This window comes from Populus nigra, chromosome 3, assembly GCF_951802175.1.
Source record: "Populus nigra chromosome 3, ddPopNigr1.1, whole genome shotgun sequence".
In the NCBI taxonomy this organism is placed as follows: domain Eukaryota; kingdom Viridiplantae; phylum Streptophyta; class Magnoliopsida; order Malpighiales; family Salicaceae; genus Populus; species Populus nigra.
In genome coordinates this window covers 24412805-24473613 of record NC_084854.1, presented here as the reverse complement: position 1 = coordinate 24473613, position 60809 = coordinate 24412805, and the positions used below count along the sequence as shown (strand labels likewise).

The window sequence follows — 60809 nt, the reverse complement described above, 5'->3', positions numbered from 1 at the left end:
TCTAAATAATTTATTGAAAATTAAAAATATTATAAAAATCTTAAACTATACACACTCCATGCATGTATCAAGAAATTAGTATCTTAATAAAAAAGAAATTTCAGAAAAAAGTCAATAAATTAATAATTATATCAGGCCCGAATCATCCCATATTTTTAATCAGTTAATCAAGGTTTTTATTTTTATTTTTCTTTAACTTAAAGCCCGGGTCCACTTGCCATGCATATCCAGGTTTTAACAATAGTCTTTAACAGCTTTCTAATTAATTAATAATCAGCATCTCTCCACTCATTTAAACCCCCCGCCTAAACCCCCCCTCCCTCCTTAATCTCCTCTCTCTCTCTCTCTGTCTCTCTCTCACTTCACCAGTCACTAAAACACCATCTTTACATGAGCTGAGCCACACCGGATCTTTTCTTTTCTACAATGGGAAGTAACCACCACCACCATCACATTATCAGCAACGGAGAAGCCGAGCCACTGGCCAAGCCGACACTAACAACGTCGGCTTCGTTCAAGATACGGAAGCCGGTGAAGGCAAATGCGAACAACAACTCGAACAGTACTGCAGCTCTCTCTCGAGCCGGCTCTGATGTCGATGAAATCATCTCTCTTTTACACGGCTCCGATCCCGTTCGCGTTGAACTTAACCGCCTCGAAAACGAGCTTCGAGGTACTAAAATTAGCAACGATCATTTATTTATTATCACGGAAAAGTTTTGTTTTCTCGGGAAAATGCTTTGTTTTGTTTTTTCTCTAGAAAATTAAGCGTACTTGCGGGGTTTTTTATTTTATTTTTTTGAAATTGGTGATATTAGAGAAATTGAAACCAGAATAATGATGAATTTGGAGTTGCATTTTGTGTTAAATTACTTCGAGGTAATAACAACCTATAAATTTTCTCGGAAAATGCTTTGTATTCTCGAGACAATTAAAGGAAACTGTGTTTTTACGTTGTTCATTTTTCTAGATTTTCTTTTCGATTTGGTGATACTAGAGAATTTGAAAGAAGAATAATAAAGATTTTGGAGTTGAATTCTGTGTTAACTTAGAATCTTAAATTGTTTTTAATTAAAAAAATTCACCGTTTTTGGTGTCAGCGATGATTTTGAAAAGAGAATGGAGAGATGATGGGATATTGTGTGTTGTATTTACAGATAAAGATAGGGAATTGGGAGAGGCACTAGCGGAAATCAAATCCTTGAAGAATTCGGAACGATCGAAAGAGAAGGCTGTCGAAGAGGTGATATATACATTGATATCCCGCCCTCTAGGGTTTTTTGCTTATCGGATCAGCATTGAAGTTTTATATTGCCCATTGTATTGCCAACTGCTTTGATTTTGGAGGTCACAGTCATTTTGGGTTCCTTCACTGTTAGTAGTTAGCTAAAATTTTATGTTCTGAAAACATTGAAAATGTTATTGTTTCATCAATTAGTATATTGCCATACCAATGTTCTTCTCATTTCCTTTAATGCTTATATATAATATATATGCTGTTGGGAATTGGAGTTTTATGATCGCAGATGATGGAAATGTCAACTGGTTGGAGGTTGACGTGTAAAAAAGATATTAGTTGCATTAGCTTTGCGAGGAAAGAAAATGCTTATTCCTTTCTTTGGTTTTGTGATGTCAGCTTACCGACGAGCTAGATAAAGTGGATGAAAAGCTTAAAGCTACTGAAGCTCTTTTGGAAAGCAAGGTATTCTGAAGTTATTGGTTTTGTGTGATGAAAAGCTTATGAAGTCTTTTTCATCTTAAAATAACGAGTGCATTATCATCTGCAGAACCTTGAGATTAAGAAAATAAATGATGAGAAAAAAGCAGCTTTGGCTGCACAATTTGCTGCAGAAGCCACGCTTCGGAGAGTCCATGCTGCTCAAAAGGACGATGAAATGCCTCCTATTGAGGCCATCATCACTCCGCTGGAGGCAGAGCTTAAGCTGGCCAGGCTGGAGGTATATGACAAAAAATAATAATTAATATTAGATATGGACGTGGGTGTTAGATCATTGAATGTTGTAATTAATTTCTTTTCTTGTGTTCAAGATGAATCAATGAGGGTTCCTGTTCATGCATGATGTCTGGAATTTTAGGTAGCAAAGTTGCAAGATGATAATAGAGCACTTGATCGGCTCACAAAATCTAAGGAGGCTGCTCTCCTTGAGGCTGAGAGAACTGTTCAGATTGCTCTGGCGAAAGCATCCCTGGTTGATGATCTGCAAAACAAAAATCAAGAGCTCATGAAGCAGATTGAAATATGCCAGGTTTGTCTTTTAAAGTTTTTCCCTTGCAGGCTGTTCATGAAAATGAGGATAGTTGCCATGAACTGCTGATGGTGGGATAGGCATTCAGTTTAACATATTTTGCACACTTCACAGGAGGAAAACAAAATCCTTGACAAAATGCACAGGCAAAAGGTTGCAGAAGTTGAAAAGCTGATGCAAACTGTCCATGAGCTCGAGGAGGCTGTCTTAGCTGGAGGCGCTGCTGCTAATGCTGTTCGTGATTACCAGCGAAAAGTACAAGAGATGAATGTAATGACTGCTATGTTTTAGTTTTGGGACTTCATTTCTTCCACAATATCTATGGTTACTCTAAGTTTATCACAAATTCTCTGAAGTGCTTCTGACTTTTAAGCTGACACAGGAGGAGAAAAAAACACTGGAACGGGAAGTAGCTCGTGCAAAGGTCTCAGCAAACAGGGTAGCTACTGTAGTTGCAAATGAGTGGAAAGACGGCAATGACAAGGTTATGCCTGTGAAGCAATGGCTTGAGGAAAGAAGATTTTTTCAGGTTGCTTACTATATCAATCTTCTTTTTTGATTCTTTGTTATGGATCTCTGTGCTAATTTAGTATCATAACTACGAGTATGTGAATTTGTATTGATAAATAAATCTGTTTTATTTTCATAGAATTATAAACTAATGAGACGGTTTGCGACCAATAAAGTTTTGCCAAATTTCTTTCATGACACAGGGCAGAATTAAGACTGATCCCTTTCTATCCTTGCCCCTCTTTTGGTTAGAAAGGCAAAGCCTGTTCCTAATAAAAAAAATTTCACGAGTTGCAATTTCTAGGGATAAAAAAAACAGTTCATTTAGGGAGAATGTTCTCTTTCTAGTTTCCTAGTTCTCAAATTTGCTTAATATATTTGAACGTCTTTTCTTCCAAGTTTTATACGTGCTTGAGGAAGTATTATTCTTAGTACATCATATTTACCGTTCCAGGAAAAATAAAAAAGACAAGGGGTCTTGGGAGATAATGCAAGACTGGATTCTATTTGTTCACACAATCTTCTGTATTCTTTCAGGGGGAAATGCAACAGCTTCGAGATAAATTGGCAGTTGCAGAACGTGCTGCCAAGGCAGAAGCACAGTTAAAAGTAAGTCAAACCATTATATTAAACTATCTACTTTTGTGCTCCATCAACTAATACTAACTTATTGATGGCTTGCTTAGGATAAATACCAATTAAGGTTCAAGGTTTTGGAGGAAAGGCTTAAAGCATCAAATGGTAATTCCCGTGCTACACCTGAAGGAAAAAACACAAGAAATGGGCCTTCAAGACGTCAGTCTCTTGGTGGAGCGGAGAATTTTTCCAGATCATCCTTCAATGGTTATTTATCTAGGAAAGCCTCAAATTCACAAGGTGGTTCTCTCCGATCCAACGGTGCTGCCACATTATTGAGACATGCCAAGATGTCATCAAGATCGTTTGATGGAGGTAGTAGATCACTAGATGATAAGTTGCTTGTAGGTGGAACTGGTAAAGACAATGCACCTGCTGCTGCCTCTGATCAGACCCAAAATACTGAGAGAATCGAGACCGAAGAGATTGAGAATGGGACATCAACTGGAAATTCGAAATCAGAGCAAGAAGATCAAGTTTCAGGATTTTTGTATGATATGTTACAGAAAGACGTTATTACTCTGAGGAAAGCCTGCCACGAAAAAGATCAAAGCCTTAAGGACAAGGATGATGCAATCGAGGTAAGTAGATATAAATTATTGCCGACTTTTCACATCTCCTAACTCCCAAGGACATCCCCTCTGTCTTCTGCTGGTAATTTGTTTTGCTGTTTTGAAAATGGATAAATTAGATGCTGGCAAAGAAAGTCGATACATTGAACAAAGCAATGGAAGTTGAGGCGAAAAAGATGCGGAGGGAAGTCGCTGCAAGGGAAAAGGAAGTCGCTGCTATGCGAGTTATCAAGGAGCATGATCATAGGACGCAGCGCAGCAGTGCTCCCAGGGCTTCTCTGTTACTCCCTTCGAGGTAATGTTCTTTCTTGCAATGGAATATTGATCTGGATTGCATTTCGCTAGTCTACTTTACACAGAGAGGTGCTACCACATGATTACTGCTTCTTTTCTTCATTGCCCATTTAAGTGCAAAATTAAATTAATGAATTTTTTTCATCCTACAAATCTTCTGCTTCAAGTTCTATGCTTGATGCACTTTTACACGGAGAATTCACAAGTAGCTCATTAAAGCAAAGCATTTTCCAGTAAAGAATTTTCCTGGCACTATTTTGAAATTAGGTGTTTCATAAACTTGATACTTGGATTATTCCAGGAGCACAAGAAATTCTTACGCACTTGATGCCACCGAGAGACAATGACCAGACAAGGGCCTGTTTGATTATTCGGCTTTGTAGTCAAAATAGTTTTGTATGTTTTCTTTGGCTCTTTTCTGTCTACATTTGTAAAGAACTGACTTGTATATTTTCTATATTAACAATATTAACATTAAAGAGCTTTAAGGTCAAGGGTGTCAAACGTGCATAGAGTTTCTCAATCCTTAGAGTTTAGGGTTCTAAATTGTAGAGAGAAAAACTAGAGTTCTTGGTCCTAAAGTTACAATGTAGAGAAAACTTTGATGTATTCAGAGTTTTTTTTTTTTACTAAATTCACTTGTGAAAAGTAGCCTATAAAGTTGTTTAAACACAAGAAAACATACTCATTAGTAAAATTCCAATTCAATTGAAATCCTAATTTGATCAGGGAAAAGAATTCAAAAATTAAAAAATATTATTGGTATATATTTTAGCACAAAAAATTATTTAAAAAACACCCGTAACTACACTGCCAAACAAGCTTTTTAATCTGAAACTGATCATCAACATCGAATGATCCCTCAAATTTCACCTCTACTTCATGTCCCTTTGGCATTTCAACGTGTTTAGTAACTTCATGTTATTCTTTTAAGGATAGCGATAATTATGGCTTTTCTGGTTCTTTGGAAGTAAACTTTATAGCTAGAGCATCTGATTCACCATCAAAAACATTAACAGTTAGGGTCAAAACACTAGAGTGTGTGAGTCGAGAATGGAAACTTTTTTTTTTTCTTCCATTGCTTAAGATCTTGAGAATTAATACAGGATGCTAATCTAAGAGCTTTCTTGATTTCTCTTTCATCGCTGGTAGATAAAAAGTAAATAATAATAATTTAATTACTTATTTGACCAGTGTAAAACATTAACAGTTAGGGTCAAAACACTAGAGTGTGTGAGTCGAGAATGGAAACCTTTTTTTTTTTCTTCCATTGCTTAAGATCTTGAGAATTAATACAGGATGCTAATCTAAGAGCTTTCTTGATTTCTCTTTCATCGCTGGTAGATAAAAAGTAAATAATAATAATTTAATTACTTATTTGACCAGTGTAAAATCTATTTGTAATTGCCTTGACCATCATAAAATAGGCTGTTTGATTGTGCGTTCACAAAGCGTTTCTAAAAAAATCTGAATTTTTTTTTTTACTTTAAATTAATATGTTTTTAATGTTTTTAAATTATTTTGATGCACTAATCTAAAAAATAATTTTAAAAAAATAAAAAAATATTATTAACATATTTTTTTCTGAATGAAAAACATTTTAAATAACAACTATAACCACGATCCAAAACATTAAGTTTGCGAATGACAAATTCTATTTTTTAATAACTAGAAATCTTGTTCAAATAAAAGTAAGTTTGTCTATGTCCTAATTAGTAAAATCCTAATAAAATTGAAATTACTATCCAAATAGAAACAAAACAAAAAACAAAAAATAAAATAATGGAAATTTCAAAACAGTAGCTTCCGGGCATATTTTGGTATCTAGCTAGTTAATTAGTTGTCCTGATATAATTAAACATTTAAAATAATATAATAAAATTTCAGCTTGATTGAATAATTAAGTAAAAAATTATACTTATTTTTATTAAATTCCGTGTTAAAGTTTTCTGAAATTTTTCAAAACCTAGAAAATCTTAACAATTAAAATAAATAATATAATAAAAATAATTATACCAAAAATAACAAAGAAAGTGCCCCCATCATCGATACCATCATATTAATACATAAGGCTTGTCATAATTTTATTTTTGTATAACGGCAACTTAGAGCGATAACATGTGCATGATTGGGTGGTAGATGTTAATATATAAACATTTTTTATTTGAAAAAAAGAGTGAACTTCGTATTTTTCATAGTTGTTCAAACCAAGCTTGGCTTGAAATATTGAACTCAAAATCTAGGGATTCAAGCCTGATCTAGATAAAGATTTGAATTTAACTGGATTAGATATTGATATAATACAAAAACCGACTGATCTAATATCTAGCTAAATTACACTGACAATACTTTTATAAAAAAAAAACAAAATAATTTTATTTTAATGAGAATAGTTGATGTAAATTGATAACTTGAAGTAGTTTACCAGGTCAATTCTTATGCCACCTGTGATGTTTTCTACGCTAGCTCCGTGGAAGTACGGACCAACAGTATTTTAAAATATCTGATCCATCTACCCGGGCCATGGCTGGATCTGGCCATGGAGGTGACCAGATGTCTGGACCCAGTCAATTCAAGATAAAGCAGAGAAGACATAAAATATTTCGTGGATACGATTCACTGACTGAAAGGAGTGTGATTTTTCAAAGCTGTGATCTATCTCCTACGCCCACGGCCCACGTAACCAGGTACTGTTCGAGTCGATGGATTATTTCAAAGAAGCCTAATTCATGCTACATTGCTGGTTAATTAAATTCTCATCATTAAAGTGCCACCTGGAAATATGATTAAACACCACCACCCCCTTATGGTAACCCCCCGTGAGGTGATTGGAAAGTGATTAATGATATTTTATTAGATATATTTTTTAAAAATAAATAGATAATGAGAAATGCTAAATAAAAATATTTTTATAATTCTTTATGGGTTATGATTTTTTTTCAATTTTATATATTTGTTTTTGAAAATAAACTCCTAAATATTATTTTTCTCCTTGATGCTTTAGCATTGGATGATGCACCATCATTAGCATTGCAATTTAACTTGATCCCATAAATATTTATCCAGACAAGCTCATAGAATATGTGAGTGTTTTTTTATATAACTATTTTAAGTAATGGTGATCGATAGAATATTAACCCACTTGTTTTGCAAGTTATCGCGGGTTATATTTTTTTTCACAAAAATAACAGGTATGCAAGTTATTTTAATGTGTTTTTTAGAGATGAAAAATTTTAAATATAAATTGAAAATTTTATATAATCATCAAACTAAATAAATCAATAATTATTTATGTAAATAAAAAAAGTCGTCTGATAATAACCAAGAAAAAAAATGTAAAAATAAAACATTCACCTAACTATATTTACTAAATTTATTTATTTAAATAAATAAAAGATAAATCTTCTTAAAAATAAATAATATAATTTAATAAAAATGATACACTTGGTATCTGCTGTAACTTAATTTAGGCAAAACAAAGGGCATTGGATGTGGTTGCCATCCCTGATTTTGCATCTTGATGGAAGCATGGTATGGTGATGTTTTTTAATTTGAAATAAAAAAAATTAAAAAAAATTAAATATTTTTAAAAATATTTTTAAATTATAAAAACAAACATGTCACCGAGCTGAACGGTTATTATTACATGGAGGACCTGTGAGAAACGTCACAGGCTCACAGCTTTCACACCACACACAAAAAAAGAAACAAACAAAAAACATGCTACTTTCAGGCAATGAATCGCATCCACGCATTATTTTCTGTCCTTTCTCCTTCAATTTGAAGGATCGTTGAGTCCAGACCTGGTCACCTCCATGGCCAGATGCAGCCATGACTCGGGTGGGCTTGTTAGACTTGCTTTAAGAATTGATACAGGAGAAGATTTGGATCAATTGACAGTCAATTGATCAACCTGTAAGTTGCAAGTTACCTCCTCAACTTGCAATATTCATCCACCATAATCAGGCTTTGTAATTTATCCCCATCTAATAATATTAGATTTCGACCGGATTCAATCCAATCCAAACAAGTGACTTTTGTTTTTTTATGTAATTATTTTATCCCATAATAAATATAAATATTATTCTTTTATTTTATACTGGATCATAGATAGCATTCGAGTAATGGATATTTCAATGAATATTTGATAAATAAAGTATGAATAACTAAATATTTTTATGTAATGAATAATGAATAAGATATAAATATAAATGAAATTCAAATGTGTTTTTTTATTGTCATTTTTATCCGCAATGATGTATCTTGAGCTCTTATTATATATATAAAAAAAACTCTAAAGAAGATGGAATTTTCACTTCTATTGTTTCAATATTTTGATCAGGTTAAGTAAATTGATGATTGATTTATTGGATCAATTAAATTTGACTGAGTCAAATTTTATTTAGTTCAATATAAAACCTGGTTTATACCGTATCATAAATTGACAAGTCAATAGGTTAACATGCAAAGCAATACCAGGTTTAACAACAAATTAGTTACTCTTGCATATGTTTGCTGATGCTGGAAGTTGTCTGTTTAGGAGTGTGGTTGCGGTTACTTTTCACTTAAAAATATATCAAAATAATATATATTTTTTATTTTTTTAAAATTATCTTTGAAATCAGTGCATCAAAATGATTTAAAATTACCAAAAAAATATTAATTTAAAGCAAAGAAACAAATAAAATTTTTTAAATTTTTTTCAAAATATTTTTAAAACACAAAAACAAAAAAGACCGTAATACCTAACAAAAAAGGGTAGTTGTAGCATGGTTTTGTTAGGTATCCTTTATTTTTTGTCATGGACAAATTTTAAATTTACCATTCAACTATATTAGATAATTAATGCCAATTATATACTCAGAATATTTTTTATATAAATTATTTATTTTTTATTTAGATAATTTTATTGAATATAATTAATGAATTGGTTAATTATTTACGTGATAACCGTCAAAGAATGAAATGGAAAGGATTTTTATTTTACAGTGAGAGTACAGGTGAATGATATATATATCTACTTTCCATTCCAGGCTTGAGAACTCAATATTTTCGTTAAATCATCCCAACTACTTCTATTTATAGTGATATATATCTACTTTTCAACCTTTCAAAATCATTATCTTCCCAGGTTGTCTTCCATTTATGCTGTCACCTTAAAATGGAATTAAACTTTAGCAGTACAAGAACATATAAACCTTATATATCAAGGACATCGCAAGATATGCAAGTGAACCTGGAACTAGAAACAGAAGCCTGGAACATGAAGAACAAGCAAGTCGGAAAGAGAAAAGGTCATTTGTTGCTTGTCCCTTGCCCCTTGCAAGGTCACATGAACCCAATGCTTCACTTGGCCACAATTCTTCATTCTCATGGTTTCCTAATCACCATTACTGAAACACAGCCCAGCTCTCCAGTAGTATTCCCTCCTCACCGCCCTGATTTCTTGTTTGAATCCATTGATGGATTGGATAACAGCCCTAGTGAAATATTCAAAGGGGATGTTGTCACGTTCTTATACACACTCAACACAAAGTGTAAAGCACCATTCCATGATTGCTTGTCAAGGATTCAAACGAACAGCACACAGGGTCCTGTAACATGCATCATCCATGACGCAGTCATGTTCTTTTCCGTAGATGTTGCAGATGATATGAAGATTCCAAGGATTGTCTTGAGGACAAGCAGTGCCACCAATTTCTATGGGCTTTCACTTCTCAAGCAAAAGGGTGATCTACTTGCAATCCAAGGTACGGTTAAACATACATAGAAAATGATGCTGTTCATATAACATACTGTCTGCATAATATCCACACAACTTGAACCATAACTCACCAAGTTTTTAGAAGTTATGATACGGGTACTGTCGTTTTGAGTTATACATATAGTTGATAAATCTAGCTAAACTGGGCCTGAGTTTTTAATTAATTGGAATAAAAATTAACCAGTTTGACCCGATGGACTTCAAGTAAGGCCATTTAACATCAAGGAAAATAAAAAATAAAATTAAATGATGTTGTTTTAATAAAAATACCATCAAGATATTTAAGTTTATGATGGCTGCTTTTAATTTCTTTTAATTTTTTTATTTATTTTATGTGAGATATATTTATTAGTATATAACTAAGCAAAAAGTGGTAGATTTAGATCCACTTTATTTATTAATTATGTACATTTCTCTTGGCTTGGAAGGTTTTGATAATTAAGTCAAATTATAGACCAGCCAAAGGTCAACCAATTCCCACAATTAATCTGCTGACGAAAATTGGTATCCTTACCTTCATGTGGTTTTTATGTGATGCAATGGGGGAAAAAAGTATCCTCTGACTTGTAAAGAATTTTTATTGGACTTAGTTACCTTAATTTCCAGGTTATAAACCTTGATCTAAGAATTTCTCATTTGAAGCCATTTTTTTAATTTTCACGGCCACATATGTTGTATTTTCTTTTTTTTTTAATTTTCACGTCCACATATGTTGTGTTTTCTTTCTTTTCCTTTCCTGATAGAATTATATAAATTTGGGTTCTGATAAAGGAATAAAGAATAAATTCTTGAGTTTTTTTGAAGAAATGTATTTTTTATATGCGTTTTCGTATTGTTTATTCAAACAATAAATCAGATCACAAATCCTAATTTAAAATTATAATTCTTAATTTATTAATTCTTTTACTGCTTGGTTTGGTGCCTCTTCTTCATTTTTGTTTTGGTTTCCTAGTGTAGTGAGTTTTGGGTTTGGCAAAATGATGACGACAAAGATTAAATTGCTTTTGAAGGTTGTTTTATAATTGGCTTTTGTAGGATCTAAGTCTTTCAAGAACTGGGGCTTTTTAATTTGAATTGTGTGGTGGGTAATTGGAGATTTAGTGGGCTTGGAGAAAACCATAGTGATGGTTGCTTGATTTTTTCGGGTTTGCAGTGATTTACAAAGAACGAAAAAAGGTGTGTGATGTAGAGAGAAAGAGGTTTGAAAACACTAAAAATTTAAGAAAATCAGGGAAGAAGATCGTAGGCACTTGCAATTGCAAAGAGAGAAGAATGAAGATAGAGCTCTTGCTAGGTGTTTTCAAGAGTTTGAGGATGAAAGGGGCTGGTTTTGGGTTATTAATTCTTTACTGTTGATGGTTTTTTTTTTAATTGAAAGAAACATTTTGTTTTAGAGTATCCTGATGTGATCAACTTGATTGGTTTTAAAGATAATTAGATGACAGATAAAAGTATGGTTTGACTTAAAAATAAATTAAGATGACATTTTTTAAAAAAAATTATTAAGACGATAATATATTGAATCAATTCAGGTCAACTCGAGTTAACCTTTTAAATCCGCGACTCGGGTCATGAAACCATAATAACCCTAAATAAAGGAAATCATAACAAATTATAATGCTTAATTTCCAATAAACTCATTGTTGAATAATGAAATTAGAAAAAAAAAATTTAAAAATAAAGGGACACGATAAAATGACTTTAAGTTTACCCAGATTAACTCGCAAAACCTATGACCTGAATCATGAGACTGTGATAACTTCATAAAAAACAAACCAAAACAAATAACAAAACTTAATTCGTGACCAACCAAATATCGAAGATGTTAAATGATGAAATTAGAAAAAAAATATCAAATATCAAATAGAAAAAAAAACTAAGTTAATTGGGTTAATTCGTTAAATCCATAACATAAATAATGAGACAGAGATAATCACAAAGATAGTAAAGCACAACAAACTATAAAGTTTAATTTCCAATAAACTAAATGTTGTTTTATAAAATTAAAAAGAAAAAACATATATTAAAAAAATAAAAAAAAAATAGTATTCACATAACGAAATGGAATGAAACTAGAATAACTTGACCAAAATTTTTCTAAGAAATCCAGAATAAACCGAGATCATTTCAAGATTTAGAATGAAATAAAATTTATTTTGAATTGTGTTTTTTTAAAATAATACAAGATATACCAATTATTTGAAGCATAGAAAAATGCAATCAACAACCATGTTAAAAGATCCACCAAGTGAAAAGAGAAGATTTAGCTCAAGTGTTAAGGTCAAATCAAGGCCCCTTTCACAGTATCTGATTACAATTTATCTTACATTTTTCACAGGCTTGGTGTTTTATTCTTCTAAATCCACGACGGCTTTCTTTGTTTGATTAGAGACACTACAAAAGAAAGGCAATTCGATAAACCCCACAATTCTTAGATTTATGAAAAAGCTTTACGAAGAAAAACACGAGATAGGAGTCGTTGATTCAAATAAATTTAATCATTCCTATTAATTTAATAATATAATTAAAAAAATTAATGATTAATAGAAAAAAATGAACGTCATCTAATACTATGAAAAAATACCCTCTAAATATTCTTAAAAAATTTCAATAATCTTATTTGATAAAAAAAAAATCAATGATTAATAGAAAAAAATGAACGTCATCTAATACTATGAAAAAATACCCTCTAAATATTCTTAAAAGATTTCAATAAGATGGGAATGAGATAATCTCATAAAGAGAAAAATAAAATAAATCTAAAGCTTAATTACAAGAAAAGCAAACGTTGAAGAATGATAACGAAGAAAATGTTGAGGGACTAAATTGAAAAAAAATAAAATAAAATGTTGAGGAATTAAATTAAAAAAAATATTGAGGGACTAAATCAAAAAAATTATGACCAAATTAGATACAAAAATTAAATGAAATAAAATGATGAGGGATAAAATTAAAAAATAATCAAATTAAAAAAGTATTAAAAAAAATAACAATAAAAATAATAATAACCAAAACTGACACAAATAAAAACTAACATGACAAATTTAATCTTTGGAAGGGCTGGTGCAAAATCCAAGGTGATGAGAGAAAAAGATGGGAGAAAAAGAAAAAATATCCACAAGAGCCCAATCGCTGCTCTATCGTGCACACACGCTTGACTATTGGGAAGAGGACGATACGCACTTCTAACATCGTTGTGAAAGGCTGTGTTTGACCGTCAAGAAATGTCACATGTGTCGTTTAAAGAATACATGTGTCTCCTATTTGTTGTCGTTTGCGTAGCATGAGCAAGCATCTATTATTTTTTTTAATTATATTTATATTTTTTAAGAGATATAATTCCCCTTATTCAAATTGATTATGATTAAAAAATTATAATGAAAATACAAAAAGCTCCCGGTGCTATTTTTTTTTTCTTTGAAGGTAATGCAACCATTTTAGTGTGCAATAAAAGTATTAAAAGATCAAAAATCCCTTAAATCACAATTGATTTTAAAGGCTATTTAAATCATTGCACTATGCATCTAAAATATTATAGGGCTAATTTGTCCCTGATATAATAATAATAAATGAATTTTATGAAAAAGATTGTTTTGCCTATAATAGTTAATTAAATGATTTTGATTGAGAATGATAAAATGATTAGTTCACTATTTTAATTTATAATAAATTGTGTCTTGGTACAAAGTGAAAAGTTGATTTTTTTAAGCTTTTTTTAAATAATGGAATTTTTTAGTATTAAATCAATCATAATGATAAACTTGTAATATTTTTTAAAAAATTAATTAGCTGATTTCGCAAGTTTATGGCTTAATATGTCAAAGTGTATTTTAGTAGGATAAAATTTATTTATTTTTTTACGGCCCTCAAATTTCATGAGGGTTAAGGCAATTTCCCCTGTTTCTTTCAATTTTAACAGTTGGTATCCTTAAACAAGTTTTTGCACACACTTGATCTCTCCAGTTGCTTTAAGGCTTCTAGTTTTTCTAATGGGATTCACACTTGTTTTTTAATTTGTTCCTAGCAGAACAACAATTGGAGGAACCACTTGATGAAATCCCTTTTTTAAGAGTCAAGGACATGCCATTGTTCAACAAATCCAGCCAAGAAGTTGTAGACAGGGTTTTTGATCCCATTGATGATGGAACCAGGACAGCTTCAGCTATAATTTGGAACTCTCTTAGCTGCCTAGAACAGGCAATCTGTGACAAATTCAAATCAAAAATTGTAGCCCCAATGTTCTATATTGGACCTCTTCATAAGCACTCAAACGCTGCTCTAAGCAGTTTTTTGACCGAAGAGCAAAGCTGCATCTCTTGGCTTGACACACAAAGGTCAAATTCTGTCATTTATGTAAGCATTGGTAGCTTGGTTATGATAACGGAAACTGAACTGGCTGAGATGGCCTGGGGGCTTGCCAATAGTGGTCAGCCATTTTTGTGGGTGATTCGACCTGGTTTGGTCCACGGCTCAAATGGGTTCGATCTCTTGCCTACAGAATTTGAAAATATTACGAAGAAAAGAGGTCGAATAGTTAGCTGGGCACCACAAAAGGAGGTGCTGGCGCATCAAACTATAGGAGCATTTTGGACTCACAATGGTTGGAACTCAACCATCGAGAGTATTAGCGAAGGGGTCCCTATGCTTTGTTGGCCCCATGTGGGAGACCAGAAGGTGAATGCAAGGCTGGTTAGTCATTTATGGAGAGTTGGGATCCAGTTGGAGAGATTGGAGAGAGGAAATATAGAGGACTATATCAGAAGGTTAATGGCGGGTGAGGAAGGAAAGCAAACCAAAATGAGGGCCATGCAGCTGAAGGAGAAGCTCGACGTTTCAATAAGAGAAGGAGGTTCCTCTCATGAATCTGTTGGCAACTTGATCACTTTTATCAACTTGTTACTGAGTTGTTAAGGGGCCTCGAGAGGTTTGATGCATGTTTCTCAAGTGGCTTCGAAGGTTGCCTCCCTTCACCCTCCATGTATAAATATTTCTATGCGTGTTTGTTAACATTATGTTATAAAATTCATTTATTTGCTATTCTTTTTATTATTGTTAGATAATAGGGTGTATTGTATTTAAAAAAAAATCAATTATCTAGTCGCTTAATTCATCATGTTATTTTTAATTTTTGATGAATTAATATCAGAAATCTTTCTATGATGTCTTCATGGTAGAATGGATGTTTATATAATTTAGGGGGTGGAAATTGTATGCATTTTATTTTTAATTTGTTCAATGAGATTATGTAGTATAGTTTTCTGTCTTCACAATGGAATCAACTTTTTTTTTTAATGATTATCTTATTTCTTCAACTTTTAGTATGATCTATTTATTACTCTACCAACCCTAGAATTTATTAGTGCACAGGAAAGGATGCAACCTTGTATCAATTTGCCAAGTAATTGAATTTCAGAAATTCACTTTAATTGTTTATCATGATGCCATTCTCCATGCAGTAAATACTATAAATAAACTTTCACCAAAAAAATATAAATAGTTCAAATTACTTGAATATGAATTGCATGTGTAAATTTATCAAATAAGTGATACCCATTCATGTAAAACCCGTTAATTTAGCATTTTTCTTAATATCAATGTTATGTAACTTGATTAAGATTAAAACATATATTTTAGGTTTAATATTTTTTTAGGCTCGCTTATTCCTTAATTAATGTTGTGTTTGGTTTGTGTTTTAAGATAAAAAAATAAATACAAAAAAGACAAATATAAATTGGTTAGTGTTTAAATTTAAATTAATATTTTTTTTTCAATTTTATCCTTCAACCTATTAAATTTAGATCTACAATTTCATGATTGTGAATTTAAAAGATTAATCCAGGCTTAGAAAATCTATCCAGGTTAATAATTACTATGGATTGAAGCAATTAATTTACCATTTTATCCTTTTAAAAATTTCACACTCACCTTTTAATATATATATTAATTAAAATTTCTTTTTAAAAAGTGTGGAAAACTTAAGAGGTAGACTGAAAAGAAATAAACATGTTTGTCCCGCCGCGGCTGCATTTTAATTAAAGCACATATTGAAGCCGTTTGGTAAAGATGAAAATGAGATTTACTGTGCATGGATCCTGCATTATTTTTGCGTTCGAAACGCAGGGAAAGAAAAGTAAGGAATTCCTACTTTTCGTGCACTGTTATGCTAATTGCATTGTTCACTGAACAGTGCAACTAGCATGAACAGTGTACATTGATACACTGTTCATGCTAATTGCATTGTTACACTATTCTGGTCGGACCAGTTCCGGCCGGATCAGATTCGGTTCAAAGCTCAACATGCATTGAATCGGGTCCGACTCAATAAAATAAAAAATAAAAAATATTTTTAATTTTTTAATTGTGTTTTATTAAAAAAAACTAGTGTTTAACATTATTCAATAACACTATATAAATTAGACGGAAATCATTTGATGACATAGCATTTGCAGAATTTGATTGCAATTCATGATATAATAATAATAGTTAAATCTACAATATTTAAATTAAAAAGCATAAATATTAATATATATTTTTTAAAATTATTTTATAACCTCAATTTTAAAAGTATTATTAACCAAATACATTAAACTACTTTTTGTTCAACCTCAATTTCAACCACAGTTTTAACCAAACATACATAAATACAAAATTAACCTCAACTAAAAGCACTTTTTATAAAATAATTTTTTTCAAATCCTAACCACAACCGCTACCACAATACCAATTATACATTTGGATCAAAGTAAAATTTTAAAAAGTCTTATACTCTTAACTATGACCATAACCTATTTTTCACAAGTTTTATAAGATGAAGCTAGTCTCTTTGTACTCAAACTGACTAGAGAATACTCCATGAAAAAGACATACTATAAGCTATTTCCAAACCTAGTACATTGTCGTTCTCTTACTCACATAAAAATGAGATTTATAGGTAATCATGGCGGTGGGCTTTGCTTATAGGCTAAGCCCAAACACAACATTTTAGGTTTATATTTTCAAAGCCCATATTTGACTTCGTGGACACGGTACCAATGGGCCATAAAAATAGAATCTCTTCATGGGTTGCTAGAAATTGAAGCCCTAAACATTTGACCCACAAGGAAGAGGAGGAGGGAAATCGACCAGCTTTTTTTTTTAAAAAAAAAAAAAATCAACAAAGACTCTAATTGCTTTGGGCTAAAAAAAAACATACGAGCAAAAAACAATGGCGCGTCTTCTTCTAAAACCTCACAACAGCAGTAGACACTGCATCTCTTTACTTAGAGCTACCATGACCTCCTCCTCCTCTTCTTCTGTTACTTGGTCTCACTCATTCTCTTCTCTCTCCCGCCCCTTAGTCTCCTTCAAGCCAAGGTATTTTCTTTGCTCTTTTACTCTCTTTTTCATTGGTTAGTTTCTGTTTGTTGAAATCGCGAGATAAATCAAGGGAAAGTTGCATTTTTGGTGCTTTTGAGCTCTTTTATGGGTGGAAAAATGGGAAATTAGAGGAAAAAAAGTTATGGGTTTTTTGTTAAAAATTAATGTAGGTTAAGAGTTTTATATAAAAAAAAATTATGGTGAAAGAAGGGGTTTTGGTTTTTCTAGGGTTTTAAAAATCCGAACTTTAAGATTTTGAATTATTTGTTTGTTTTTGTGTAATTACAGGGTGAGTTTTCCATTGAGGACGGTTCCAAGTAGATTTTTGGTGCAAAATGGGGTCTCACCAAGAGCTTTAATGTCTACCAGTGCAGCAACTGATTCACAGAAAGAAAGCGCGAGCTCGAAAGCTTATGGGTCTGATCAAATTCAGGTGAAAATTTATATAAACAAAAGTCTTTTTTTTTTGTAATTTGTAAGTAATGGATGCTTTGTAAATAATGAGGGGTTTGATGAGTTCTGTTTTGATATGTCTAGGTGTTGAAAGGATTAGAGCCTGTAAGGAAAAGGCCAGGGATGTATATTGGAAGTACGGGACCGCGTGGTCTGCACCATTTGGTAATTTATATTGTTACCTCTCTTTTGTCATTGCGGATTCTAGGTTCTATTTTACTCAGTTTATCTTAGGTAAATTGGAAACAAGGTTTTTTTTTTTTTAATTGGTTGTGGTTCTTTTTAATAGGTGTATGAGATATTAGATAATGCTGTTGATGAGGCCCAAGCAGGATATGCTTCAAAGATAAATGTTGTTCTGCATTCGGATAATTCCATTAGCATTACTGACAATGGGCGTGGGGTATGAGGATTTTTTTGTTATTTTAGTTATTGTCATTACCTTTTATTATAGATTTTTTTCTTCTAATTCCAATAATTAACCTTGTCAGTTTATGCATCTGACTTTCCCATTGTTATTCATGCTTTGACATTCAATTCTTTCCAGGGCTTGTTTGTGTCGGAGAGGATGCTAGTTTGGAGAATATTGTTAGTTTATGCTTTGACATGTCACTGTAAACAATTTGATGCTCTTTTCAGAATATAATTTAGAGTGTGCCTTTTGAAATGTAATGATCATGATGTTACTTTTCTTTTCTTTTTTAATGGACCTAAATACCCGTGTAATCACGAGACAAGAAGTTATTCCATTTCCAAGCCATTTTCTTTTTCATTTTTTTTCAACGGACCTGTATTCACTTTAAATTGAGTTCCACTGCTTACCATTTTCCCTTGAAGATTTCTTATTTGACAATAAGAATTTTGTTTTGATGATTGCCTTAGATTCATCATGTATTTTACTGCTACACTCACATGCTTCTCTGTTTTACTTGTTTACAGATTCCCACTGACTTGCATCAGGTGACAAAGAAATCTGCCTTGGAGACTGTGTTAACGGTAAAATGCATGGTCAACTGGCCATCTTAATATATGACTATTTCTATCCATCATATTTAAGGGTTTTAAGGTGCTGAATGCATTTTTTGCTTGATAGAAGCATGATATTTGGAGTGTGCTGAGTGTTTTATTTTTATTTTTATGAAACCTGAATTTTAAAATATTAGTTTAAACATTCAAGTAAATGTACTTGTAGTTTATCCACACTGTTATTGTAATTTTTTTCTTTTTTCTTCCTCTTGTTGTCATGTATTAGATTGTGTTTCGAAAGTTTTTTTTTCATTTCAGGTCTTACATGCTGGCGGCAAATTTGGTGGTTCTAACAGTGGATATAGTGTCTCTGGTGGGCTACATGGTGTGGGTTTATCTGTTGTCAATGCTTTGTCTGAGGTATGTCTCAATTATGTTTTGGACTTTTTTAGTTACTTGTAGAGGCACATGTTAACCTACAACACCAGGAGGTGGACTGCTTTAAGAATGGACTGAATTCATAGAATCTTACTAGCATTATTATGATTTTAAATTAATGTGACATAAATATTCTGTATCCAGAATATTTTAAATTAGAGGCAATGTCCAAGGGCAATCCCTTTGCAGGGAATTGAAATTTCCTTATTTATGACAATGGAGAATTTGTGGAATTTATGAGCTTCTTCACTGTCCATGTCTTGCTTTGCCTTTCCCTTAAGGTTTACTTCTTGGCTACCAATTACCACAATGTAGAAAATGTTGACTTCTGTAAAATTTGTCACATCTTAAATCACAGGAACTAGAAGTTACAGTTTGGCGTGATGGAAAGGAATACCAGCAGAAATATTCTCGTGGAAACCCTGTGACAACTCTAATGTGTTATGAACTTTCAGCTGAATCAAAAGACCAAAAAGGGACTCGCATCAGATTCTGGCCTGACAAAGAAGGTTTTCCTCGACTTTTGAAAACCCATATAATTTTTATGGTTGCTATTTTATGCTTCATTACCCAGTTCTCAATGTTTGTTTACAATATGGGATAGAATAGTGTTTGCCTCTTCACAATGTAATGCTTCATGGGCCTTTAGAGGAGTTTCTGATGTTCAACAGTATTGGGCTCCACTTCTCCCTTCAGTTTTCTTTGCTTATTTTTTTTTCTTTTTCTTTTTTTGGTGGTGAATGTTGTATTCATAGACTCATTTATGTACTTCTCCTCATAATGCACCATTCTTCGTTTATTGAAATTTTTTTTCTGACAATCTCTTTTTTCTGTTGACTTCTAAATTCTTTTGCAGTATTCACCACTGAGATTCAGTTTGACTACAACACAATAGGTGGACGGGTTAGGGAGCTTGCATTTTTGAACCCAAAGGTAGAGCTGTTACTTTTTATCATGTCAGCCTTAATCCTATTGATCCCTACTCTTTCATCACAAATCGATTTTCTACTTGAGGAATAATCAAATGATTATTCTGATCCTTTTTACTTTTCATCACAAATGGGTTTTCTACTTGGGAATAATTGACCTTGGCTATTATCTATTTTCTTCATGTGATTGGATAGCTTTGCAATTTGATGCAATGCTTGCTTTTTCATTAATTGGTATGCTGTCTCTTCTCGATTTGCCTTTGCAGCTTGCTATTTCATTGAAAAAAGAGGACAATGATCCGGAGAAGAATCAGTATGATGAACATTTCTATGCAGGTGGATTGATTGAATATGTGAATTGGCTAAATTCTGATAAGGTAAGGTATTATTATATTTTTTTGAGCAACTCTCTTGGCAGTTATTTTAATGCCTACAACCTTTGTTTTGTTATATTATCTCGTTTAGCAAGTTAGCAAACTCTCAGTCTTCCAAATTCATGATGGGATAAAGATGATACTTAGGTTCTTATGGTTGGGTTTGTCTTTGCTGATGAAATAACATAATTGAGGACTAACGAAAATTATTAAGGGGAAAGAAAAAAAAAACCAGACTCTGTGACTTTCTTTTGGCCCCTTAAGAGACACGCTCCATCTGCCTTATCCATTGTGAGTGGAAGTTTATGGTTGGTGATTTGCTCTTAAATAATAGATTTATGGTTGGTGACATCTATGCCCCTGTCAATGGTTGAGAAACCACATCTATCCTTGCATTTCTTGATACATTACATACTTCCTGGTAGGTTGAGACATGTGATGCAGGCTTTTTTGATAAATCATGGGTGGTGTGGAGTCCAGGATGGGACTTCCTTTTGATGCATTTTATTGGTTCAGGAAGGGTATACCCTATTAATTGGAGGTGGGTTGGTATGACCCATTTGTGAGTGACAATAATCTGCCTCTGGTTTAGGTCTTTTACCTTGCAACTCCTTGAGGGATTAGGGATCCTAATAATATCAGGTTCTTTGACAGCTACAAAAAAGAATTCCGACATGGATATGGCTATGTCATTTGGACATGTCTATTTGTTGGATTGAATGTTGACTTATGGTTATTTGATCCAGAAATCGCTTCATGATGTTGTGAGTTTCAGAAAAGAAGTAGATGGAATTGCAATTGATATGGCTCTCCAATGGTAAACTACTATCTACCAGTGCATATGCTTCCTCCCAATATTGTTTTCCTTTCCGTATGCATCAAGAATGTTAATGTCTTTTGTCTCAAAATTGCTGCATTGAATACTATTTCTACATATTGTTGACAGCCATTCCTTCAACAACCTATGTGCTTTAACTTTTCTCCTTTCTTTACCAGGTGTTCTGATGCTTACTCAGATACAATCCTGGGATATGCTAATAGCATACGTACTGTTGATGGTGGAACCCATATAGATGGGGTGAAGGCTTCATTGACAAGAACTCTCAATAACTTTGGGAAAAAGTCAAAAGTCATTAAGGTACGTCCCTTGTTGCATGTTGTTGGCCACTCTTGAATTTCAGCATCCTTTCTCTTGGTTGTTTAGCTACCTTCACTCACTATCTTTGAGGTTTTCCCTCCCACCCATCTTTGTTCATTTACAGCTGCCTCCTAAGAATTTTATGCTCTGCCATACCCTTTGAGGTTTTCTCTGCCCTTCATTTATAACAGAAAGTTCCAAAAGCAAAGTTACCATATTACAATTGGAAGCTAGAACACAAACTTGGTTTCTTTGGCATAAGATGCTTTCAAAACATGGTATTGGGTCATGGAGAGCAGTTCATATTTGAATGAAATGATTTGAAGTAGTTAAATAGATTGAAGATGGAAATCTATTTCATTATTGATTGGGTGAACTGCTGATTAAAGTAGTTGTATTCACTATGATAAAGTATTTTTTCTGTTTTATTGCAGGATAAGGATATTAGTTTAAGCGGTGAACATGTAAGGGAGGGATTGACATGCATTATCTCAGTCAAAGTTCCAAGCCCAGAATTTGAAGGTCAGACAAAGGTATGTCCATCCATCATAATTTTCAAGAGTTACTGATGATTTCTCCAGCTTATTGCTGGTGTTGCCACTCTCAAGCTGTTCATACCATCCATTACTGGCTTTTCTGCATGTCTGAAAGACAAGGTTGGGAAATCCGGAGGTGCGGAAAGTGGTAGAGCAATCTGTCCAGGAGTATCTTACTGAATATTTGGAGTTGCATCCTGATGTTCTTGATTCAATCTTATCAAAGTCTCTAAATGCTCTCAAGGTATCTTTGTTGTCAGGACTCTTTTTTCTTCATTATCTTTTGTGATTCAATCATCATTCTGTAAAAGTCTTTTTTTAAGAACTCTCAAATATTGTGTTTCTGCTGGTCTTAAACCTTGAAATTTTCTGTCTTTTTTTCATTAAAGGCAGCTTTGGCAGCAAAGAGGGCAAGAGAATTGGTGAGACAAAAAAGTGTTTTGAAATCATCATCTCTTCCAGGAAAACTGGCTGATTGCTCATCTACAGATCCTGAAGAATCTGGTAGCTGTTCTATTTTTTTTTTCTTTTGTGCTTTTAATATGAAACTTGTTTGACCTTCATGGGATTTTAGAAATTCTATAATAATGACCATACATCTTATGTTATTCATGCCATTTGAGTTGTCTTGCCTTTGTTCAATCAAGTGGACATCATTTATCAATTACAAGCATGGTTGGATTACTGATCAATTGCCTGACATGTGAGTTTAAGAAAGATCCTTGAGAATTTACACATGCGGCAGAGTGAGTTATTTATTCATTCATCCGATAATCACTTCTGACCCCTGCAATTTGTTCATTATTGCAAGTGTCTTTGGTTGGATCAAGATCCTCCAATTATGTCATTTCTGCTTTAGGAGCAAGTCATATGGCTCCAACAATGCTAAAATTCAACTGGTGTCATTACTAGTTTCAAAATGATCCTTTAGCACCCACTTCAACAAGCTGTGGACATTTTTGTTAGTTTATATGCTTAGCATGACTAATTTGCCATGTAGGTAAATGATAAACCTAGTTCTGTGTTGAGTTTAGATGGACTTTCAGAAAATAAGAATTAAAGTCTGTTGGTCTCATTTGTCTTTCTAGCATGTTATTTAATTGTCCTTTGATGTTCGCAGAAATTTTTATAGTTGAAGGAGATTCAGCTGGAGGGAGTGCCAAACAAGGCCGTGATCGACGCTTTCAGGTAATTACACTGAATGTGCGGTGGTGTTTAATCTGCAGGCAATTGCTGAAACATGTTTAATAAACAGTAAACAATTGGGATGGTTTATTCTGTTTTCATGGAATGAGCTTGTATCAACTACAATGTCTCAATGGTCTCGAACAGTTTTATTATCCCAAGTAAGTTAGAACTCATTTGGGATAATGGTGCTGCTGTTTCTGATTGTAATGTCTTACCTGCACTCTAGAATAACTTGGGATGACTGTAGAATATTGATCACTGAAACTTGTTACTGCAGGCTATTCTCCCTTTGAGGGGTAAAATTCTGAATATAGAAAGAAGAGATGAGGAGGCAATGTACAAAAATGAAGAGATCCAAAATCTTATACTTGCCCTTGGACTTGGAGTGAAGGTAAAGTCCTTTTCTCATTGCTTTGTTTTTTTCTTTTACTTGTCACTTCTTGGTTTTATCATCTGAACTGCTTTTCTTACTTCATGTGTGAAATCTTCTTGGTTACAGGGAGAGGATTTTAAAAAAGATGCTCTTCGTTATCATAGGATCATCATCTTAACAGATGCTGATGTGGACGGTGCTCACATCCGAACTCTTCTGCTGACTTTCTTCTTTAGATATCAGGTAGATAATGGAGAAATTTGTCTCAACAAACATTTCCTCTTAAAATAAATAAATGAGAGAAATAAACAACTTTTAAATGCCTTAAAAAAAATTGAAGGAGAGATGTACAATTATGGAAACCTTCTGTGCAGAGAGCTTTATTTGATGAAGGCTGCATTTATGTTGGTGTGCCACCCCTATATAAGGTTGGTTTGTTTATATGATGGATCCCTGTGAGAGTTGATTTCTAAATTATTATCCATCGGCCAATTTGTTTCTTTCATTTTCCAACTGACATGACCAGGTTGAGAGGGGAAAGCAGGTTTACTATTGTTTTGATGATGCAGAACTCAGAAAGATTCAAAGTTCATTCCCTCAAAATGCATCATACAACATGCAAAGGTTCAAAGGTAAGATCTATTAACTGTAACACGAACATAATTGTCTATTTATGAGACTTTCCCCCGCATTCCATTCATTCTGTCAACTAGCAATGCATTAATGTTTTTCGTTTCTAAATGGAAAACACAGGCTGTTATAGATCATCGAATGGTCATGTGCATTCTTATCTAACTTCGTAGTTGAAATTCAGCCATGTATGTGCTATATAGTCAATAGTGTAATAAAGAATTCTGTTACTGAATCTATTTGGTGCAATATGATGATGCAGTATGACATACTTTCCCCTGGGTCACACGCACACATGCATGCAGATGAATATATACATTTCACCCTCTCCTAAAATCTTCAAAACCTCAGAAAGTATATGCATGAATCTTCAATTAACAGTTGAGATTTGGATATTCTAACATGTGTTTGTAAAATACAGGCTTGGGGGAAATGATGCCTGCACAACTGTGGGAAACAACAATGGACCCAGAGCAAAGGCTGCTGAAACAATTAGTGGTTGAAGATGCAGCAGAGGCCAGTGTTGTCTTTTCATCTCTTATGGGTACCCGGGTAAGTTATATCTTGCACACGAATGTTCAGGTTGCAAATTACAATAAACTTGAGCCAGCTGGCTCCTTTTGAACTTCCTGGAAGGAGCTATTAATGAACTACTATTATTGCCTTTTCTTTTATCAAAATTGAACTTGGGACCTTTGTGTCTTAGAAACAGTAAAGGGCAGCGTTTTAAATGCAGAAGAGATGAAAAAACCAAATAACATATCTAAACAGTGATAAAAGGAATCGTGTAAATTTTCCAGGGAACTTCCTGAGGATACAAATGAACATAGGAAAATAGATTGATAAGGAGACAACTTAATAATAATACACTAAAAGCATTTTTCAGGGGAATTGTATCTTAGACTAGGGTCATGTTTGTTTCCCGGAAAGTAGTTTCCGAGAAACCACTTTCCAGGTTTTCCTGTGTTTGTTTGCCATTAGGAAAGGTGGTCAATGGAAAACACTTTCCAGTCAAAGGAAAATTTGACTTGGTTTCCAGGAAAGTGTTTTCTCTTTTGGCTGTGTTTGTTTTCCAGAAAGTGATTTCCGGGAAACCACTTTCCAAACTTTCATGTGTTTGTTTGCTATTAGGAAAGTTGGTCAACGGAAAACATTTTCCAGTTAAAGGAAAATTTGGCTTGGTTTTCAGGAAAGTGTTTACCTGAAAAATTTGGGTGGAAAACACTTTCCGGAAGTTGTGAAAATTTAGAAATGTCATTATTTGCTGATTATATCAAATTTAATCCTCAAAATTTTGATTGTTATATATATTTTGTTTTGAATATATATTTTTTAATTTCATCTCTTAAAATTTAATTTTTATATTAACTTTGGTTCTTATTTTTATAATTGCTATTTGCTTTTTCCTTATCATTTTTTTATTGAAATTTTTTATCTATCAAATTTGGTCATCATTCTTTTGATTGTTACTTATTTTATTTGAAATAATTTATGAAATGATAATTATTATTATTTTAATTTCTTCATCTTTCAATTTTTTTATTTTTTATTTGATCTCTATTATTTTGATTATTATTTATTTTATCTGAGATAATTTATGAAATTATATTTTATTTCAATTTCATTCTCATTCAATTTTTTAATTTGTAAGATTTGTTTCTCATTATTTTAATAAACTTGAAAAAAAAAATTAATAAGTCATTTTCCAGCTCATTTTTCATAACATAACCAAACACTGGAAAGTGTTTTCCGATTTATTTTTCATTACACTACCAAACATCGGAAAATACTTTCCCGGAATTCACTTTTCTCGGAATTTACTTTAAAAAAAAAACTACTTTCTAGCAAATAAACGGGATCTAGTTCTCTTTCCCTTTACAATGTGTATATAATATGCATGTGTGCTTGTTCTTGCTTGCTTGGGAAAATTTGCACCAAGAAATGCTTGAAAGACCATTCCATTGAAGTGTGAATCATCACATAAATTAGATCATGTAACTGCTGGAATTACTGATCCATGGTGATAATGTTCCAATGTAACTTTTTTTTTATGGTTTTCTTTCAGGTGGATGGCCGCAAGGAACTTATTCAGAAAGCGGCAAGAATGATTAACGTTGATCATTTGGACATCTGACAACACCAAAGTTTTTATGCTGTACACAGCGACACGGATAAGTCAGAGGTGGTGCGGCTACATGATTGACCTAGGCATCCCATTTTTTTTGATCTCCATGTCAATCCATAGATTGCTTTTGGGTGTAAAAAAAGGCGGAAGAGTTCAGTAGGTGGTTCGGCCATTGCAGTTAAGATGTGCGAACGTTGAACTCTATTAATCTAGAATGTATAATAGCATCAATTTTCCTCTCCATAGATGTACTTTTAGTTTAATTTTCTGTTGATATCAGTTTCTCAAAGGCTTCATGAGATAACATTTGATTATTATTATGGGGCAGAAGAAATAGGGATAATGGGGATAGAAATGTATTTGATTAAAAAGACATGAATGTATTCATAAAAAAAAGTTGTTTCATTGATGATTTTGGTGTTAATTTTTGCAATTTTAAAATATATAATTATTTTTTAAAATATGCAAGTTTGATAATAATATATATTAAAAATTAAATAATTTTTTTAATATTTTATCATGTTCTGTTCATTATCAACTAAATACAGTTATTTTGTTTTTATTACCACTACCAAACACAATTATATCTATCTCACATTATATAACTTTGTTCATGTCTTTCTATTTTTTTAACCTAGTTTATTTGGTGTGATGTTGAATCCAATCTAACACTATCAATAACCAAATAGAAATCAATATAATAATTCCCATATCATTGTTAATATGAAATAACCAAAATAGCAACAGAAAATAATAATAATAATAATCATAATAATAGAAATAGCTAAACCTGACTCTGCAAGGAAAAAAGAAAGTGCCACTAATCTATAAATTAATTCGATAACCCAATGATGATGATCTTTTCAAGTTGATTTTTTAATCTATAGTAATAATAATTAAAAAATAATTACTAATGCTCTGTTAAGCTTCTTGAACTTGTCAATTTTGTCACTCATGTTTCAAATTAAGGTTTATTAAGATTAAAATTGGATTTTCCTAATTTGGGAAAAACCTTTCTATCCAAATGGGATTTCTAAATTTTATTTTGACGGTTGGTTCTTGGCAATAATCTTTTGTTTGGATTAATTAATTTGTCACCAATCTTGGCAGGGACTGGATTGTAAGTATAATCAAAGGGAAGGTTCCATCTTCCTGGGCTCTTGGCCCATTCTCTTGTGGATTGTTTTCTTTCCATTCTTGGTCTCTTTGAACTCAAGAAGCCCATAAAAGGTGTAACTATTCGGGTCCATAATGTAACTCATTGGGCTTCTTAGTGTTTTTTCGGCTAAACTACTTTTTTGCTCTTAAAGATTCACTAATGCTTCACCTTTATCCCTATAGGTTAAAATCTTTCAATATTACCCTTTTTAAAAAAAATAATTTCAATTTTTATCTTTACTACTAAAAACCTTTGACATTCTTCCTGTTTTTTTTTTTTTAATTTTCTGTTTTTTTCCTTCCAAATTCTATTTGTATTATCTCACAAAACTTTAAAAATCATACTTATTAAATTGGATTAGGAATCAATCCAATATAAAACAAGATTATGGGTAGATGAATTAACACATGTTAACCAATAAATACTTTTTAACATCCATCCAACCTGGACTAGGAGTTGGTTGGCCGGTTTTGAGTTGACCCAAAAAACTCGTGAAGGTTTAATAAGAGATCAGGTTGGAGGAAAAATTCTAACTTTTTGGTAACGTAACATTGAGAGATTTAAACTTAGGAGTATAAATAAAAACAGATGAGTTTATAGGTACAAAAATAAAGTTTTTTTCTTACACAACATGCTTAAATGATACGGAGAGAGAGGGAAGACAGAACAGAATATCCAATTGAAGTGTCCGAATCCATAAAAGAAAAAAGGACTTAACAAGCTTAAGCACTCGAGTAACCAAAAAAACAAGACAAAAACCTCTTGATGATCACCATTTTCTTTGAGGCTCTCTCTACGGCTTCCAAGTTGACCAAGGATGCAAAGATCATCTGCCTTTGTTTGCTTAGAATGAATCCTTAACGTCAGTGTCTAAAACCTCTCATTTCAAGGTCTGTTAGTATCTTTTTCTCTCCTTTCATTTTTATCTTCCCATTGCATGTGCTAGAGTCTTGGTTTCAAGTCTTTTTAATACAAAGAACAAGGAGAACTCAATGTTCATCAAGGGGATGCATGCTGTGCTTATGTGAAACATCTTAAGGTTATTCTTTTTTATGGTAAGTAGTTAAAAACTGTGTGATTCTGTTAAGTTGGCGAAAATCTATGGACCGGTTGCTTTAAACAGGGTTCACTTATGAATTACAAGCAGCTGTTTGATTGATTGTCTGAAAAAGGATTTTGTCTGTTGGGATCCTGATTTTGAGACTCCCTTTTTGAGGAAAGTTGGCATTTTTTGAGTTGATATTGTTTAATTCTATTGACAATCGTGTGTTTTATGTCTTTGTAGCATGTCAGGGGTTTTATAAACTATCAATCCAGAAAGGCTTTTTCGTGAAAGGGGGTACCATTTGTTGACTTAGGACCATTAATAGCTTTTAAAGCTTGTTCTGTATTTATTGCCTGCTCTGGGCTTGATAGGGATGTGTAGGTTGTATCATTAGAATTTGATTGTGTAATTTTGGTTGATTGTTTCCTTGAGTGGTAGTCAAGAGAATGCGTGTTTTTTTATGATCGTAAAAGTTCAAGACAAACAGATTTGAGAAACTGGAGATGTTGTCCACATGACATACCTCGTTCTCGTTTGAGATGTGCTTCTGTGAACTCATTTCTTTAGGTTTGTCACTAGTCTATAGAAACCAATGGAATCAAAATCATGTTTAGATTAGAGCTTTGGACCACGAAAGTGGACGTGTTGGATAAGATGATGTCAGGGAAATAAGTTGAACAGATGACCATGAAAGAAGACACAAGACGAATTGCTCAAGCTTTAAGTCAGGAGTTCAGGAGTTTTAGAGCATGATGCGTGCAGGGAAAATTGAGCAGACGTTTATTAAGGGTTCACCAAACAAAGTTGCAAAATGCAGATGTAAAGTTTAGAAGAATTTGTGGTTATTTGCTAGTAAAAAAATTCAATGCAACTTATATTGATCATGGATCTCTTTGAGGACTTTGCGCTCAAAGAATGCCAAAATTTCTCAGATTTTCTACAAATGTTTCTCCCACAGTGGAGCCAGCCTTAATAAATACAGGAGGATAGCCAACTGGAGCCTCTACCCAGGCTTCCGAACCTTGTTCTTTAAATAGTTTTCCTGACCAGATATGCTGCCAGGAACAAGTTTCACCCTCTGGAAAATAAGCCTTGACATTCTTCTTGCCCTTGTCAAGGACAGGCACCACTAAGATCTCGGTACCAATCAAGAACTGCTGGTAACTCAAGCTATGCACATTCCTATCATTTGGGTAGTGGAGAAATAGGTGGCGGCAAACTGGTAGGCCTTTTCGAGCAGCTTCCTGTTTTATAAAGACAGACGGAGAGAGACTTGTTAGATGCTCTGCCGAAGTTATTTGACTTCCAGTTATTTACATGAATCATGCATCACCTTCACTAGTTGGATTCTGTAGAAATACCAAGCTTTGTACAACTTAGCACAGCGTGCAAAATGCGATAGAGTCTTGTGGTTAGAGTAGAATTGGCTGTTGCAGGATGGCTTGTTTCCCTGCATGCAGAATATTTCTGAAATTAGTAACTGATGGGATCATATTAGTCATGCTGCTTGGTTGAACAAATTATTAACTTCCTTTGTATAGTGAATAATGTAAAATTTATCTCATTTCTCTGGAGACAGTGCTATATATCAAGGGTTTGGAAACTTTGGGCAATTCAAATATGTATTCTGAATATGGCTCCTCTAGGTAAGCAAATCACCATCAAGTTAGCTTAACACAGTATGTGTCGTTAAATGTTTGTTAAAAATTTTAATTGGAGGGAAATAAACAGTAATATTGCATCAACTTGGTTTTATGATATTGAGTGTTTATGGATTTCAGGTATCAAAACTTACTTCATGAGTCCGGAAAACAGTGGTGAAAGCATTTAGCTCCATCCATCGCATGAGCAACTCTTCACTTCGGTGGTACTTAATAAAAGGTAAGTTTACTGCACAATAGCCTCCGATATCGCTATGATTGAAAGCATATCCAGAAATTCCACTGCTCAGTAGGCCAACAACAGAACTTTTTATTCCATCATTGGCCTGCCAACTTACCATTTGATCTCCTTCCCAAAATAGCATCCCCCATTTGGGGCTATCCCTGAAACCAGCCCTCATGAAGAAGACCAAAGCCTCTTCTGGGTCTTCTCTCTCCTTACCTGCACGACCTGACTTCCATTCTTCCACAAACTCTCGGTTTATTTGGGCCCATAGCTCTGGGTATCTATTATGAGCTGATATAGGATCTTCACCTGAAATAATTAATCCAAGGTGATAAGTATATCTCTATTGCACAAGATTCCGGAAGAAACATGTTAGAACTTTTCTTCTGTTACCTGAATAGAGAGTTGCATCTACAGGCAGTCCTTCACCGAAATCAGCCATCCACCCTTTCACACCATCATCAACCATTTCCTGTAAAACCTGCTTAAACCAAGCAGCAGTATCTGGGTGTGTCAGGTCCAACATGCCCACATCAAATGCTGTATTTGGAACCATATATGGTTCTCCATACTTGTCTTTCACCAGGATATCCAGATTTTTTGCCTCCTCAAAAAGGTTTCTCCTTTGGTTCGGTTTCTCATCAGTCTGTTTAAAGCAAAGCAACCAAGTCTCAAACTCTCAGGTACTGATAATGATCGCAAAATATGTTTCAGGGGCGGAGCATCATTTACTGTTAAAAAGAGATGTAGAGTATGCAAAGACACCCTACTTTAAGAAATGACAGCATGCTCTATACATTGATATGGCTGTATGTCACACACCAGATGATCATGTATTGAATTTTTTACAAATTACAATAGTAGTACCATAAGTTCTTGGAAAAAGAAAAATACCGGAGCTAGACAAGGATTACAGTATGTCATCACATTAATATTCTTTGCACCGAGATCGTTAATTAGCTGCTGCCATCCATGATACCTCGTTGTATCTACCTCCCAATTCCACCACAGTTGTGATCCAATCATTGTCTCCCTCTGCCCTACCCAATCCTGCAAATGAAGTGCTTCAGGGTGAGAACTTCTACATGAAGATATTCATACATACCATCAATGTAATGACATATAATATAAACCTTTTAGAGTTGTTCTTTAACTATAAAAATCATAGAAAATTAACATGGCTGTAAGTATTTGTGAACGTGAAAGATTCCGTAGGTTTTGATGTGCTTTGATATGCTTCTGTATAGGTACAAGGAATACCTGCAACCAAAAGGCTGAAACAGGAACCTTATGATCCTTCAATTCATCCCAAACACGGCGTACAGCTTCTGTACCACCTTGCATTCCAACAACAGCCCCGGATACAATCCACTTAGGAAGCTCAGGAGGTCTCCCGATAGTTTCTGTGAAGTTTTCAATAATCTCAGAAGGTGAGTTGCCATTCAATATTCTTCCTCGAACTGAATTGCTCTGAATCTGCAAGCTCCAATATACAGAAAATAGGAAACTGCAAGTTTAAACCCTGAATGAGTATGTTCAGTACTTGAAATATTTTCCTCTCCATTTAAATTTTGATTGTTTTATTCAAGTGCAACTTAAGTTTGTAAAGGAAACTTTTTATTCAATGAAAATTTCTGTTAACTGTGTATTCTGAAGTTTGCCAATAATTCATTGCATTAAATCTAAACATTCTACGCAGAAAACATATTTTTCACTTGGCAATCACATTGTTTATTGGCATAAAGAATTGTTTCTCACTGTCATTGGCTTTCTTGCTTCAGCCTTCACTCTGGTCATTACGATGCATTTGCACCCTCATGAATAATTTTATTCTAAGTTCCTGAGTGTTATGCAGTACAAAGTATTTGCAATATAATGTTCTCTCCACTCACTATGGCCAATAATAATTAATATGCAACAATTATCAAGAATTACCTGTATTTGAACTCTGTCATGTCTTGTCATGTCGAACACTGAATAATCGTATCCTTCAAGGTAAAGAGACCTCATCTTAGATGTCATGTAGAATGGTGAAGGAGCATAAGTTGTACTCCAATCGCCCCCAGCCCTGCAATAGCAAGAAACAAAGGTAAGATTTTTTGAGCCTATATTTTTCATATTTGTGTTTAACTGGAATTTAGTGGTTGAAAAGGTAATAGCTAATCTACCTGTAGCTAACCAAGTTAGCAGCAAAAGTAATTGGTTGGTCTCCTCTTCCAATTCCCTGCTCTTGAACAAAAATGGGCACCCTTTTGCCTTTGAAGTCCATATGAGAGAACTGCTCCCCAAAACCGTAAAACCTTTCATTTCCTTCACTGGAATAGGTAATACAGACTCTATTGAATTCTGTCAACTCCGCAGACTTCATTTCCATTTCCTCCTCTGACGAGGAAGAAACTGCAACAAACCCTCTAGACCTTGTAAAGAACCGATACCATCCAAGCTTTCGTCTTCTAATCTTTCCTAGCTTCCACCTTAATCGCCGGTGTCTTCCTAAAGGAGTTGGAGAAATTCTTTGTTGGAATTCAAAATTTGGTGGTCCAACTCTCACTTGAAAACCAATTTGGTTATTAGTCTTTTGATCAAATAGAACCCAATACCTTGCACAAGTTGGTGGTCCCCTTGTCTCAAACTGTATGTCTTTGTAAATGCCAGATTCTTGATGCCTCTTCTTCCTCCTGTTACTGAACAACCAACCTGTTATCACCAAAGCAGGAAACTGGGTATCCTTCCAATCATTTTTCTGAGCAAAACTCATATTCCCAGATGAAAGATCATGATCATTATCCTGATCAAAATGGTGATCAGGTTCACTGATCACTCTTATATCTTCAATTGTTTGATGATCACAAACCAAATAAACATTCCTATCTTTTATAGCAAAAGATCCTCTGCTCTCTTCCACCTCTGTCTCACACAATGCTGCAGTAACAAAAGCTTGCCCTGGGATGGTAGACCACAGGGCTTTTGTAGGTTGAGACTGATGATAAATTGAGAGAGACCCTCCATTTTTTATGCTCCAAAGAAGCTGGAAATCCTTGCCAACTGAGAAGATTTTGTTTGGTGGGACAGTTTGAGAATTGAAAAGAAGACGTCCTTGAATGAAAGGAAGTGATCTTGGTGTTGAAGGGAAGGGGTTGTTTAGGTGTTTATGATGCTTTTTGGTGATTTTGAGGGTTCCCATGTTGTTGTTAGAGAATAAAGTGGTCTATACGTGTAGCTATGCCCTATTTATAGACTCGGAGATCTATATAGACACGTAAATTCAGCTGTGAAGGCTGTTCTTGTTAGAATTTTTCAATTTCTTTGTCCAGGGAGCTTAGAAGGAAGAAGAAAGGTCTTCTTTTTAATAAAAAAATAATAATAATAATTTATTTATTAACGTATGAAATCTGGTAGTTGTGATTTATTGCACTTGTGCCCCACTTCTTGGCGTATTTGTTCTTATTTTTATTTAAGTTTGAGAAAATAAATACAGTATAAAAGCACTGTTATTAAACCTAGGATGTAGTGGATACAATACCTAGCTTGGATTAGGTTTAAAAACAAAATTATAAGTTGATTTAACATAATAAAAACACTTCAGTTGATGTAATTAAAACTTACTAATTTTTTTTAAAAAAAATAAAATAATATTTTTTAAAAATATATTTTTTATATTAATTCAGGTTAATATAAATTAAATTAACCAGGTTTAATAACTTTGTAGTTTTCATTGGTGGACCTTGAAATGGTCTTATTGGCCGGCATCTTTGAAATTGAAACATCAAAATTTGAACTCCCAAAACGAATTAATTTTATCGTCTTCTTTTCTTTACATTCCTCCCGAGTCAACTCAATTTTCATGAACTGAAATTGAGTTCTTCTTTTATGGGGTTTTGTACTTGAATTCAGTAACAAATATAGATTTATTTTCTATATTATTATTTTTTATTCAGCACCAAAACAAAAATAAACTGTTAAGAAAAAATCATCGTAAATAAACCAATCATCATCCATTATTTTCATAGTTATTGAACCTTATCTTATCCACATGTTTGAGAAACACATGAACTAGACTTAATTCAAGCTGAGTTCCAAGTTGAGTTAAAAAAATATTAATTCAACAAAATCCAATTAAATTTTTAATAACTTAATCCAAACTCATTTGTGTCTAAATCTTCTTAAAAAAATAAAACAATATTATTTTAATAAAAACAATTAATTTGTATTGATCCAACCACGTTCTTTTTCAAGAAAAAAAAAACCGACCTTGAGGATAAAAAGTTGCTGGAATTTTTCTCTCTTTATCTCTGAGTTTCGAGAATATTGATTATGCCTTGAAGGGAACATCAAGCGTACACACTTCTAAGTAGAAAGGGACGTGATGTTATCTTTTTTGACGACTGCTCTCTTGTTTTCCATTGCGTCTAAGCCTTTCTTGAAAACAACTTTTATCAAAACAAGATAAAGTGTCCTATTTCATTTTTTATTTCAGAGAAAATTATTTTATTTCTCTTACTTTTTTTTTAAATAAAAATAAAAGGTAATAGATGAGGAGAAACTATGGTGTCTACATTTTATTAAATTGTGATTGCAACCTAGAAACTTTGAGATTATCATCCTAATCTGTATAGATCCTTAAAACATGATTATTTATTTTTGTATCTGTTAATAATTTATCTTCATTAATTTGGAGAATAACAAATTTAAGAAAAGTATTTTCATTTGGGATGTTTGTTTGGAGCATAATTATTTGGAAATCTAGAATTATTACTGGTTTTTTTAGTTTAACCGCGTAAAATATTCATATGATAAAACTTGATTGACTAATAGGATTCTTAGTAATTTGATTGTTTTGAACAAAATAAATTTTAATTTTATTGAATTAGCATCAAAATAAAAATAAAAATGAATAAATTCATATTATTTTAATAAAAATAATTAATTTAATGATTTAAAAGTTAACTCGATAATCTCTTTCCGTAATAATCTCATATTGGGTTTGATAATTATGGTTCCTAGCTGGGTATTGGTAAAATACTGATTTCCATTTAAAATGTATCTCTTTATTTAAATCCAAGAATTCAAGTAGATATCGATGTCCGAGACATGGGTATTGTGGCAAATATTTTAACATTGGAATTCCGACAAAAATGAAGGCTGCTTTTCCGTTCTGTTTTATTTTGTTGTCTCTGAGTAGTTTGTACATGTAAAACTATGAACTTCAGGCATGATCCCAGGCAGTCTTCATATTGCAAGTCACGTGAGAAAAAATGGAAATGGAACCTTTCCATGAAGAGGGGATCGTTCATGATAGTGCATGAAGCCATGTTTATGCATGTGGTTTCATGGGTGGAATGCACATAGACCTGATACATGGCAACATTCACTGTCATCCCAATGTATCCCATCAGTAGTCACTTTGAAGAAGCAATTCAATTTTGCTCCTTCCATCTTTTATACCATTTGGCTCAAATCTTAGTATTCTTTAGAGTCAACGAATTCATTTAGTCTCGTAAATGCCAAGTTTGAACTCAAAATATTCTTGTGATATCATCGTGGTGTTGATATATTTTTTCAATTTCCAAGTTTCATACATTTAAATTTAGGGATGGCAATTTAGTCGAATATGATCTGTTTTGAATATTTCAAAAAAAAATCTCATTTTCATTTAATAAGATTTAAAGATTATGTTAAATTCATTAAAACCAGGGTCCTAAATTTTTGTTTATCTTTTTTTTTTTTTTTAAAGGTTTTGAACTTGAAATTAAAAAAAAAATATTAATATCAGTTGAACTTGTTAAGCAATCGACAGGCATTAACAAGAACTAAGCCCAAGATGTTGATAAAGGGCCACATGTCCAGTTGCAGACTGATGGGATATGTACTTTTCAGGTGATCGACGAACACGCCACGCCATAAAAACTCAAGCTTGAGGTTTTGGAGAAGGTGAGTATGTAAATGACATGAAAGATAAGACACAAAAAAGGTGCCCGTGTTTTAGTTTCCAACACGCCAATCGGTGCATGATTCGAAGATTCTCACCAAGATTTATGAAATACTATACTGACGAGTGTGCTCTTGCCAGCATTTTGCAACCTGCAAGACTACCTTCTTTGTTAACCAACATTCAATGGAGATTGAGAATCCTTACCTCCAACTCACCTGCATGTGAAGAACCCTTGTTGGTCAATAAAATGTCAGTTTTTATTCCATAAAATCTTCCCGTGGCGGTTTCGCAGAAAACCTGTCACTTGGGTTTCTTTTCAGCCTGATCTATAACGGCTGAACATAACCTATCTGTCGCTTATTCATCCTCCTATTTGTTCTTTTCATATCCAGAATTTCTCACATCCACTTTTGAGATTTAGTTTCTTAACAGAGCAGTTGCTGATACGCAGATATCCAAATTGAGATAACGCAACAAGACATTAATGGCTTATACTCGTTCCAGTGCGCTAGAGATACATGGTATACGATGCCAATAGCCAAGGCATCAAGGTCAAACCGCAATGCAATCTCAACCACACGGCTGATTTATACTAGAAATAGGAAAAAAAATTCAGGAGGAAAGCGCGTAAGAAACATAAAGACAGGCATGAGATTAAACACTCCCATGAGTAACAACTGTTGGGACGACAGGACTAGCAGTAGAAAGGCCTGCATGAACAATCAAAAATGTTTCACCTGCTAATAACTGACAACTATGAGCAGAAGACAAAAGAGTTGACAAGAAAGTAATCCATGCAAAGGGGCCATCAAATAATTCAGTCAAGCAAGTCCGAAACTGCTGTCCTCCTAAATGCATCAACCTGAGCAAGTTGGGCAGCCAAACTCTTGTTGGGAAATATACCATCTGCCTTCAGCCTCTCCCTCATGCCATAACATGGCGCCTTGGCAATTATATATGCCTGAATTAGAGTCTGGAACTGCCTAATTCGAGCCTGATAACCAGCTTGTCTCATCCGGTGAAACATTTTCTCTGCATTATGTATGTCACCCTTCGTTGCATATCGCTCCATGATAATTAAGAAAGAACTATACATTGGTTTTATCTTATTCTGTTGGACAGCCTTATTCAGTATAGAGTCAGCCTTTTCCACCTCGCCTGCTTCCACATAAAGCTTTACAAGTGCATCCCATGTCAAAGGGCCGATGAGACACCCACTATCACCCATTCGCTTGATCAAATCTTTACCCTTGGATAGCATCTTATGGTTTGCATAAACCTTCAAAAGTGTAGAATAATGCCTTGAAGAAAGCTTCTTCCATGTTTTTGACATCAACTCAAAAACTGCCTCAGCTTCATCAATTTTCTTCAGCCGTCCCCAGGCTTCAATGGCAGCCATGCATTCATCAAGTCGGGGACTTTTCTCACAGAACTTCCATACCCTACTCACTTCATCAGCTTTCCCAAGCGCACCATAAAGAGGAAGCATAAATCGGCAAGCCCATCGATGCTCTTCTAAATTACCCCCTTCCATCTCTTTCAAAATAGCCTCAGCTTTTTCTTTGAGGCCACCAGATACATAGTGTCTGGCCATGATAGCTTGGGTTCTGATATCAGGTTCAATGCCTTCAGCCTTCATTGTCTCTACAATTTGATCCATCCCCGTCATGTCATTGGATTGACCTTTGGTGTCTATTAAGATTTTGTAAGTAAAAAGAGAGGGCTTGACATTTTCTTTCTCCATTAATAACAGCACATCAGCAATTTTCTTCTTGTCAAGCCTCTTGTAGAGGAGCAGCAGTTGGTTGCAAGCAAATGGGGTGATTGGGAATTCCAGGTCCCTCATTTTATTGAATACTTCCTCTGCTTTCTTCACATTATGGTCTACAACACAGTTAGCCAGCAAGGTTCGATAGATCACCTCCCCTTTAAAGGATTTCGGGATTTTATCGATATAAACCTCTGCCTTATGGAGACCACGCACCTTTGCAATTAAATCAAGGCGTGAAGCATAATCTCTTTCAACAAATTCTTGTGGCTTATTTGCCTCGAACCACTCTGAGAGCTGCAAAAGCAACCATAAAAATGCTCAAAAGGGGAAAAGCCTTCATAAAACTCTGAATAACTAAAGGGGGGGACAAGTAATTCTCACAACTTTGCAATCAACAAGAAACTCATGAATCTTTCAAGCAAAACCCGAACAATCACCATTTAAACTGGTGTTTTGAGAAAAGGTTGTAATGAAAAAAATCCTATTCATTTGTAAGTGCATGTAGTAAAAAGGAGGTGTTATTTATTATGATGGTTTGCTTTGGATTTGCAACTACCTGGTGAAAGTTCAAGTCTTTACAGGAACTACTTCATGCAAAAGCACTTGAGGATAAGATCACTCCAATTACAACTGTTCTAAAGTATTCAATTTAGTATGATGAGAGGAGAGGAAGGAATCCATGTCCTGTGAAAACAATTTATGGCCTCATTGCAGTTTAATTTGTGAAGCTAATTGCATATGGCTGCTGCCAACTCTTGGACACAACATCAATTATTAATTCCATTTCACTTGGCAAACATCCCTATTTTATTTCATGCACTTAACTTCCTCGTCCAACATGTGCAGCAGGCATTAACTAAAGCATATTCTAATTTAATTTGCATTTTCATTCCTCACAGCATGCCAGTACAAATGCTCACACACACCACCTCGCATATGAATAATATGCCCCAGGTCAAATTGTATACAAGGGTAACAGCCTCAAACAACTGACAGTTAAATACATAAGACAGCTATAAGAAAGGATAGCATCAAGTCAGATCACCTGTAGAGCCCTCCCAAACATTCGACGCTTGCGAAGATTGATCATGGCATTAGATATCTCTAACCTGTCCAAATCCTTTCCTTCTGCCACCCACTTGTCAAGAACACTTTGAACAGAAACATCTGGAGCAGAGACGATGGCGTTGAATAGTTCTGTGCTAGCCCTTTTCCTCGGTGAGCTTTTCACCATCGAGTCTGTTTCATTATCTGACAGTTCTAGTGCATTTTGAGAAGGTTCTCCAATATCATCATTTTCATCATCAGACAACTCAGGTTCAGAAATTAGCTGATCTTCATTTCCAGCCAATGCATTGACTGTGCTTTCATTGGCATTAGCTGGTGTTTCAAGTTCAGAGAACCCATCCTCCAAGTCATCATCTGATCCACTGTTTTCAGCACCAGCTTGCGAAGCAAAACCACGCTTTTCCAAATAGAACTTTGAACCAACATTTGTGCTGTGGTGAAATCTAGGACTCTGAGATACAGGTTGAGGAGACTTGACAGTGACAACCTTGCCTTCTACATAACTAGATACTATTTCTGATTTAGCACAACAACCGCGAGAAGTTCCAACACTCAATCCACGGAACCTGGAAACAGAACAACAAAAAATTATCACTCAAAAATACCCAAAAGTAAAGGAAAAATAAAAATTGCTCTCGGCATAAAATCAATGGAAAGCCAGCGGACTAGACAAAAAAATTCTAGTACAAGAAATGCATTTTCAAGCTTCTCATGGAAACAGAACAAGCATAGAGAGTGGGACAGTTATAGAGATACTTGTGTTCTGATTGTGGGAGTGATCGTTGAGCCCCCAATCACATCCTACATTCCTGTATATCTCATGAACATTAAAGACCTGATGCAACGTATACAGATTCATTCTTCACATGATCTGTACCCATTCTTAACTCTTGTTGTAATTTTCACCACTTCTCTATTCCCACTCCGGAAATCACACACAAATGGGGTTAGTTTATGAAACTAACCACACAGTATAACCTATTCCACAGCTTTAAGTCATTGTAATCAAACAAACTCATGAAATTACAGAATTCCAAAACCACCCATAAAACAAAACTGTTTAAACTAGTACTGCACTGGCAACCAGCTAAATTAATTCAAAGGGGTCCCATTTCTCTTCCTTGTAAGAATCTCAGTAACAACAAGACCATTAAAAACTAAAAAATTCAATCCTTAGTTTTCCCCTTCTCGCTACTAAAAAAAAGGCAAACAAAAGAACTTTCCCTTTTGCTTTTATGGTGATCAAAAAGATCAAATCTTTAGTAACCAAATGAAAAGGAAAACAAACCCATTTCTAATCCATACTCAAATATTAATTGCAATACATAATTCTCCAAAAAAAAAGAGTAACAAAGTTACAGAAAGAGAGAGTTACTTGAGAGGATTAGAAGCTCGACGAAGAGCCCACATGGCCTCGGCTGATGGGGATGGATCTTAAGGCTTTTGGTGAAGAAATTGAAAATCAAATAGTGGAAATGAATGTGAGAGTTAAGGTGACAGCCTCCTGAAAACCCTGGAGAAACCTTTTTTGAAGGGTTTTTGGGTTTCTTTAGGGTTTTTGGATAAATATAGGTTCAGCTAAGGTTTCGACCAAAAGTTTATTTTCTTTTCAGGATTGCCCCCAAAGACTTCTTTATTTGTTCTGCTACCCCTATGCGTGTTCTTAAAGATTTATTATTATATACCACAAAATATTGGGGTATTATCAATTTAATTTATAAACTATTCTGATTTCTCAACTAAAGACCTCTATTAGAATACTTGGAAAATATTAAATTTCTTATAAAATAACAACGATTTTTTAATAAAAATCAATGGTAAAGTTGAGATGGAAATATAGGTGAAAAGCCTTGAAATTGGATGGAAGTCCTTGATTGAAAACTTTTAAGAGTTTAATGATAAAATTGATATAGAAGATTATTTAACGATAAAATTAAACCACTTATATAGTTAAGTGACTAGGCATGGTCTTGTTACTCCGCCGATCTAATTTTTAGGTGTTGTAGTTATATTTGAATAAAAAAAGAAAAATTAACAATTTAGAATTAATAAATTGATTTTATTTTAATTAGATGATAAAAAATAAATAACAATGAACAAATAATTTATATTAAAAATAAATTGCAATACTGGAAAAAATCTATAAAAGAAAGAAATTAAATAAAAAAAAGATGAGAGAAAGGTCTAGGTTAACTTGAGGTAATGTGATAGACGTGTAATTCAGGTAATAAGATACAAGTCAACCCAAATTAACTTGTGAAACTTGTGACATGAGTCATGTGATCGGGATAATTCAACAGGAAAAAAAATAAAAAAACCACAAAAGCAATTTTTTAAAAAATATATATATACTAATGTCAAACGAGAAATAAAAAAAACAAGTAAAAAATTGTTGACCTATATAAACTTTTCAAACTCGTAACCCAAGTTATTAAACTAGAAGTATCATATATAAAAAAATGGTGAAGCATAATACCTAGCAAATTTATCATTGAAGAATGAAATGAGAAAACAAAATCAACACAATAGGATCCAAAATAAAAAATAATGTAATTAAAAGAATGAATGGTGAAAATTAAAAGAAAAAATAAATAAGAGAGTAACTAAAGTTTTTTATTTGAGGGTTACATTGGAAAGAAAAATAACTCAAATAAAAAAAGAAAAAACTAATTGATGAGGATAAAATTAAAAAAAAATAATACACCATAAACTTGGACTAAATGGTAAAATTTAAAACTAATAAAACTTTTTTAAAAGAGTTAAGAAGAAAAATCATAAATAAAAAAATAAGAATCAAATTGAAAAAAGATAATTTATGACAAATTAGAATTAAAGGATTAAATTGAAAAGAAATAAAAAAATTTATAAAAGGTCAAAGGATAAAAATAAAAAATTAAAAGAGAAAGGAGCTTTTTCCCCCTTAAATCCATACTATTTATGCATTAATATATTTTTATAATAAATCATAAAATGAAAATGAAGTTAAGAACAGGACATCTTAACTCGTATATAGAAGCACACATTTTACTTGGCTATTAAAATTTAAAAAACCCGGTCATTTTCTCATATAGATTTATTGACTTTTTATTATTATTATTACAAGGAACCATGTGTTAAATACATGGGAAACGGGAAGTTGCTCTCACTCCAGATTCAAAACCATAATTATAAAACCCAATCCTGCAATAAATTCCACCCAATGCTCGATGGATTATGGATTCAAAGTTAACTTAGATTAATTTAATATTTGTTTTTTTAAAAAAAATCCAAAACAATATTATCTTCATAAAAATAAAAATTTCACTAATTTGAAAGTTAACTTAGATTTATTTTAATATTTGTTTTTTAAAAAAAATCCAAAAAAATATTATTTTCATAAAAAAAAATTCACTAATTTGAAAGTTAACTTGGATTAATTTAATATTTGTTTTTTTTTAAAAAATCCAAAACAATATTATCTTCAGATTTTTCTACATAAGTTGAAGACACCATAATCTGAGATGAAATACTTATTTGTTTCTGTTTATATATATATAAAATACTTGTTTTTTTAATATAAAAACAAAACCTTATAAGATGATGATGACGTTTTCTATATTTTAAGAAAAAAAAAAATCAAAACTTTGGTTAACCCGTGAATTTATGAGCAACTCGCTTAATCCATAATTTAAATGTTAAGTAAATCTATTATGAGTTGCTATATGAGTATTAAAAAAATATGCTCAGTTATAATCACTGTGAGATAGATTCTTGTATGTAAAATAAAAAAACATATATTAATGAATAAAAACCAAGTTATTTTAATTTTTATAAAAATAAGGTTAGAAGGTGGTGTTTGACACAGTGAGAAATATAATTTTTAAAAATGTTTTTTTATTTAAAAATGTATTAAAATAATATATTTTTTATTTTTAAAATTTTATTTTAACATTACCACATTAAAAAAAATCTAAAACACAAAAAATAATAATTTAAAACAAAAAAAATATATTTGAAAAGCATAGTTGGATAGCTTGTTTGATGCCAAGATACAATTATAAAAAGCAAAAGTTACACAATAACAAACAGTTACATAAGTTACATGGTACTAAATAGTCTCGTTTGGTTACTATTAAAAAGCAATAAAAACAAAAAAATTAAAGATAAAAAAGACAAGAAAAAAAAACTTGTTTTTTTTTAAGAAAAACAAAACCTTCTAAAATAATGATGTTTTCTATATTTTAAGATAAAAAAAATCATAACTTTGGTTAACCCATCAATTTACAAGCAATTTGCTTAACTCATTATTTAAGTGTTAACCAAGTCTAATATGAGTTGCTATTTTAGTGTTAAAAAAATATATTTAGTTAAAATTATTGTGAGATTGATTTTTATATGTAAAAGAAAACATATATTAATGAGTAAAAACCAAGTTATTTTAGTGTTTATAAAAGCAAGATTTGAAGGTAGTGTTTGTTATTGTGGAAAATATAGCTTTTAAAAGTGATTTTTAATTTGAAAATATATTAAAATAATATATTTTTTATTCTTTTTAAATTTATTTTGATATTAGCACATTAAAAAAAGTTGAAAGATAAAAATAATAATTTAAAGCAAATAAAAATTCAAAAAAAATAAAAAAACATGGCTAAACCGCACAAATAAACGATAACGAAATACAATTATAAAAAGCGAAAGCTACACAATAACAAACAACTAAATATAAGCCACTTGGTACCAAACAGTCTTTTAGGTGGCATCTAGTTACTATCCCATGACAATAAAAACAGAGACACAAAGAAGACAATAAATAATAGAAAATGAAGATATAATTGTGTTTAATAATAAAATACAAGATAAAATATTTGTTTTTGTATCCTGTTTGGTTATGGTGAACAAGAAATAATAAAAAATATATAAAAAATCTATTTTATCCTTAATATGTATTGTTATCAAACTTACATATTTATAAAAATAATTAGATACTTTTTTATTTTAGTTTATATTGAGTGTTGAAATTAATGATATTATAATGATCATAGTTATAAAATAAGAATTGACTTGATGGGTTGATTTGGAGCCTAGACTAGTATGAGTTTAAGAAAAAAAATTAAGAAAGGGTTGACTTGACCTAACATGACTTAGTAAAAAATTTAAGTCAATCCAGGATAAAATATAAATAAAAAATTCATTAATTTTTTTTGAAAACAATGGTCAAAACAAGGTTACTTTGATTAATTTTTTTAAAAAAATTATATGTCAGCTAAGTTGACCCTCTCAACTCGTAACTTGAATTTTATCCAAGGTCAACTCCAGAGTTAGATTTTTAAATTATAATAATAACCGCTCTTTATTCATATATTGATTTAGGTTAACTTGTGTTAACTCTTTCGACCTATGATCTAGGTCTTGCCTCGGTCAACCTCTAAGTTAGGTTTTAAAACCATAATAATTATAATAACTTTTATTTTTGCATTGACCTAGATCAACCCTCCTAATATGTGACACGGGCCTTTTCATGAATTGACCACCGAATCGAGTTTTAAAATTATGATAATAATTAATTTTATTTTATATTAACCCTTTTGACATGTGACTCGGGCCTTACATCTTGTCAATCCCTGAGTCGGGTTTTAAAATTATAATAATAATCATATTTGTCATTACATTGATCAACCCTACTCATGACTCAGGTCTTGTTTCAGGTCGACCCCTAAATTGATTTTTAAAACTATAATAATAATTATTTTTATTTTTATGTCGATTCAGGTCAAACTAGGTTAACCTAACATGTGATCGGGGTATTGTCCTAGATTGATCATTGATTTGAGTTTTAAAACTATGATGATATATATTTTTATCGTTATATGTTTTAGTTGGATAATTTAAAATTAAATTTTTTTATAAAAATATTTTAAAAATAAAAAATAAAAAATATTATATATTAAAACATATACTTTCTCTACTTTCTATTTTAACAATTTATAAATTATCTTAGATTTAAATTTATTTTTTTATGTTTGTTTTTATCTATTCGAACAAACTCTTTTTTTTCTTCTATTATCTCCAATTTTTTCTACATGATTGTAATCAAAAGCTACCTTATAACCATGGGTATGTCTGTTCGCCCTCTCCCTCTCTTGCATGTTTGCTTTTTCTTTGACTTTTTTCTTCTTTTATGCTACTTATCTGCTACTCTATACATGTAATGACAAGAGAGCGTGGCAAATTGAAAATCACACCGACTTTGTGATCAGAGAGTAATTCAAAATCCCCATTTCAGGATTCAGCCGATTGAATTGGAAGCATTTCTTTGGCTAAACTTGGTTAAAGCTCAAAATATGGTGGGTTTTTCGTTTTCTTTTTCTTTCTTTTTTCCAAAAAGAAAGATCTTTTATTAGATTTGCATGGAATTGACAAGAAATGGGCTTCAAATCAAATGTTAAGCTTCGAGTTTACTGTAGTTATTTCTCTTGATTTGACTGTGCTCAATCATGGTTGTGAGCTATTGGAGCAGGGCTTAAGCAGAAACGTTCGTTATTGCAGATTGTGTTCAACTAAAGATTGCTGCTTTAATGTTACCATAGAGTTTAATTGAAATAAGATGTAGCTAGTTGAGAGTTTGTTGATGTTTCCAGGCATGATTCTGAAAAGTTGAAGAATTTGGACTGTCCAGATTAAAAATGCAGCCCAGTATCTGATCATCTGGAATGAATTGTATTCTGGGCTGGATTTTGAATCTCTTTTAGATTTTCATATGCATTCGGGTGACATTAAGCTAAAAATTCTCAATATTTAGAGTGCCAGTTTTAACATTCTTGATGTGTTTGCTCCATTCTTTGTTAAATTTTGTTTTGCCAAGTTCAGTTGGCTTTGCATTTCATGCTAATTTTAGTTTTCCTTTCCTTTATTTGATCAGGAGATGGAAAGTAATTCTATGGTAGATGTACCGTTAAAGAAAGACATAAAAGTGTCTTCTAGTGATAATGAGAAAGTAGACGAATATGGTGTCAGTGGAGTTTTATTAAATGGGGATGGGGAAGTAGAAACACCAAAGATTGGGATGGTTTTTGCCTCTCAAGAAGAAGTTCGTGATTATTATAATAGGTATGCCCAGCGTGTAGGCTTTGGAATAATGCGACGAAGTTCAAGGTGTGATGATGATGGACGATTGACATATATTGTACTTTCATGCTCGCAATGTGGTAAGGACCGAGGAATTCCAAAGAGTAGGTTCCAATGGAAGCAGACTTCTAAAACGAATTGCAAAGCGAAGATTAATCTTGTACTGAATCCTCAAGGACAGTTCCATATATGTAATGTTGTTCTTGATCATAATCATGAACTGACTCCAGGACAGTTACACCCAAACATCTGTAAAAAGAGTAAACCCTTTCGAACGAGAAAGGGACGTGAGGGAAAAGAACAGGCTGGAATGATGTTGCACCCAGATTTTCGGTCAATTTTTGGTGAACCTCTGGGCAGTGAGACTGCATCACCAGGTGAAATTTCTTTCATTGCAAGTACTCATGTCTTAATGTATGATATAGCTGTATAACAGTCAAAGTACTTAGTTCTTTGAATTTTAGATTTTTTGTAGAACACTTCTACAGAAGCATCCGTTTTCTTTTATGCATTTATATGGCAATCTGATGACAGAGTAACCTTTCTTCTCATAGATTCTGTAATGCAACGACCCAGCTTTTCAAATCATTTGCTGAATGGTGACAAGCATCTTCTTTGTTCTTACACTGGCCTCCCCACAGGGGAAACCATATCCAATCGTCTCAAGAGGAGAAGCCCAGCCCTTGAAGGTTCCCAAAACTGTATGTTTGAAGACCCACTTTCCATACTTTTGTTTCTCAAGTCTTGTTTCCTTGTAAAATTTTATGGAGATGGTTTGGAACTCGATTTATATGAGAACTGTTGTGGCTATAATTCATAAGTTTCAAAACTGAAATTTGCTTCCCAAATGCTCTCAAGTACCTCAATGTTTCATAATTTTGATGTTAACATGTATGAATTGTTTTGCTATATTGATAGAAGGGTTTTTGTTTGCTTGTGAACATACTCTTTGACATTCATCACCAAATTCTTTGCTAACATAACCTGCTGTCTTATTTGGACTTCCACTTGCAATGCCAGGTAGTTCCTAGTTCTACTATTTCACTACATTCAACTATTCTTGATAAAATCTTATTTTTTTATTGGAATGGTTCATTCATACTTGGAATATCAAGTTTGTCTTCTAAGTTTTTTCCTTTGCCTTCAGTGAGTACTTACTGTATTGTCATTTATATAATCTATATGTTATAATTCTGCAGCCCAAGACTCCTTAAGGCATGCCCTTGCCAAAAGGGCTGTGGCACTTGTTAAATCTGGAATGGTGATTGGACTAGGCACTGGAAGAACCTTAACCCTTGTCATTGAGGAGATTGGAAAACTAATTCAAGAAGGAAAGGTGTACATATCCTCTCTAAAACTTCTTATCTGGAGAAGAAAGTGATTGAATTGCCTTTTGAAGTAATACCAGTGCCATCATATACATCTTGTATGCCTAAATTTATCTTACTAGAGACCCTGTCGGCCCATTTTAGTCGCTGCCTTTGCAAGACCTGCATGCTAGTTGAAATGGTGCTAGTGGTATAGTTGCTCCTGGAAAATTTTTCTTGCATCTCAGTAGTCTGATTATGATTGTATGGGGATGGCACCAATTATTGAATATACCTTTAATAACTAGTAGTTCATCTATATTGTGTTGGTTTCAAATTATTGATTCTGATGTATGAGTTTAACTTTGCCTTCTCTAATTTTCTTCCAGTTGAAAGACATTGTTGCAGTGGGTACAAACTACCAGTCACGCATTACAGCTCGACAATATGGCATGACAACTGTAAGGTTCAGATTCTTTTTAATAGCGTGCTTCTTCTAAATCAGACATCCAAATGATTTAGTTTTCTATGTGTCATCTATCATGCACAATTTCAGGTTGATCTGAATGATGTGAATGACATTGACATTGCATTTGATGTGGTGGATGAAGTCGATATCAACAAAAACCTATTGAAGGTTGAGATTTGAAATCATAATGCCTCTTTTGTGTGTTTTGATTCTAGATGGTGTATTTACCGTTGTCTTCTCTTGCCAGTGCAGGGGAGCTAATCATACTGTGCAGAAGGTGAGGTAATGATAAGGCAATTGTTTGGTCAGTAGCAGATTATTACTATCACCTCTTGTTCATACTAATTTATTCGAAAATCAAATTTTTAGTTTTAAACAAAACTATGAGAGTTTGATTTTATAAAAACTTAAAAGGTTTATCTTGTCTTCTCAGTCAATAACGAATGTGCCATCTCATGTGCCTATCCTAATCCCTAACCTGGTCTTTTCTGTATGGCTGTATCTAGTCAGCATATACAACTTAAAGGAATGATGATGATCTTTGATGGCTTTAAACAGAGTTTATAGTTTCAAAATAATGTGTTTTATGCTAAATTGTTGTACTTAACATGCTCTAGAAATAGCACTCAAAATTTCAACTTCCAAGTTGATGAGGATTCTAGAATCTAGTCTACCTCCTCTTCAAACTGGAGAGGAATATTGGGTAGGGGAAGGAAGGACTGCCTCACATTTTGTAATCCAGCCTTCTGACACAAAAAATGTTCTCCAAAATACCATGGTGATTTGTTCTCTTTTTCTTCCTGAAATCAGGTGATTGATTCAATGGCAAAAGTGTGTATTCTATTGGTTGAACATACAAAGGTTGTTCACCGGCTTGGTAACAATATTCCAGTAGCGGTTAGTTTATACTTCCTTCATGGTTAATCAATTCTTTGTTTTTTATTTTTTATTTTTTCTGTTCGCAATATTTATGTGATTTCTTCATGGCTGATGCTTATAGCTTTACCTACTTAATATTATTGAGGCATAAGTATTATATGATGATTGATCAAGGAAAATTATCACGTTATCATGTTTAGAATACTGATAAGATGCACTTTAGGTGGAAGTTCTCCCTATTGCCGTGTCACCTGTTTTAAGGCGCCTGATTGCTCTTGGAGGAGGTTAGTTTTGACAACATTGTTCCAGTTTTCTCAACTGATCCATCTTTAAAGTGTTTATTTTTATAATACATCTTGGGCAAGTCACTTGGTCCTAATACAGTAAGGAGAACTGTAAACTTTTAACAATGTGATTTTCTATTATAACATAAATGGTTCATGGTATAGAGTCATTTCAGTGCCTTCATATAAGAGGAAATGGCCCCTTATAAGAGCGTGGCTTGTTAACCATATAAATTATCCCTTAGCAGTTTTTAATTAATTAATTTTTTAATTTTTTGATAAGTTCCATGGTAAGTTGTGCTCTATGCTAATAACTGCATTTGCTGTTAATCTCTCAGTTCCTGAAATTCGTTCTGCTTCGAGAAAGGATGGCTCGGTAATCACAGATCTTGGGAATATGGTCATAGATGTTAGGTATGTTGATGTGAACAACACCCCCCCCCCCCCCCCCCCCCCCCCCCCCCCCCCTCATTTGATGGATAAGAATTGTCCTTTAAATGAACCATTTGTACGGTGCTAATCCTTTTTTTTGTTTGTGCTTAAGACCCAATCCAACCTACACCTTTGCCTTCCAAGTAGCCTCCTAGGGGCAATGGATATGCTGCTCTCTTTTGCTAACACTCTAGTCTCAGCAGTATATTTATTTAACCCTACAAATCCATTCCAAAACAAGTATTTATTGGGCATCTAATGGTCTCGCTGTCTTGGCGCTAGAGTGTTTCCAAAATGCCAACGTTAAAATTTCTTAATGATTATAGTGGTTTGACTCAAGTTTCCCTAATCTTTGGCAGCTTCCCAAGTGGAATACAGAATCCTGCTGACCTTGAGAAGAACATTAACATGATACCTGGTGTAGTTGATAATGGTAAGAAAGACATGGAGCATGTAGTATCTTGGTACATTTGTTAAAAATAAACATATATCTTATACATTATGCGGTTTCGATTCAGAAGCCAAAATAATTTCTTCAAAAAAAAAGAAAGAAAAGAAAAGAAAAGAAAGTAAAAAAGAAAAGATAAAGGAAAAGTTCTTCACCCTAAAACTCAATGCACCTCTACAACTTTCCCGTGATTCTTAAACTTACCATATATTGTGTTTTCCTGCAGGCATTTTTTCTGCGGTTGCAACAATAGTGCTAGTTGTTGTCAGAGACAGAGGTAATATCAAAGTAATGAATTTAGAAGAATTCCTGGAAGGTGTACCCGGTCACAGAGACGCAAGTTCTTCCCTTTAACAATTTCTTTTCTTTTTTCTTGGTTTTCGTTGCTTGTTTTTTGGGCGTAGTTAATCTGGTGGGTATGCAAGCATACTCATCCGGGTACATAACCGCAGGACAAATCACAGATAGAGAGGGGGGGTCCTTGTGCTAAAATCTAGTGGCTATGATGGCATACTGTCATATTTTTTTCAACTGGTTAGCTTCGTAAGCTGCAAAGCCACTTATGTTCATTTCTTTATGGCTGGGTTAATCAGAAATCAGAAAGTTCAGGATTGGAATTGTAAGATGTATAAAATTGGCTCGAGGATACTTTGATCCGAGAACCAGAGTTGCATGAACAAGTTAGAAACTGATGGCAGCCATCCCTGGCACTCAATCTCTAAAACATCTTGTATTTCTATACCCTATTTCTTTCTCTTCAATGCTCTCCTTTGAGTCATGCTTAAGTGTTCTTAGGTTAACTGGCCAACCATAACCTTTTTTTCTCTATCTTGCTCTTAACATCCTTCAATTTAAAATACAACGTTTTTTAAACTGAAATGTTGGGAAAACGTGAACTCGTTTTAATGGATTGATCGGAACGAATGGGCTTGATATTACCTGCAAATTTGTGTTTTTAAAGACCTTTTGATGCTTAAATTAGTTTAATAGAAGAGGAGGATAAACAGAAAAGAAATGCATGCAGGGAAAGTATGGTAGAGAAAAGGTTTTTGTGTGGGTGATAGAGGTATCTGTTATAGTTGTTCGTCAGATCACATGCTTACCTGAGGAAGACGAAGAGTGGCTCGCCATGAGAAAGGTGTAGCTCACCCAAGAAAAAAAATTCTAACTGGCTTGAAGAGAACAGCCTTTGATTAACCAGTAGGATTTTTTTTTTGTTTGTAAAGCATGTCAGATAACTATATGTTCACTGTTTGAGCTGTCCAAACCGCTATAAAAGTTTTTTTCTTTAATTGTTATTTAGGTTTCCACTACACAAATCACGGATACTTTAAACCCATCGTTTTGGTGGACACTAGCCTGACTCTTCATGCGACGCCGTAGGACGATCTCATCGCTGAAAAAATATATAGGTGTTATTAATGTTTTTTTTATTAAAAAAATAATAATTATAAATTAAAAAAAATTATATTTGTATTTAATAAAATAAATTAAAAATTATATATGTTAATAAATAATAATAAATTTACTTATTATAATTAAAGATTGAATTAAAAAGCTGAGATAAAGACGTTGATTATTTTAAAAAAATATTGAATATATGTTAATAAATAATAATAAATTTACTTATTATAATTAAAGATTGAATTAAAAAGCTGAGATAAAGATGTTGATTATTTTAAAAAAATATTGAATATATATTTCAGTTTAAAATTTAGTTTTGAAAATTTTAATTAATTTGAATTAATAAAATTTTATTTTATTTTTTTAAATTAAATATTAACCCAAAATCAAAACTTATTCGAGCTCTATATTCAGCTTAACCTAAAAAGGTTAGATTGGGAATAACAAGTCACTTGGTAAATAAAATTTTTAAAAAGAAAAAAAATATTATAGGTTATTGATGCAATTTAAAGTGGATTATGTCTTTGTTTTATATTGTTTTTTCATCATGTTTTTTAATATTTCTTCTATATTGTATTGTTTTATACATTCATAATTTTAAATATTATTTCATGGTTTTTTTTATAAAATATAATAATAATATCTAAATATTTTATTATTTTTTTAAAAAAGTTATATTAACCCGCAGCATAATACGGGTACTCTACTGATGACAACTATTGAAAAGGTTTAACTTAAAGGATCGTTTGAGAATGCGGTCCAACCCGCAATTCCAAAAATTTTTAATTTTTTTAAATTAATATTTTTTTAATGTTTTTAGATTGTTTTGATGCACTAATATGAAAAATAATTTTTTAAAAAACAAAAAATATATTTTAATATATTTCTGAATGAAAAATATTTTAAAAACCAACTATAATCACGCTCCCAAACATTCAATAAAAATAAAATAAGCAAGAGACTTTCACTAAAAAGACAACCCAAAACAAATAGGTGAAAAAAACAAAATACTTAGAAGACAAGATAATTACGAGGGAGGACCTTCATATGAACAGTGAAGGTCACTCCAATTCTAATAATATTTTTGTTAAGGTTAATAAACATTTAATAGAGCCAAATCTTACAGGTTGTCCCACTTGGTCATAATTATAATTTGACCCCTACAGATTTGCAAATGTTTTACTTCTACCTCTGTATAGGTTAAAACTTTCCAATGTCCCCCTTATCTATTGCAAAAAGTTTCTATATTACCCTTAATCATTAAATGGTTAAATGAATTTAATGGCGAGCCTACTTTATATTTTTTTAGATTTTTTTTATAATAAAAGAATACTTGAATCAACTTATCAACCATTTCTAGATAAATGACACTAATCATTATATCAGCCCATTTTTAATGTTTAGGAAATATTCATAAAGATTTTTTTTCTGTCATATTTGGAAACTTATCAATTTTTGTTGGTGCTTTTTTAGGAAATTTACAGGAGAGCATTCTTGGTGGTAAATAGGAAATTTCTCTTATTTTTACCTATGTTTTTTTTTCTATTTGTGTGCATATATGGAAAATTTTCAAGATTTTGTTTTAAAGTTTTTTTGTGCATATTTGGAAACTTGTCAAGATTTTGTTTGTACATTTTTGGAAATCTATCAAGACCTTTGTTGTGTATTATTGGAAATTTAATCAATATTTTTTGTTGTAATTTAGAAGTTTATCACTAGTTTACAGTACATTTTTGGAAATCTATCAAATTCCATACACGAAAATAGATATTATCTCTACAATTCCAACAAATAAATTTTATGGCTTTGCCACAATTTAGTCAAATATATCTAGTGAGAAAAAAAATTAGAGTTGGAAAATATTTTAAAAGGAAAATACAGATTATGAAATTTATTTCCTTTTATATTATTTTTTTTTGAAAAAATGGGAGTGTGAAATTGATCCTGCTGTTCATAAACTGATATATAAAAAAATCGATATAGACATGGCTGTCAGCCTGTCACAAAAAAAAAAAAAGTATTCACAATTCATAAAACTAGCTCTTTGACAAAAGTCGGCATAAGAAGTCTACATTCATTGTCTGCCTCTGTTTTCGTGAAGAATCCATTTCTCTGCCGACGGCCACACTTCAAAGCTCAAAGGTTCCTCTCTTTCCCTCTCTCTCACACAAACAGATACCCTTTTGAATACATGATAAAAATTGAGCTCAAATGAACTAAATTAGAGTCTAATTCAATGAAAGGATTCAGTCATTAATGCATTAGCAATGTAAAGTTTCGATTTTTTTTAATCTGGGTTTCATTTTATTTGCCTATAAGCGTAAAAAATCTACAAATTTTGGTGTTACTAGTCATTTTGTATTTCTAATGATATTTCTTTTAAACTGATCATTAGCGGAGTAAATAAGTTTTGAGATTGGCCCACTTGATTAAATGCATTCAAAAGTTGATGAATTTGGTGTTTTATGTGACTTGATGGATTGAAGATGTGAATTTAACGTTAGTTTTTGCTGTATGATAGGTAAATGGAAGATGATAGTAAAATGAACGTGATAGTAGATACTAAAGTGAATGTGACAGTAGAGAAAGACATAGAAGGGAGGAATGATAAAATGGTAGTTGATAGTGATGAAGTGATAGTTATTAATATTGACGAGAAAGAGAGTGAAGGAGTTGGGAATGATGATGAAATAAAACCCCCTAGCATTGGAATGGTGTTCAACACCCCAGATGAAGTTCGATCCTATTACGACGAGTATGCTTGTCATTTGGGGTTTAATACGATAAAGAAAAGCACAAAGTCCGGAGATGATGGGAATGTGAAGTATTTTACGCTTGCGTGTTCGCGGTCTGGTAAGGAGTTGCCCTCTGCTAGTCAGACTAACAGGTTTAATTTTCGGAAGAGGTTGCCACCTAGAACGAATTGTAAAGCCAAGTTGAATGTAACCATAGGTCCTGATGGACGAGTGTATGTCTGTCGTGTTATTCTCGAGCATAATCATGAACTGGTTCCGGGTTTACATGGTATGAAAAAGAAGAAATCAAGGGCCCCTCGAGCGAAAAAGGTGGGAACAGGACAAAGCCAAGTGCCATATTCAGTTGTTCATGAAGCTGGGAGTTCTGCAAACCTCAAATCTGGTGAGCATTTTTTTCTTCCTGTAGAGAGAAATGAGAATTTAACATAAAAAATATTGGAAATATGTCATTTAATTGATTCTCTTTTAAACAGATTATGCCATACCAAGAATTGTCACCGATCCCAATCAAATAATATCTGGAAGCAGCCATCTTCTCACTAAACGTTCTGTTAATAGGAATGTGTCAAGTGGTTCCAAGAGAAGAAATTCAGTATTTGCAAGCCCTGTGCTTAGTAAGTTTAAAAATCCTTTCTTTCTTGTTGTTTTTTAGATAGCTGTTATGCTTAATCAAGAAGCTGATTAGGCGATGCACTAGAAGTTATATCTGCTGTCAAGTAATTTCAGAATTTTGTTTCCGGGGTGCCTATAACTAGCATATTTTCCAAGTATGGCTTGAGTTGGATTAGTGACATGATGGTATGAAACTGCTAGTATTTGGGGCTTTTTGGTGCCTTTGAAACCGCAGCCTTCTTTCATGAATAAAATAGTGTGTTTTTCTTTGGCTTCTTTCCTTCATGTTATGTTAAATATCTTGATTTGTTGAGTACTTACATGTGTGAACCCTTGAAGATCAGGAATCAACAGAGCGCATCCTTGCAAGGAAAGCCGTGGAACTTGTGAAGTCTGGAATGGTAATTGGTCTGGGCTCAGGAACCACAATATCTATGGTTATGGAGGAACTTGGTAGACTAATTAGAGAAGGAAAGGTTTGTATCCCATAATAACCCAACGGGACTCTTATTTTTTTTTTTGTTTCTTACCTTTTATTTTTCTGTGGCTAACATGCTGGAGATCAAATCGATGCTGGTTTTTTTACTTCTTAGAATTCTTAGACAAAGTCATTGCAAAAGGCTTTTGGTGCAAATCCTTGGAAGTTTCCTATGAAAAAGATAGCCTAAAGCCTCAGAGGATTAAATTTAATAAGAATAATACTTTGAGGTTTAGTTTATATCTAATAGCATTTAAAATGCACACAATATTTTACTTCTAAAGTTCAACTGGGCTTGGACTTGACCTGGGACGAGTTTACTCCTTTCCATTTTCACCAATTATTTTCGAAAGAATGTATTCTTCACAAAATATTCAGATCCATAAAATGCGAAAAACCTACTTAGTTAAATCTAAATTAGTGCTGGAAAATGACAGACAATGAAGCTATCAATTAAAGGGCTTCCTGATTGGTTGATTCTTGGGCCACTCAAATTCATCCAATGCTCTCGTTTTCCCTAGTGTAATGCTGCTCAGCCACTGACTTGAATGCCTTCATGTGCTAGGTTGAAGCTGACCTAAAGTAGATTCCCATATGTATTGGTTGAGTTGATTTAACTTGAGAATATTTTTTTGGTTTCCTCTCTCCAGTTGAAAGATATCATAGCAGTTGGGGGCAATTATCAATCACGAGTTTTGGCTACACAGTTTGGAGTCACAATTGTAAGTCTATATTGAGAAAAAATGGTGTTCGCAACAATTTCTTTTTATTAAAAAGCAAAAAAGGTCTCAAAAGTTGTTGATCTCCCCTATGTTTCATTTACATGGCCTGCTTCATGAAATTGGTTCACAGGTTGATTTGAGTGGTGTTAGTAAAATTGACATTGCATTTGATGGGGTTGATGAAGTGGACTTCAATAAAAATCTATTAAAGGTCAGAATGCTTCATCCTTTCATCTGTCTTTTCAGATCTGCATTAAATTATCGTGGAAGTTCCTTCACTAGTTATCCTTTTGCTTTGCAGTGTGGAGGACCTGCACATACCATGCAAAAGGTATGCAGAAACATTTCTATGATGATGCCATATTTTCTTTATTCCTGTGTAATTAGACAACTGTGGTATTGGTTTGGTGTGAAAACAGTCAGAGGAAATCCTTAAAATTTATGCCTTATCAAAGTTCTTGAATACTGCAACAGTCAAGTAGTTTTACTCATCTCCCATATTTTGATTGCCATGATTTTTTTTTATTTTTGAACAGGTAATTGATTCTGTGGCAAGTGAATGCATCATACTAGTTGATCAACCGAAGGTTGTTCACCGGCTTGGCAGCGCATTCCCTGTTCCTGTCAGTTGATATTCCTTGTGGTTATTTATTATCAGTACACATTTGAGCTCCTAGTAGTTGATGCTCACTGCTGTTTTCATAGACATCTGAATACCAATTGTCATATGTTTTTGCTATAGCCAGATCAAATGAATATTAAGCATAACTATTAAGAATCAAGAACCCTTCTTTTACAATCACTGCTTACAGTACTCCTAATCTATTGTCCACAATGGATTGCTTGTTAGTTGAAAACAGATAAAAATCATAGGAAAATATTTTGGATTGAAAATATACTATAATAAGAACTTCAGTGCTGATCAGAGGTGACCCATAGAAATTTTTATTGTTACAAAAATGCCCCCTTTTTTCCTTCGCGGCTGCATGTTTGTGATCTTTATGGATATGCTATATACTAACAAGATATGTTTTAGGTCGAAGTTCTTCCTCCTGCCCTCACACCTGTGCTGAAGCGTCTTGCTACTCTTGGAGGAGGTTGGTTTTGACTAATACTGAGTTAAAAGAACACCCAATTTCACACACCAAAAGTTTTTGGACAGGCTAGTTTTTTAGTTGAAACACTAAAAGTATACTGTTGGTGTTTTTTGTTTTTCAAGTTTTTTTAGACTCAAGAACCCTTTTCCAAGTTTTTTGTTTAACTGTCTCCTGTTGATGTTTCAGTTCCTGAAATTCGATTTACCTCGAATGAGAATGGTCCATTGTTCACTGATCTTGGGAATATGGTTGTAGATGTGAGGTATGTTAACTTTGTCTTTCCTTTTTGGCCTGAGTCATGATGCAAAAACTTGATAGTCAATTTCTAGAACCCAAGTACCATTAACATTTGTAAAGTGGATCTGAATCGACATCAAAATTGACAGACACGAGCGTTTTACTCATGCTCATGATATTCATGGACCCTAATGTTATCTAATCCTTTTACCAGCTTTCCAAATGGGATACAGAACCCTGCTGAACTTGAGAAGAACATTAAATTGTTACCTGGCGTGGTTGAAAACGGTAAGAACTTGCACTTTGTTTCCTGCATTTCTTTCGAGCATATTTATTTGTTGCATGTATGCCCGACTGAACATGCATGAACTTATGCTGGTAACCTTGACTGACATAATGAAAATACATACTGTACATTCCATTGTAACTAGAATTTGCTGTCCGACACGATACAGAACCTACCCTTCTCCTAGCATGATACTATAAATTCTTACGAGTGAACTTGCAGGTATCGTTACTGGAGTCGCTACAACTGTGCTGGTTGCTGTTAAAGAGAGAGGTGCTGTCAATGTGATGAATTTGGAAGACTATGTGAGAACTGTGCTGGACCGGAGGGATGGAACTTTGACAAGTTAAAATAAGAATTCCCCATATAAAATTTTGCTCTGTACATTAGCAAGGCACAAGTAGAAAGAGAGGGTAATTTATACAACGTGTAGACTGTAATTATCAATTGTTATCCATAAAGATCTGTAAAACCTCATCTTTGTCAATTTAAAGGGTCTCTCAATTTGTTCTTACCAGACAGAATCTTTAAGAGTTTCAATACTCTTTTTTAATCTTGTACTTTGAAGCATATCACATATGTTTGCCAATTTTAAGATTGATGGTCTGATTAACTAAAAGTATTATGTTAAAATTTAAAAATTAATCAAACAATAATGTTGAACACTAGGAGACATAAAGAAAAAGCTCAAGAAGGTTATGGGATCATAAATCAGAATCTTAACGTGGGATCTAATGACGTGTCCATTATTAGAAAGATCCATGGTATTCTCGGATTATTATTTTTTCTAGCTTATTACATAATTATTAAATCAGATTTATTTCTTAAAAATATTATAATTTTTTTTTTTATAAAAAAACTGATTAGATTAATTTAAAGTTGATTTTTTTTAACCCTCATCCAAACGAGTTGATTAGGTCTCGAATTGATCTATTGAATCAAGTTTAATCAAGATATCTTAGGCTATAATTATTTATTTTCCACTTTTTTTTTCCCTCCTTTCAACAAGAAGTAAGATTTCGATCTATAATCATAAGACTTTAGATTCACCATTTTTCAATGTCCTTTTGCAGTCACTATAATAAGGCTACAGTCTCAATCCTCTTCTAATACTTAGAATGCCAGAATCATAAATTTAGAGATTTATGTTCTCAGTCAGAAGAACATATTGTTAACTCTCAGCTTCTGATAATAGACAACTCTTAGTAATTAAAGGAATGAAGCATATTTATTTAGTCACTAATGGCTGTATATATAAGCCTTTACAGAAAAACAGAATAAACAAACTTTACGTTATTACTTCCTAAAAACGTGGTGAGAAATCTAGACCAATTCAAATGTTGTTCTGCACTAACAGATTACCCCAACATCAGGGAATTATTAACTGAAAAACATTAAAACTTAATGCATGCTTCAACATATCCTCCCTTAAATTGAATTGCAGAATTGCAATTAGTTTACTAACTTCAAACACATACCAAGTCTGTCACGCAGCTTTAAGAACACTTCCAATTTGAGAGGCTTTGTCATTATATCAGAAAGTTGTTCTTGTGTGCTGCAGTGCACCAGTTCCACAGTTCCCTCTTTTGTCAAGTCACGTAAGAAATGAAACTTTACATCTATATGTTTGCTCCTTCCATGCATGACTGGATTTTTCGACAGTTTTATGGCTGAACTGTTATCACAAAAAATGGTTGTGCATTTACTTTGAAAGTGTCCCAGCTTTTCAAGAACTCGTCTCAACCAAACTCCCTGGCATGCACAATATGCCGCTGCAATGAATTCAGCCTCTGTAGTGGACAGGGTTACAACTGGTTGCTTCTTTGAAGACCAAGAAACTGGTCCAGTTCCAAGCATGAAGATGTAGCCAGAAGTGCTTTTCCTATCATCAATGTCTCCTGCATAATCACTGTCAGCAAACCCAACCAATTCTTCTCCTCCTTCTCTTTTGTAAGCAATCCCCAGCTCAGTCGTTCCCTTCAAATATCTTAGAATCCTCTTCGCAGCTTGCAAATGTATTTCAGTAGGCCTCTCCATATATCTACTAATTAAGCAAATAGAGTACATTAAGTCTGGCCTGGTAGCAGTTAGATACATAAGGCTGCCAATCATTTGTTTGAACATTGTTGTATCTACAGCAGCTCCTCCCTCATTCTTTGACAATCTGGAACCTGGAACGATTGGATTCTTTACTGAGTTGCTATTTAGCATCCCAAACCTCTCCAGCACTTCATAAGCATATTTCTTTTGATTGATAAATATTCCATGATGATCCTGTATGACTTCTACACCAAGAAAATACTTCATTTTGCCAAGATCAGACATGGCAAATTCCTTTTTCATAGACTCCTTAAATCTCTCAAACATATCCTCATTGTTTCCAGTAAAAATCAAATCATCTACGTAAAGGCTTACAATGAGAATCTTACCTCCATCTTTAGTTTTCACAAACAGTGTGTGTTCACAGTAGCATTTCTCAAAACCCTCTTTAATGAAGTACCCTTCAATTCTGCTATACCAAGCTCGGGGAGCTTGCTTGAGTCCATACAAAGCTCTTTTAAGTTTGTAAACCTTATGTTCTTCTCCCCTCTTTGTGAACCCTTGTGGTTGATCAATAAATACATCTTCATTTAATTCTCCATGCAAGAATGCACTTTTCACGTCCAATTGATACACACACCAGCTCTTTTGTGCTGCAAGAGCAAGAACCATTCTAATAGTATCCCATCTGGCCACCGGAGCAAACACCTCATTGTAATCAATACCATGCTGTTGTGAATACCCTTTTGCCACAAGACGAGCCTTAAACTTGTCAACCTCACCCTTCTCGTTAAGTTTGGTCTTATACACCTATTTCACTCCTATTTTCTTTGCTCCTTCTGG

General features: G+C 33.1%; 7 protein-coding genes and 1 long non-coding RNA gene across 12 annotated transcripts; 6 read left to right on the top strand and 2 right to left on the bottom strand.

The window, feature by feature from the left end:
• Window positions 1-299: 299 nt before the first annotated feature.
• Window positions 300-7201, top strand: LOC133690332 (microtubule-associated protein 70-1-like). 2 transcript variants are annotated; one of them, XM_062110584.1, is made up of 11 exons: window positions 300-673; window positions 1158-1243; window positions 1637-1702; window positions 1788-1958; window positions 2097-2267; window positions 2382-2537; window positions 2650-2796; window positions 3315-3386; window positions 3464-3994; window positions 4105-4280; window positions 6708-7201. In XM_062110584.1, exons 1-11 carry the CDS (start codon window positions 427-429, stop codon window positions 6775-6777), a joined length of 1893 nt encoding a protein of 630 aa, XP_061966568.1. In that variant the 5' UTR covers window positions 300-426; the 3' UTR covers window positions 6778-7201. The 2 variants fall into 2 exon arrangements, with proteins under 2 accessions (XP_061966568.1, XP_061966569.1); XM_062110585.1 differs by lacking the exon at window positions 6708-7201 and adding an exon at window positions 4581-4773 and having other exon boundaries at window positions 301-673.
• A 1958-nt stretch (window positions 7202-9159) lies between these two features.
• Window positions 9160-15083, top strand: LOC133689098 (UDP-glycosyltransferase 76B1-like). Of its 2 annotated transcripts, none has more exons than XM_062108832.1 (2): window positions 9160-10029; window positions 14068-15083. In XM_062108832.1, exons 1-2 carry the CDS (start codon window positions 9441-9443, stop codon window positions 14952-14954), a joined length of 1476 nt encoding a protein of 491 aa, XP_061964816.1. In that variant the 5' UTR covers window positions 9160-9440; the 3' UTR covers window positions 14955-15083. The 2 variants fall into 2 exon arrangements, with proteins under 2 accessions (XP_061964816.1, XP_061964817.1); XM_062108833.1 differs by having other exon boundaries at window positions 9163-10029; window positions 14071-15083.
• Window positions 15084-17214: 2131 nt separating this feature from the next.
• Window positions 17215-26958, top strand: LOC133690384 (DNA gyrase subunit B, chloroplastic/mitochondrial-like). 2 transcript variants are annotated; one of them, XM_062110664.1, is made up of 21 exons: window positions 17215-17396; window positions 17769-17832; window positions 17937-18017; window positions 18142-18255; window positions 18792-18848; window positions 19137-19238; window positions 19615-19765; window positions 20113-20189; window positions 20452-20562; window positions 21306-21376; window positions 21556-21697; window positions 22132-22230; window positions 22349-22477; window positions 22623-22737; window positions 23354-23421; window positions 23699-23812; window positions 23921-24037; window positions 24169-24222; window positions 24321-24426; window positions 24846-24976; window positions 26490-26958. In XM_062110664.1, exons 1-21 carry the CDS (start codon window positions 17248-17250, stop codon window positions 26556-26558), a joined length of 2121 nt encoding a protein of 706 aa, XP_061966648.1. In that variant the 5' UTR covers window positions 17215-17247; the 3' UTR covers window positions 26559-26958. The 2 variants fall into 2 exon arrangements, with proteins under 2 accessions (XP_061966648.1, XP_061966647.1); XM_062110663.1 differs by having other exon boundaries at window positions 17688-17832.
• Window positions 26959-28375: 1417 nt separating this feature from the next.
• On the top strand, window positions 28376-32288 carry LOC133688381 (uncharacterized). Its single transcript, XR_009841132.1, has 4 exons — window positions 28376-28598; window positions 30333-30399; window positions 30535-30634; window positions 31888-32288. It is a non-coding gene; the product is annotated as an uncharacterized LOC133688381 (long non-coding RNA).
• On the bottom strand, window positions 29607-33824 carry LOC133688380 (uncharacterized). The gene is made up of 8 exons (XM_062107850.1): window positions 32809-33824; window positions 32576-32708; window positions 31901-32116; window positions 31535-31690; window positions 31034-31286; window positions 30549-30949; window positions 30087-30203; window positions 29607-29997 (listed from the first exon to the last, which is right to left on the bottom strand). Exons 1-8 carry the CDS (start codon window positions 33822-33824, stop codon window positions 29662-29664), a joined length of 2628 nt encoding a protein of 875 aa, XP_061963834.1. The 3' UTR covers window positions 29607-29661.
• Window positions 33825-37200: 3376 nt separating this feature from the next.
• Window positions 37201-40965, bottom strand: LOC133689796 (pentatricopeptide repeat-containing protein At1g80270, mitochondrial-like). Its single transcript, XM_062109845.1, has 3 exons — window positions 40787-40965; window positions 39389-39977; window positions 37201-38637 (listed from the first exon to the last, which is right to left on the bottom strand). The coding sequence occupies exons 1-3, from the start codon at window positions 40819-40821 to the stop codon at window positions 37390-37392; spliced, it is 1872 nt and encodes a 623-aa protein (XP_061965829.1). The 5' UTR covers window positions 40822-40965; the 3' UTR covers window positions 37201-37389.
• A 4466-nt stretch (window positions 40966-45431) lies between these two features.
• Window positions 45432-51075, top strand: LOC133687900 (probable ribose-5-phosphate isomerase 3, chloroplastic). Its single transcript, XM_062107236.1, has 13 exons — window positions 45432-45504; window positions 45674-45734; window positions 46310-46892; window positions 47070-47216; window positions 47715-47851; window positions 48212-48283; window positions 48379-48459; window positions 48539-48568; window positions 49102-49188; window positions 49394-49454; window positions 49793-49868; window positions 50246-50319; window positions 50561-51075. Exons 2-13 carry the CDS (start codon window positions 45732-45734, stop codon window positions 50686-50688), a joined length of 1479 nt encoding a protein of 492 aa, XP_061963220.1. The 5' UTR covers window positions 45432-45504; window positions 45674-45731; the 3' UTR covers window positions 50689-51075.
• Window positions 51076-53745: 2670 nt separating this feature from the next.
• On the top strand, window positions 53746-58440 carry LOC133688761 (probable ribose-5-phosphate isomerase 3, chloroplastic). 2 transcript variants are annotated; one of them, XM_062108368.1, is made up of 12 exons: window positions 53746-53880; window positions 54260-54876; window positions 54968-55108; window positions 55446-55582; window positions 56235-56306; window positions 56437-56517; window positions 56608-56637; window positions 56843-56929; window positions 57343-57403; window positions 57590-57665; window positions 57855-57928; window positions 58149-58440. In XM_062108368.1, the coding sequence occupies exons 2-12, from the start codon at window positions 54264-54266 to the stop codon at window positions 58274-58276; spliced, it is 1500 nt and encodes a 499-aa protein (XP_061964352.1). In that variant the 5' UTR covers window positions 53746-53880; window positions 54260-54263; the 3' UTR covers window positions 58277-58440. The 2 variants fall into 2 exon arrangements, with proteins under 2 accessions (XP_061964352.1, XP_061964354.1); XM_062108370.1 differs by lacking the exon at window positions 56843-56929.
• The last annotated feature ends 2369 nt before the right edge of the window (window positions 58441-60809 follow it).

Bases quoted from the DNA above. Each gene is read 5' to 3' on its own strand.
- LOC133688380 (XM_062107850.1), bottom strand. From the start codon at position 33,824: ATGGGAACCCTCAAAATCACCAAAAAGCATCATAAACACCTAAACAAC. The intron at 32,117-32,575 runs GTAATTCTTGAT...TGGAGCTTGCAG, and splicing joins ATGACAGAGTTCAAATACAG to ATTCAGAGCAATTCAGTTCG. The intron at 30,950-31,033 runs GTAACAGAAGAA...TAATTATTTCAG, and splicing joins AGATGCAACTCTCTATTCAG to GTGAAGATCCTATATCAGCT.
- LOC133690384 (XM_062110663.1), top strand. From the start codon at position 17,248: ATGGCGCGTCTTCTTCTAAAACCTCACAACAGCAGTAGACACTGCATC. The intron at 17,833-17,936 runs GTGAAAATTTAT...TGATATGTCTAG, and splicing joins ATGGGTCTGATCAAATTCAG to GTGTTGAAAGGATTAGAGCC. The intron at 18,256-18,791 runs GTATGAGGATTT...ACTTGTTTACAG, and splicing joins TTACTGACAATGGGCGTGGG to ATTCCCACTGACTTGCATCA.
- LOC133689098 (XM_062108832.1), top strand. From the start codon at position 9,441: ATGGAATTAAACTTTAGCAGTACAAGAACATATAAACCTTATATATCA. The intron at 10,030-14,067 runs GTACGGTTAAAC...ATTTGTTCCTAG, and splicing joins TGATCTACTTGCAATCCAAG to CAGAACAACAATTGGAGGAA.
- LOC133690332 (XM_062110584.1), top strand. From the start codon at position 427: ATGGGAAGTAACCACCACCACCATCACATTATCAGCAACGGAGAAGCC. The intron at 1,703-1,787 runs GTATTCTGAAGT...TATCATCTGCAG, and splicing joins AAGCTCTTTTGGAAAGCAAG to AACCTTGAGATTAAGAAAAT. The intron at 2,268-2,381 runs GTTTGTCTTTTA...CACACTTCACAG, and splicing joins AGCAGATTGAAATATGCCAG to GAGGAAAACAAAATCCTTGA.
- LOC133688761 (XM_062108368.1), top strand. From the start codon at position 54,264: ATGGAAGATGATAGTAAAATGAACGTGATAGTAGATACTAAAGTGAAT. The intron at 56,307-56,436 runs GTAAGTCTATAT...ATTGGTTCACAG, and splicing joins CACAGTTTGGAGTCACAATT to GTTGATTTGAGTGGTGTTAG. The intron at 56,518-56,607 runs GTCAGAATGCTT...TTTGCTTTGCAG, and splicing joins TCAATAAAAATCTATTAAAG to TGTGGAGGACCTGCACATAC.
- LOC133689796 (XM_062109845.1), bottom strand. From the start codon at position 40,821: ATGTGGGCTCTTCGTCGAGCTTCTAATCCTCTCAA. The intron at 39,978-40,786 runs GTAACTCTCTCT...TTCTGTTTCCAG, and splicing joins CGAGCTTCTAATCCTCTCAA to GTTCCGTGGATTGAGTGTTG. The intron at 38,638-39,388 runs GTGATCTGACTT...TTGCTTTTGCAG, and splicing joins TGTTTGGGAGGGCTCTACAG to CTCTCAGAGTGGTTCGAGGC.
- LOC133687900 (XM_062107236.1), top strand. The intron at 47,217-47,714 runs GTATGTTTGAAG...ATAATTCTGCAG, and splicing joins CCTTGAAGGTTCCCAAAACT to CCCAAGACTCCTTAAGGCAT. The intron at 49,189-49,393 runs GTTAGTTTATAC...GATGCACTTTAG, and splicing joins GTAACAATATTCCAGTAGCG to GTGGAAGTTCTCCCTATTGC.